Source organism: Tamandua tetradactyla, chromosome 5 (genome assembly GCF_023851605.1).
Source record: "Tamandua tetradactyla isolate mTamTet1 chromosome 5, mTamTet1.pri, whole genome shotgun sequence".
NCBI lineage: Eukaryota > Metazoa > Chordata > Mammalia > Pilosa > Myrmecophagidae > Tamandua > Tamandua tetradactyla.
The window spans coordinates 12,564,609-12,636,697 of NC_135331.1; the positions used below are offsets into that span (position 1 = coordinate 12,564,609).

At 38.5% G+C, this 72,089-nt stretch overlaps 1 protein-coding gene across 1 annotated transcript; it reads left to right on the forward strand.

Annotated features, from left to right (window-relative positions):
- The first annotated feature begins 21,007 nt into the window (after window positions 1-21,007).
- LOC143683632 (disintegrin and metalloproteinase domain-containing protein 1a-like) lies at window positions 21,008-24,343 on the forward strand. The gene has a single exon (XM_077159881.1). The coding sequence runs from the start codon at window positions 21,267-21,269 to the stop codon at window positions 23,781-23,783; it is 2,517 nt and encodes an 838-aa protein (XP_077015996.1). The 5' UTR covers window positions 21,008-21,266; the 3' UTR covers window positions 23,784-24,343.
- The last annotated feature ends 47,746 nt before the right edge of the window (window positions 24,344-72,089 follow it).

Below are 72,089 nucleotides of genomic sequence, written 5' to 3' on the forward strand. Positions count from 1 at the left end.
AGCCCTGCCTAATGACCGAATTAAAACAACAGCAGAGACACAGATGTTGGAACAACTAATCAAAGATGTTCATACAACTCTACTTAATAAAATAAGTGGGATAGCAAATGATATAAAGGAGATCAAGAAGTCAGCTGAAGAGCACAAAGAGGAATCTGAAAGAACAAATAGAAAAAAAGTGGAAATCACAGAGATTAAAGACTCTGCTGACCAAATAAAAAACATACTAGAGGCACACTACATCAGCTCTGAAGAGACAGAATAAAGCATAAGTGATATAGAGGACAGGATAATTGATTTCAAAGTCTCAAAACAGCAAATGGCAAAAAAGATGGAAAAAATTCAATGGGAACTCAGGGAAATGATAGATAAAACAAAGCGCACAAATATAAGATTCATTGGTCCCAGAACGAGAAGAGAGGAGTAAAGAACTAGGGAGAGCAGTTGAGGAAAAATGGGGGAAAATTTCCCAACCCTCATAAAGGACATAAATATGCAGGTCAAAGAGGCCCAATGAACTCTAAACAGAATACATTCAAATAGGCATTCCCCAAGGCACACACTAATCAGTCTGTCAAATGTTGAAGAGAAGCAGAAAATCCTAGACAGCGGCAAGAGAAAAACAATCTACTACACACAAGGAAAATCAAATAAGAGTGAGTTCAGACTACGCAACTAGCACCCTGGAGGTAAGAAGGCAGTGGTATGATATAGTCAAGATCCTGAAAAAGAAAGACTACAAGCCAAGAATTCTGCATCCAGCCAAACTGTCCTTCAAAATTGAGGGAAGGATTAAAGTTTTCACAGACAAAGAAGACCTGAAAGAATTTGTCAACAAGAAACTGGCCCTATAAGAAATACTAAAAGGAGTTCTGCCAGCTGAAAAAATAAAAAAAAAAGACAGGAGAGGGAAGTCTGGAGGAAGGCACAGAACTGAAGAGTATGACTAAGGGTAATTTAAAGAATACAAAGAAAAAGAGGGAAAAGAATATATAGATCTGACAAATAAAATAAAAAAGATAGGATGGTGGAATCAAGAAACACCTTTTCAGTAATAACTTTGAATGTTAACGGATTAAACTTATCAATTAAAAGATACAGATTGGAAGAATGGATTAAGAAACGTAATTCAGCTATATGCTGCTTATAAGAGACTCATCTTAGACATAAGGATACAAATAGATTGAAAGTGAAAGGATGGAAAAAGATTTTCCATGCAAGCTGTAACTGAAAGAAAGCAGGAGTAGCTATACTAACATCAGACAAAATAGACTTTAAATGTAAAGCTATCATAAGAGACAAAGAAGGACACTATAAACTAACTAAAGGGCCAATTCACCAAGAAGATATAACAATCATAAATGTTTGTGCTGCCAATCAAGGAGCTCCAAAGTACATGAGACAGACATTGGCAAAACTGAAGGGAGTGATAGATATTTCAACAATAATAGTAAGAGACTTCAATACACCACACTATTCTCTAGATAGAACAACCAGACAGAAGATCAACAAAGAAACAGAGAGAAAATATTCATTAATGAACTTAATGAATTATCAAGTTCATTTAAATAACTCGATAAATGAATTAGACCTAACAGATATATATAGGTCATTGCACCCCCAAACACAAGAATATATATTCTTCTCTAATGCTCATGGAACATTCTCCAGGATAGATCATATGCTGGGGCACAAAACAGGTCTTTATAAATTTAAAAACACTGAAGTTATTCAAAGCACTTTCTCTGATCACAAGGGATGAAGCTGGATCTCAATAACCACCAAAGAATGAGAACCTTCACAAATCTATGGAGATTAAATAACACACTCTTAAATAATGAGTGGGTCAAAGAAGAAATCACTAAAGAAATCAGTAGCTATCTGGAAATGAATCAAAATGAGAATACAACTTATCAGAACTTATGGGATGTGGCAAAGGCTGTGCTGAGAGGGAAATTTACTTTCCTAAATACTTGTATTAAAAAACAAGAAAGAGCAAAAAACAAGGACTTAACATCACACCTGGAGGAACCTGAGAAAGAACAGCAAACTATCCCAAAGCAAAAAGAAGAAAAGAAATAACAAAGGTTAAAGCAGAGATAAAGGAATGGGAGATCAAAAGAACAACAGAGGACTTCCGGAGAAGATGGCAGCTTAGTAAGACGCATGGGTCTTAGTTCCTCCTCCAGAAAAGCAACTAAAGAAACAGAAACAATACGAAACAGCTCCCGGAGTCACGACAGAGACCAAAAACAGCGTACCCCATTCTGGAACGGCTGAACGGGCAGGGAGAATCCGCTGCGGTGAGATACCCGAGGGGCGCACGTTTTCCCGGCCGGGGCGGCTGGCGACTGGGGTCCCCTCCACGCACGTGGCTCCCCGGTCTGACTGGGAACGTTGGATAGCGGGGCCCTCCCGTCACGCTTGGCGTCTCAGGCCAGCTGGGCAATTTGGACCGGCACTCCCCCAAGCCGCAGCGGCCAGCGACCCCCGCCTCCACACGCGGTTTCCCGGGCCGACTGCGAGATTCAGATTGGCAAGTTAAAGGAGCCACAGCATCTTTTACTGGTGGGCCCCGCAGACAGACGACCGCCACGAGCGCCACCTACTGGGCAGGAAAAGAAAAACAGAGCCCAGAGATTCCACAGAAAAACCTTTCAACCAGCTGGGTCCCACACCCAGGGAAATCTGATCAAATGCCCAGACACCAGCAGAAAATAATGGATGATGCTCGGAAAATTGAAGATATGGCCCAGTCAAAGGAACAAACCAATAGTTCAAATGAGATACAGGAGCTGAGACAACTAATGCTGAATATACGAACAGAAATGGAAAAACTCTTCAAAAACCAAATCAATAAATTGAGGGAGGACATGAAGAAGACATGGGCTGAACAAAAAGAAGAAATAGAAAATCTGAAAAAACAAATCACAGAACTTATGGGAGTGAAGGACAAAGAAGAAAAAATGGAAAAAAACAATGGATACCTACAATGGTAGATCTAAAGAGACAGAAGCTACAATTAGTGAACTGGAGGATGGAACATCTGAATTCCAAAAAGAAACAGAAACTATAGGGAAAAGAATGGAAAAACTTGAGCAGGGGATCAGGGAACTGAATGACAATATGAAGCGCACAAATATACGTGTTGTGGGTGTCCCAGAAGGAGAAGAGAAGGGAAAAGGAGGAGAAAAACTAATGGAAGAAATTATCACTGAAAATTTCCCAACTCTTACGAAAGACCTAAAATTACAGATCCAAGAAGTGCAGCGCACCCCAAAGAGAATAGACCCAAATAGGCATTCTCAAAGACACCTACAAGTTAGAATGTCAGAGGTCAAAGAGAAAGAGAGGATCTTGAAAGCAACAAGAGAAAAACAATCTGTCACATACAAGGGAAACCCAATAAGACTATGTGTAGATTTCTCAGCAGAAACCATGGAAGCTAGAAGACAGTGGGATGATATATTTAAATTACTAAAAGAGAAAAACTGCCAACCAAGACTCCTATATCCAGCAAAATTGTCCTTCAAAAATGAAGGAGAAATTAAAACATTTATAGACAAAAAGTCACTGAGAGAATTTGTGACCAAGAGACCAGCTCTGCAAGAAATACTAAAGGGAGCACTAGAGTCAGATACGAAAAGACAGAAGAGAGAGGTATGGAGTAAAGTGTAGAAAGAAGGAAAATCATATATGATATATATAATACAAAAGCCAAAATGGTAGAGGAAAATATTATCCAAACAGTAATAACACTAAAAGTTAATGGACTGAATTTCCCAATCAAAAGACATAGAATGGCAGAATGGATTACGACCCAGCAATACCACTGCTAGGTATCTACTCGAAGGACTTAAGGGCAAAGACACAGACGGACATTTGCACACCAGTGTTTATAGCAGCATTATCTACAATTGCAAAGAGATAGAAACAGCCAAAATGTCCATCAACAGACGAGTGGCTAAACAAACTGTGGCGTATACCTACGATGGAATATTATGCAGCTTTAAGACAGACTAAACTTATGAAGCATGTAATAACATGGATGGATCTGGAGAACATTATGCTGAGTGAGTCTAGCCCAAAACTAAAGGACAAATATTGTATGGTCTCACTGATGTGAACCGACATTCGAGAATCAGCTTGGAATATATCATTGGTAACAGAGACCAGCAGGAGTTAGAAACAGGGTAAGATAATGGGTAATTGGAGCTGAAGGGATACAGACTGTGCAACAGGACTAAATACAAAAACTCAAAAATGGACAGCACAATAATACCTAAGTGTAATGTAACTATGTTGGAACACTGAATGAAGCTGCACCTGAAATATGGTTTTTTGTTTGTTTGTTTGTGTGTTTGTATCTTTTGTTTTTGTTTTTTTCTTTTTCCTTTTTATATATATATTTTTTATTAGTATTATTATTTTAATTCTCTTCTCTATATTAACATTCTATATCTTTTTCTGCTGTTTTGCTAGTTCTTTTCCTAAATCGATGCAAATGTACTAAGAAATGATGATCATACATCTATGTGATGATACTAAGAATTACTGAGTGCATGTGTAGAATGGAATGATTTCTAAATGTTGTGTTAATTTCTTTTCTTTTTTTGATTAATAAAAAAAAAATAACAACAGAAAGAATCAATAAAACCACAAGTCGACTCTTTGAGAAAATCAGTAAAATTGATGGGCCACTAGCAAGACTGACAAAGAAAAAAGAGAGAGGATGCCAATAAACAAAATCAGCAATGAGAAGGGGTGCATTACCACAGGCCTCAAAGAAATAAAAATCATAAGAGGAGACTATGAATAACTATATGCTAACAAACTAGACAACTTGGATGAAATGGACAAATTCCTGGAGACACACAAACAAGCTACACTGATTCAGGAAGAAACAGAAGATCTCAACAAACCAATCACAAGTAAAGAGATTCAATCAGTAATTAAAAATCCTCCTACAAAGAAAAGCCCAGGGCCCAATGGCTTCATGGTGGAATTTTATCCAACATTCCAAAAAGAACTAACACCAATGCTGCTCAAACTTTTCTAAAAAATTGAGGAAAATGGAACTCTACCTAACTCATTTTATGAAGCTAATATCATTTTAATACCAAAACTGGGTAAAGGTGCTATAAGAAAGGAAAACTACAGGCCAATCTCCCTAATGAATATAGATGCAAAAATTTTCAGTAAAATATTAGCAAATCAAATCCAATAACACATCAAAAGAATTATACACCATTATCAAGTAGGGTTTATAGCAGGAATGCAAGGATGGTTCAACACAAGAAAATCAATTAATGTAATACAGAACATTAAGAAAACCAAAGGGAAAAATCACATGAGCATATCTGTAGGAGCAAGGGTTAAAACAAGACCTGAGGAATTTGTTGGGAGCAGTTGGCATCAGGGTGGTGGTGGCAGTAAACTGTGGAGTTGTTATCTGCTTTATGTAGAACAGTCTGGGAGGAAGAGAATGTTTATCCCAAATAGTTATGTTAAGTATGAAGGAAGAGAGCACTGAAAGAGAAGCACTCTGTTCCCTCAGGAAATGCATGCATACCTTTTGTCACCCTGCAGTATACAAGCAGGATCTGGTTAAGAATAAAGTTGTCTGTTGTCTATTATCACTGATCTTCAGACCCCCTGATTCCATCTCTTTCGTGTTACTTTAACATTCCTTAGATTCATAGCCATAGCCAACACATATCGATTGATGCTGAAAAAGCATTCGACAAAATTCAGCATCCTTTTGTGACAGACATACTCCAAAAGATGGGAATCAAAGGTAATATGTCTATATGATAAAGGGAATATATGAAAAAACAATAGCCAGCATTGTACTCAATGGAGAGAGACTGAAAGCCTTTTCCCCTAAGATCAGGAGCAAGACAAGGCCCACTGTCACAACTATTATACAACATTGTGCTAGAATTTCTAGCTAGAGCAATCAGGCAGGACAAAGAAATAAAAGGTATCCAGATTGGAAAGGACAAAATAAAACTCTCGTTATTTGCAGATGATATGACACTATACTTGGAAGATCCTGAGAAATCTATAGCAAAGTTACTTAAGCTAATAAACAAATTCAGCAAGGTGGTGGGACATAAAATTAATGTGCAAAAATCAGTAACATTTCTATACACAAGCAATGACCTAGCTGAGGAGTCAGTTAAGGAAAAAAATTCCATTCAAAATAGCAACTAAAAGAATCAAGTACTTAGGAATAAACTTAACTAGGGACATAAAGGATTTGTACACAGAAAACTACATAACATTGCTAAATTAACGGAGATCTAAATAGGTAGAAAGACATTCCCTACTCATGGATAGAAGGCTAAATATAGTTAAGATGTCAATTCTCCCCAAATTGATCTACAGATTGAACACAGTACCAATCAAAATTCCAACAACCTACTTTGAAGATTTAGAAAAATTACCTACCAAATTCATCTGGAAGGGAAAGGGACCCTGAACAGCATACTAAAAAAGAAGAATGAGTGCGAGGATTACTACTCCCTGATTTTGATACCTATTATAAAACCACAGTGGTCAAAACAGCATGGTACTGGCACAAAGACAGAAGCACTAACCAATGGAATTGAGTCAAGAGTACAGAAACAGACCATAGGGTCAACTGATTTTTGACAAGGCCCCCAAATTCACTGAACTGGGACAAAAATAGTCTTTTCAGTAAATGGACTTGGAAGAATTGGATACCAGCAGCCAAAAGAACGAAAGAGGACCTTTATCTTAAAGCCTATACAAAAATTAACTCAAAGTGGGTCAAACAGCTAAATATAAGAACTAGTGCTATGAAGCTTCTAGAAGAAAATGTAAGGAAACATCTTCAAGACCTAGTAACAGGAGGTAGCTACATAAATTTTACTCCCAAAGCATAAGCAACAAAAGAAAAAATAGATAAATGGGAACTTCTCAAAATCAAATGCTTATGCACCTCAAAAGACTTTGTCAAAAAGGTGAAGAGGCAACCGACTCAATGGGAGGAAATATTTGGAAATCAAACATCAGACAAAGGTTTGATATCCTGTATACATAAAGAAATCATACAACTCAACAAGAAAAGAACAAAGAACCCAATTATAAAATGGGCTAATGATATGAATAGGCATTTTTCTGAAGAGCAAATACAGATGGCTCAAAAGCACATGAAGAGATGCTCATTTTCATTAGCTATAAAGGAAATGCAGATCAAGACTACAAATAGATACCACCTCACACCTATATGAATGGCTGCTATTAAACAAACAGGAAACTATAAATGTTGGAGAGGATGTGGAGAAACTGGGACACTTATGCACTGCTGGTGGAAATGTATAATGGTATAGGTAGGTTATGGAAGACAGTTTGGTGGTTCCTTAGGAAACTAAATATCGAGTTGCCCTTTGATCTGGCAACAGCACTATTTGGTGGATACCCAGAACAGCTAAAAGCAGTGACACAGACAGATATTTGCACACCGATGCTCACAGCAGCATTATTCACAATCACCAAAAGATGGAAACAATTAAATGCCCATGAAAAGATGAGTGGATTATGGGACATGACTCCATGGGTATAAATCTCCCCGGCAACAAGGGACAGAACTCCCAGGATTTGCCAGGACCCAGCATCATGGAATTGAGAAATCCTTCTTGACCAAAAGCGGGACGAGAAAAATGAGGCAAAACAAAGTTTCAGTAACTGAGAAATTTCAGAGAGTTGAGAGGTTATCTTGGAGGTTATTCTTGTGTATTATATAGATAATCCTTTTTAGTTTATGGTGTTTTGGAATAGGTGGAGGAAGTTCCTGAAACTACTGAGCTGTGTTGCGGTAACCTTGATTCTTTTTTTTTTTAACATGGGCAGGCACCGGGAATCGAACCTGGGTCCTCTGGCATGGCAGGTAAGCATTCTTGCCTGCTGAGCCACTGTGGCCCGTAACCTTGATTCTTGAAGATGACTATATAATGATATAACTTTTACAGTGTGACTGTGTGATTTCAAAAACCTGGTATCCGATGTTTCTTTTACCTAGGGTATGGATAGATGAGTAAAAAAATATGGATAAAAAGATGGCAGCTTGGCAAGGTATGTGATTTAGTTCATCCTCCAGAGCAGCTAGTAAATAGCCAGGAACAGTACAGAAAAACAGCTGGAGCCACGTCAGTGACTGGACACATAGCATACCCCAGTCTGGACCAGCTGGACCAGCTGTGAGCCCACCAAGAACCTGCAAGGCTTCTAGGGCTCCACTGCCCCAGGCATAGGCAGAAACAGGCTTGTTTGAGAGCTTGTCTGGAGCCTGTGCCTTCCCCAGGAGAGAGGTGGGGCCCAGCTCAGGTGGAATCCCTCCCTCAAGGAATTCAGACCCCAGTGTCTGGAAAAGTGAAGTGATTAAAGCCAGCCTACAACCTCTCCTCTATCTCCACTATGCCCCCAGCAGGGAGAGTCTGCTGAAGTTAAAGGTACTGCATCACCTTAAGCTGGTGGGACCCACAGGCAGAAAAGCCCCACAAACTGGGCAGGATAGGAAAAGTGCAGAGCCCAGAGGTTTCACAAGAAAGTCTTTTAATCTGCTGGGTCTCACCCTCAGGGAAAACTGATGCAGGTGACTCTTTCCTCCTGAGAGGAGACCAGTTTGGTCTGGGAAAATCTGACTGGGGCTATAATATCTAAGTAGACCTTCCTCCTAAGGTATGAGGGAAAGGCACCACACAGCAGGGCAAGAAACATAAAAACAAGAACTGAAAAATTCTGATCTATTAAAGAAAACCTAAGCTAGAGGACTGGAATAAGCTGAATGTCAAAGACTAGAAAGACAACAAAGTCATCCAGCAAGAAAATCCTATGGAAAAAAAAGTGAAAACAATCTCTAGAATAAGCTAATTAAGGTAATTAAATGCCTAGACGTGAGCAAAAAATAATGAATCATACTAGGAAAATTTAAGAAATGGCCCTGTCAAAGGAACAAACCAACAATTCAAATGAGATACAGGAGTTGAAACAATTCAGAATGTTTGAACAGACCTGGAAAACCTCACCAAAAATCAAATCAATGAATTGAGGGAGGATATAAAGAAGACAAGGAATGAACAAAAAGAAGAAATCGAAAGTCTGAAAAAACAAATCACAGAATTTATGGGAATGAAAGACACAGTAGAAGAGATGAAAAAAACAATAGAAACCTACAATGTCAGATTTCAAGAGGCAGATGATAGGATTAGTGAACTGGAGGACGGGACATCTGAAATCCAACAAGCAAAAGAAAATATAGGGAAAAGACTGGAAAAACATGAGCAGGGAATTGAATGCAACATGAAGTGCACGAATAAACATGTGGCTGGTGTTCTAGAAGTAGAAGAGAAGGGATAACGAGGAGAAAAGCTACTGGAGGAAATTATCACCGAAAAATTCCCAACTCTTATGAAAGACTTAAAATTACAGATCCAAGAAGTACAGCATACCCCAAAGAGAAGAGATCCAAATACACATATTCCAAGACACTTACTAATCAGAATGTCAGATGTCAAGAGAAAGAGAGAATCTTGAAAGCAGCAAGAGAAAAACAATCCATCACATACAAGGGAAGCCAAATAAGACTATGCGTAGATTTCTCAGCAGAAACCATGGAGGCGAGAAGACAGTGGGATGATATATTTAAGACACTAAAAGAGTAAAACTGCCAACCAAGAATTCTATATCCAGAAAAATTGTCCTTCAAAAATGAGGGATAAATTAAAACATTTGCAGACAAAAATTCACTGAGAGAATCTGTGACCAAGAGACTGGCTTCTGCAAGAAATACTAAAGAGAGCGCTAGAGACAGATAAGAAAAGACAGGAGAGAGAGGTGTGGAGAAGATAATTGAAATGAAGACCATCAGTAAATGAAAAAGAAGAAAAATTAGATATGACATATAAAATCGAAAAGGCAAAATGGTAGAAGAAAGTACTCTCTGTACAGTAATAACACTAAATGCTAATGGATTTAACTCCCCAATCAAAAGACATAGACTGGCAGAATGGATTAAAAAACAGGACCCATCTATATGCTGTCTACAGGAAATGCACCTTAGACCCAAGATAAACATAGGCTGATACTGAAAGGTTGGGAAAAGATATTCCATGCAAATAACAATCAGAAAAGAGCAGGAGTAGCTATACTAATATCCAACAAATTAGACTTCAAATGTAAAACAGTTAAAAGAGACAAAGAAGGACGCTATATATTAATAAAAGGAACAATTCAACAAGATGACATAACAATCATAAATATTTATGCATTGAGCAGAATGCTGCAAAATACATGAGGCAAACTCTGAAAAGAGAAACAGACGCATCTACCGTAATAGTGGGAGACTTCAATTCCCCACTCTCATCAATGGACAGAACATCAAGACAGAGGATCAATAAAGAAACAGAGAATTTGAATAATACAATAAATGAGGTAGACTTAACAGACATATATAGAACATTACACCCCACAACAGCAGGATACACCTTTTTCTCAAGTGCTCATGGATCATTCTCAAGGATAGACCATATGCTGGGTCACAAAGCAAGTCTCAATAAATTTAAAAAGACTGAAATCATACAAAAACACTTTCTCAGATCATAAAAGAATGAAGCTGGAAATCAATAACAGGCAGAGTGCCAGAAAATTCACAAATATATGGAGGCTCACCAACACACTCTTAAACAACCAGTGGGTCAAGGAAGAAATTACAAGAGAAATCAGTAAATATCTCAAGGCAAATGAAAACAAAAACACAACATATCAATATTTATGGGATGCAGCAAGGGCAGTCCTAAGAGGAAAATTAATTGCCCTAAATGCCTATATCAAAAAAGAAGAAAAAGCAATAGTCAAGGAATTAACTGTCTGCTTGGAAGAACTAGAGAAAGAACAGCAAACTAATCCCAAAGCAAGCAAAAGGAAAGAAATAATGAAGATTAGAGCAGAAATAAATGAAACTGAGAACATGAAAACAATCGAGAAAATCAACAAAACCAGAAGCTGATCCTATGAGAAAATCAGTAATATTGATGGACCCTTAGTGAGGTTGACAAAAAGAAGAAGACAGAGGATTCAAATAAATAAGATCAGAAATGGAAGAGGAGACATAACCACTGACCCATGCTACCTAACTTTAAGGCGAATTATAAAGCTACAGTGGTCAAAACAGCAAGGCAATGGCATAAAGATAGAAATAAAGGAAGTAATGAGAGGATACTATGAACAACTTTATGCTAATAAACTATACAATGTAGATGAAATGGACAACTTCCTAGAAAGGCATGAACGACCAACATTGACTCGAGAAGAAATAGATGGTCTCAACAAACCAATCACATGTACAGAAACTGAATCAGTCATTAAGAAGCTCCCCAAAAGAAAAGTCCAGGACCAGATGGCTTCACATGTAAATTCCACCAAATATTCAAATACTAATTAGTACCAATCATGCTCAAACTCTTCCAAAAAACTGAAGAGGAGGGAAAGCTATCTAACTCATTCTACGAAGCCAACATTACCCTCGTACCAACGCCAGACAAAAATATTATAAGAAAAGAAAACTACAGACCAATCTCTCTAATGAATATAGATGCAAATATCCTCCATAAAATTCTTGTAAATCAAATCCAGCAGCACATTAAAAGAATTATACACTATGATCAAGTAGAATTCATCCCAGGTATGCAAGAGTGATCCAACAATAGAAAATCAATTAATGCTATATACCATATCAACAAATCAAAGCAGAAAAACCACATGAACATCTCAATTGATGCAGAAAAGGCATTTGACAAAATTCAACATCATTTCCTGTTGAAAACACTTCAAAGGATAGGAATAGAAGGGAACTTCCTCAACATGATAAAGGGAATATATGAAAAACCCACAGCCAACATCATTCTCAATAGGGAAAAACTGAAAACTTGCCCCCTAAAATCAGGAACATGACAAGGATGTCCACTATCACCACTGTTGTACAACATTGTGTTGGAAGTTCTAGCCAGAGCAATTAGACAAGAAAAAGAAATACAAGGCATCCAAATTGGAAAGGAAAAAGTAAAACTCTCACTGTTTGCAGATTATATGATATTATATCTCAAAAACCCTGAAAAATCCACAGCAAAACTATGAAAGCTAATAAATGAGTACAGCAAAGTGGCAGGTTACAAGATCAACACTCAAAAATCTGTAGTGTTGCTATACACTAGTAATGAACAATCTGAGTGGGAAATCAAGAAAAAATTCCATTTACAGTTGCAACCAAAAGAATAAAATATTTAGGAATAAATTTAACTAAAGATACAAAACACCTATACAAAGAAAATTACAAGAAATTGTCAAAAGAAATCACAGAAAACTTAAATAAATGGAAGGGCATACTGTGTTCATGGATTGGAAGACTAAATACAATTAAGATGTCAATTCTACCTAAACTGATTTACAGATTCAATGCAATACCAATTAAAATCCCAAAGAGTTACTTTTCAGAAATAGAAAAACCAATAACCAAATTTATCTGGAGGGGCAGGGTGCCCTGAATAGTTAAAATATCCTGAGAAAGAAAAATGAAGTTGGAGGCTTCATGCTACCTAACTTGAAAGCGAATTATGAAGTTACAGTGGTCAAAACAGCATGGCAATGGCATAAAGATAGATATACTGACCAGTGGAATCAAACAGAGTGTTCAGATATAGACCTTTACATCTATGGACAATTGATCTTTGATAAGGCAGTCAAGCCAACTCATGTTGGATAGAACAGTCTCTTCAATAAATGGTACCTAGAGAACTGGATATCCACATGCAAAAAAATGAAAGAGGATCCATATCTCACACCCTATACAAAAATTAACTCAAAATGGATCAAAGATCTAAACGTTAGATCTAAGACCATAAAACTTTTAGATAAAAGTGCAGGGAAATATCTTATCAATCTTATAATAGGAGGCAGTTTCCTAGACCTTACACCCAAAGCATGCACATTGAAGAAATAAATAAATAAATGGGAACTCCTCAAAATTAAACACTTTTGTGCATCAAAGATCTTCATCAAGAAAGTGAAAAGACAGCCTACACAACAGGAGGCAATATTTGGTAATGATATATCTGATAAAGGTCTAGTATCCAGAATATATAAAGAGATTGTTCAACTCAACAACAAGAAGACAGACGATTACAAAATGGGCAAAAGACTTGAACAGACACTTCTCAGAAGAGGAAATACAAATGGCCAAATGCCATGTTGAGTATCATGAAAAGATACTCAATTTCCCTGGCTATTAGGGAAATGCTAAAAAAACCACAATGAGATATCATCTCACACAAACCAGAATGGCCATTATCAATAAAAGAGAAAATGACAAGTGCTGGAGAGGATGTGGAGAAACAGGCACACTTATCCAATGTTGGTGGGAATGTCAAATGGTACAACTGCTGTCGAAGACAGTGTGGTGGTTCCTCAGGAAGCTAAGTATAGAAATGCCGTATGATCCAGCAATACTATTGCTACGTATCTACTCAGAGGATATGAGGGCAAGAACACAAACGGACATTTGTACACCAATGTTTACAGCAGCATTATTTACAATTGCCAGCAGAGATGGAAACAGACAAAATGTCCATCAACAGATGAATGACTAAGCAAGCTGTGGTATATACATACGATGGAATATTATGCAGCTGTAAAACAGAATAAAGTCATGAAGCATGTAACAACATGGATGGACCTTAAGGACATTATGCTGAGTGAGATTAGCCAGAAACAGCGGGACAAATACTATATGATCTCACTGATAGGAACTGACATTAGCGAATGAACTTGGAGAATTTCAGTTGGTAACAGAGACTATCAGGATATAGAAATATGATAGATATTGGGTAATTGGAGCTGAAGGGATACAGTTTGTGCAATATGACTGACTGTAAAAATTCAGAAATGGATAGCAGAACACTACCTAACTGTAATACAATAATGTTAGAACACTGAATGAAGCTGAATGTGAAAATGATAGAGCGAGGAGGCCTGGGGGCACAAATGAAATCAGAAGGAAAGATAAGACAATAAAGACTGAGATGGTATAATCTAGGAATGCCTAGAGTGTATAATGATAGTAACAGTAACTAAACATGCAAATTTAAAAATGTTTCTGCATGAGGATGAACAAAGGAATGTCAATAATGCAGGGTGTTGTAAATAGACGGTAATTAATATTTTAAAACTTTTAACCTATATGTGAGACAAGCAAAAAATTTTTATTTGGTACAAAATTTATATTTTGACTAACAAGTGCATTTCCTACTATAACTTATGTAGACAGCTTAATCAAACACCAAAGTACTTGGAACCTTGTGTAGGGCATGAGATTTTGTAGGTTTGTCCAGAGTGATGCCCAGATAAATCCCAGAGCGATTTGAACAGTGAATAGGGAAGTATTTGCAGAATCACCTAGGGGGAATGGTGAGAAAAGGGGAAAATTCAACTTCCCCAAGTGGAGAATTCTTGATATTCTTACAGGCAGTTGGGACAGCCAAAGCAATAGGCCAAGTCTCCAATCTTGGGGTTTCTTCATTTGAAACTTAATCCTGCAAAGGATAGGCTAAGCCTACTTAAAATTAGGCCTAAGACTTTAATAATAATAATAATAAAATAGGCCTAAGAGTCACCCCCAAGAGAACCTCTTCTACTGCTCAGATGTAGCCTCTCTCTCTCAGCCAACATGACAAGCAGACTTACTGCCCTCCCCCTCTCTAAGTGGGACATGACTCCCAGGGGTGTGGACCTTCCTGGCAACGTGGGACAGAAATTCTGAAATGACTGGAACTCAGCATCAAGGGATTGAGAAGATCTTCTCGACCAAAAGGGGGAAGAGTGAAATGAGACAAAATAAAGTGTCAGTGGCTGACAGATTCCAAACAGAGTCGAGAGGTTATCCTGGAAGTTATTCTTATGCATTAAATAGATATCACCTTGTTAGTCAAGATGTAATGGAGAGGCTGGAGGGAACGGCCTGAAAATGTGGAATTGTGCTCCGGTGGCCATGTTTCTTGAAGATAATTGTGTGATGATATGGTTGTCGCAGTGTGACTATGTGCTCAGAGTGTGTGTCTCCATTCCTTCCCTGAGGCTGATTGTACATTCATGTGGTCGCACTTCCCATAGCCAGCACCATGCACCTCACTCCTCTGTTTCTGCTTGGAATGGTCGTAAGCCCTTCCAAGGGAAATAATGCATGCCAAGCATGTCATAAAAAGGTAAAAACTATATTCATGCCAGGGCTGTTCTCAAGCTTGAATTATTCTGTATAAACCCTAAAGAAAGATGCCCCAGTATACTATAATCCCACCTCACCAGGTTCAGTAATGCTGTTTTTGTTACTCTAGGATGGCAAAACTGAGAAGGCCTCCTGGGAGCTGGTGCTAACTTTATCTCTTGCCCAAAGTTATGAGCTAAACCTTCACTGAAGAAAAAGAAAAAAACATGGGCTCCCAAAAGCATGTAACCAAAGCTAATGCCGCACCAGCAGGTGAAAAAATCCAAAGCAGGTACTGGGCATAGAGGCCAGGGGGCCTAGGCTGTCAAAGAGACAGATAAGACCCTCTCAGGGGTTGTTACTGCTCCCTCACTTGCACACCTCATATCACCCTGCTTGGCCCCAGAAGATGGCTGGTTAGCCAAAGACGGGTAAGATTCCTCAGGGGAAGGACAACCTAAGACAGGCACAGTCACAAAGGGGCCATCAGGAGAAAACTTAAGGCCAACAGAGGGAGGACACAGACCTTTACCCACCCCCAACTTCACAGGCGCCTAAACCCTGCATGGCTACATTGTTTCCCATGCCCAGCTCAGATCAGAACACACCAACACCTGCAGCAAATAAATAAATAAAATGAAATATAAGTGATGCTATAGCCCCTCCCTAAAAGTTGGGGTAAGCATCAAAGGGGGGAAATGTAACAGGCAGGCCTCCCCCTCTTTCCGGTTTAGCTGTGCTCTCTGTGGAAAATCCCCAAACCCCCTCTCCTTGTAGGCAAGCAAGATAAGGCACATTCCTGGGATAGAAACCCCCTCCCCTGGCCTTCAGGAACTGGTGAAGATGCAGGTAGGCAAAAGAAGACATTCCTGGGGTGGGGGCCCATCAGTGGTTCAGCTCTGGGTCATTCTCAACTTAAATCAGCCAATTGTTTACCTTGTCTTTAACATGTCAACAGTCTATAAAAGCTAAGGTTGCCTTTTGTTTGGGGCTCAGACTTTCAGAGGCTACTCGGCTGAGCTCTATGGCCATAGCAAATAAAACCTGCTTCCCAAAACTACGGAAAAAAATGTATAAAAATAAACAACAGGGGTGAGAAGGGGTAAAATAAATTGGGTAGACTGAAATACTAGTAGTCAATGAGAGAGAAGGGTAAGGGGTATGGAATGTATGAATTTATTCTTTTCTTTTTATTTCTTTTCCTGGAGTGATGCACATGTTCTAAAAATGATCACGGTGATGAATCTACAGCTATGTGACAATATTATAAGCCACTGATGGCACACCATGAATGGATTATATGTCTGTGAAAATTTGTCAATAAAAATATTTAAAAACAATTAAAAAAAGATGAGTGGATTAACAAAATGTGGTATGAACATACAATAGAATATTATGCAGCAATAAGATGAAACTATGTTCTAAAGCACATGACAAGATGGATGAACCTTGAAGACATAATACAAAGTAAAATAAGCCAGACACAAAAGGATAGATACTGTATGACTCCACTTTTATGACCATGGTAAAGTAAAATGAGAAGCTTATAATACAGAATATTAGGGGACTTAGGGGACTAAGAGGTACATAGAAGCTAGAGATGGGTGAATGGTTAGCTAATGAAATTAAACTCAAATGTAAGGCAATAGATAGGAATGAAGGCTGTTCGCTAATGGGTCTAGAAGTAATATTACCATATTGAAGGTGAACATGATTGAAAGGGGTTGTATAGACCTATGTGTTCCACTGATTAACACTACAAATATAAATAAGTTCTCGCATGGACTAGTTCAAAGGTATGATTCTTGTACAGAGTGTCTAAGTTTAGGGTACCAGGGGAAAACTGCTATTGCATGCGGTGGGCTATGTTTAACAGGAAAATGTTGCAGTACCATAGCAATACCAGGGGTAAATAAGGGGGGAGGGACAAGAGTAAAGGGGAGCTTTAGATTTCCCATTTGGTTGAGGGTATGTTTATTGCTTATCTTTCTCTTGGGAACATTGAAATCATCTAAAATTGAAAGTGTTGATGGACTATGGCATTATACATGATGGTTAATGAATGCAGGCGGCTAAAGGATGCCCTGACTTAGAAGTAAATTGGTGAACAATGGTGCATACATATGATCATATATTGTGTTGATACAAAAAGGAACGAAGTTGTGAGGCATGCAACACTGTGAATGAACCTGTGTGACCCTGGGTGAGGCAAAATAAACAAAAAACAAAAGAGCAATTATTGTATGGTTTCCTTTAGAAAATGCTTATAAGAAAACAGGGGCCTAGATTGTAAGCTCTTACAACAGTCACATTTAGTCTGGAGTGGTAATTATTATTCCAGGATTTTGAGAGGCTGTTTTATATATGTAAAATCTGGAGTTTAGAGATAAGAATGAAGTCAATAAGGTCGGGATTAAGGTAATTCAGAACACAGGGGTAAGGAAGATATTGTCAGTATTTTAGAACCTCATCTACTCTTTGAGACCAAAGGAAGAAAGGTTTATTTTGACTGGAACCTAAATTTTCTGTAGCACAAAATCTAACTCAACCTGTCTAGATAGCTCATTTAAACAATCAAAACACAGGTAGCCCAGAAAAATAACGAGGGCCTTTAATCCTGTATACCTTGTCTCTGATGCTTCTTTTATCTACCTTATGGACAGATGAATAAAACATATGGATTAAAAATAAATAAATAATAGGGGGAAAGTGTTAAAATAAATTTAGTAGATTGAAATGCTAGTGATCAATGAAAGGGAGGGGTAAGGAGTATGGGACGTATGAATTTTTTTTCTATGTTCTTTATATTTCTTTTTCTGATTTGATGCAAATGCTCTAAGAAATGATCATGATAATGAATATACAACTATGTGATGAAAAAAGAGTCAGATGGAAAGATTAAAGGTGATTGAGTTATACAGAGAAGGTAGAGTTTAACAAATGAATACGATAGCTGAATCATTATACTGATATTTCTTTTTGTCCTCAGTATCTTAGAGCAGCTAGAAATAAAAACCTAAAATCGTGGAATTCTAACCCATAATACCAAACTCTGAAATCTGTTCTACAGCTAATGGCTGCACTGTGCTTTGAAATCTATTGGTTTTTTTACATGGGATTTTTTTTGTTTTTTTTTCCACAAAAAAAAGGAAAAAAAAAGTCAATTGTGATGATAAAAAGATATTTATTCCTTCTAGCCTCCAATGTTCTAGAGCAGCTAGATGGAAAAAAAATCTGAGATGATGGTATAGTGGCCCATGACAAATTCTAGAATCTGTCCTGTAATTACTTGCTGAAGAGTGCTTTGAAAACTATTACGTTTTTTCTTTCTTTGCTTTGTATGTTATATTACACAATAAAAAAGTTAAAAAAAACAAAAACAAAACAAAACCACTGTAACGGGATACTTATTTTTTAAAACTACAGTGGGATAGGCTTCATACCTACTACAGCTATTTAAAAAAAACTAAAACTTAAAACCAGAGTTGGAAGGGATGCAGAGAAAATAGCAACCTTTGAACATTGTTGGTGGAATGTAAGATGGCGCAACCACTGTGGAAAACAGTGTGGTAGTTCCCCAGAAAACTAAACATAGAATTTCTGTATGTCCTGGCAATTCTACTCTTTGGCATATACCCAAAAGTAGTGAAAGCAGGGAGTCAGACAAGTATTTATACACCACTTTTCATTACAACATTAGTCACAACAGTCAAAAGGTGGAAGCAACAAAGTATTCATCAAGTGATGCAGTATGCCCATACAAGCGAGTATTTTTCAGCCATAAAAATAAGTGAAGTGTCAGTACATGCCACAGCATGGATGATTTTAAAGACATCATGTTCAGTGAAATAAGCTAGGCATAGGTCAAATACTGTATGATTTCTTCTGCATGACATACTTAGAATAAATGAATTACTAGAGACAGAAAGCAAAACAGTGGTTACAAGATATGGTGGGAGAATGGAGTGGACAATTCTTGCTGAATGAGTATGAGTTTTGCTCTGAAATGATGAAAAGTATCTGGAAAAAGACTAATAAAATTCACACAGTATAGCTGATGTATTTAATGTTAAATAATTGTCCACATAAAAAAGCTTAAAATGAACTTCATGGATGTATATTTTACCATAATTAAAAACATTTTTTAACAAAGGTCCATCAATGGATGAATGGATAAACAAAATGTGGTCTATCCACACAATAGAATGCCAGATTCAGCAGTGAAAAGGAACATAGTCCAGATACATGCTACAACATGGATAAGCCTTGAAAACATCATGTTGAGTGAAAGAAGTCAGGCATAAAACATCAAATATTGTATGATTCCATTTATATGCAATGTCCAGAACAGGCAAAGTTACAGAGCAGAAAGAAGAGTACAGGTTTCCAGGGAACAGGAAGGGTGAGGGGGAAGGGGAGTTATTGCTTAATAGGTACAGAGTTTTTGTTTGGGGTGATGAAAGAGTTGGGGAAAATAGTGATGATGACTGCACATCATTGTGAATGTACTTAATGCCACTGAACTGTACTCATGAAAATGGTAATTTTAAAATTATGTACATTCCATCATAATGTAAAAAAAGAAAACGATAAGGAGGCACCACACTTCCTGCATAAAGTAAAAACATTGGCCTCGTACAGGAAAAGGGACAATTCATTCATTATGAAGGAGGGAAATACAGATGCAGATGGATTTATCTGGGCTCTACAAGTAGTTCTCTAAGGATTGCATCTATATATTAGACTAGAAGAAATTATGAGAGTGAACTGACCAGTTAGATGAAGCAGGAAGTAAATTTTGGGTCATCAATATGTGACTGATTGGTCAACATGGTTATGAGTTTTCCTGAAGATATTTTTAACCATTTGGGGCAGGCATGAAATAAGTAACCTACAATACGTGAGGCAGAGCAACACCTGTACCTGGGAGTCATATTCATTCAATAATTTTTGTTCAACTACTTTGTGATAAGCAATCCTTTAGGTCTGAGGCTATGAGGATGAAAAAACAGAAGTGGTCACCGAAAACATGGAGATTATATTTTAATACAGGGGAGAACTTTAGGATGCCTAGCCTTCAGTGGGCATAATTTTAGAATACCAATATGTCAGGGCCATCCCTACAAGGGTGTGTCCCTGGAGATATCAGCCAGTGCAGGGCCAGTCCATGATAATCACTCACAATAGGATGCTGATATTGGCATCTCTCATAGGCAAAATTGGGACAGTGGCATAAACAAACTTAAGACAATGATTTTTTTTTTCATGGACAAGCACAGGGAAACGAAGAGACACTGAATTTTGATGGTATTAAAAAGTAGGAGTATGGCCCTTTGTACCACGGATTCATCTACCCTCTGGTATCTATCTTGGGGCATGGAACAGCCACCTTACTTGCCTTACCTGGCAGACTGGCCTGTGAGATGTTCGCATCGTTATAATGCCAATATTGAGGGGGAAAGAATGCCATGGTTTAAGATAGGCCATGAACCACTGGAGCAAGAGTTTTAGAAAGCAGGAAATGGGCAATGGAGTGTGTTCTCCAAAGAGATGTCCAAAGACCCTGGTCTGGAACACTTGGAGTTAGCTGAGCAACTGACAACTTGAGGGGTGGGGGAGGGGCTTTCCACAGCACCCGAATGAGGAAGGTATGGAGATGTTGTTTCCTCTCTCAAGGTACCGTCTCATGTCTTAGACCCTGAAGCCTTTCTTTGTCATCATTTTCTCTATGATGTCAACAGAACCTTAGCAAAAGAACACTGAAGCTGATGCAGTGGAAGATGTTAGAGAGTAAGGAAATACCTGAAGTATAATAGGGAGATCAGAGAGACTCAGGGAAACACTTCAGGCAGAAGGCTTCACCACTCATAGGTAGGCAGTACCTACTCTTTAGGTAGCTAGCATAGATTTAGAACTAATGCCTGAGTGTATGAGGGAGAGATGCTGCTGATGGACATAAGCCTGCATCATCAACTGATTCATTAGGGCCATGTCAGTGGAAGTCTTACTGAGACATGCTGTCTCCATCCTGCCTTCTCTACAGAAAAACCAAATGACCTTAGAAGAGGGTGAGAGAAAGCCTCAGACTTGGGCCCCACAGAAGTGGAACTCGAGTCTGGAGCCAGTATCTGAAACGTCAAGTGTCAGGATGGCCATCATGCTGGTGGTGGTGGTGATTTTTCTGCCAAGCACATTCTGTAACCTGGGATCAGACTATTATTCTTTCTATGAAATAATCGTTCCCAAGAGGCTGACAGTTGAGGGAAGGAATGACCCAGAGGACAAGGTTTCCTATGCACTGTTTATGCAGGGCCAGAGGCTGGTGATTCACCTGAAGGGGAAGAAGGACTATTTTGTGAGTAACTTTCCAGTCTACAGCTACCATGATGGCATTCTGGGGCAGGAAATGCCTTTCATCTCACATGACTGCTACTATGAAGGCTACATAGAAGGAGTCCCAGGTTCTTTTGTTTCTGTCAATACCTGTTCAGGCCTCAAGGGCATCCTGATTAAGGAGGAAAAATACTATCGGATTGAGCCCATGGACTCTTCAAAAGAATTTGAACATGTATTGTACACCATGGCACACCAAGCTCAAGTCACCTGCAGTGTCACTTCCAAAGAGAGTCAAGTGGCACCCAACAGCAGGCAACAAGGGAGCTGGAAGCCTCATAAAGCACAGACACTGTCCTACTTGTGGTCCCTCACAAAATACGTGGAGATGTTTGTCGTGGTCAACAGCCAGCGATTCCAAATGTGGGGCAGTAACATCAATGAGACAATCCAGAGAGTAATGGACATCATTGCTCTGGCCAACAGCTTCTCTAGGACAATAAACACAGAGGTGGTGCTGGTTGGCATGGAGATTTGGACCGAGGGGGACCTAACAGAGGTCGCCACGGACTTGGAAGTCGCACTCAGCAATTTCAATAGCTGGAGACAAAAGAAGCTCCTCAATCGTGTGAAGTATGATGTTGCCCACATGATTGTTGGGCATCATCCCGGAGGGAATATGGGACAGGCATTTCTCGGTGGTGCCTGTTCAAGTGGTTTTGCTGCATCTGTTGAATCCTTCCATCATGAAGATGTCCTCCTGTTTGCAGCACTCATGGTTCATGAGCTTGGGCACAACTTGGGTATTCAGCATGACCACTCGGCCTGCATTTGTAAAGATAAACACTTTTGCCTCATGCATCAAAATGTTACCAAAGAAAGTGGCTTCAGCAACTGCAGCTTTAATGACTTCTACCAGTTTCTACATGAATACAAGGGGTACTGCCTGTTTAATAATCCTCAGCACACAGGCCGCAAACGTAGGGATGCCAACTGTGGAAATGGTGTGGTAGAGGAAACAGAGGAGTGTGACTGTGGTGCTGCCTGTGGCAATCATCCATGCTGTGACAATACATGTAAACTGAAGAAAAACGCAGAGTGTAGTCAAGAACTCTGTTGTAGCTCATGCAAATTTAGCAAAAAGGGACATTTGTGTCGCCCTGCTCTGGATGTGTGTGACCTCCCAGAGTACTGCAATGGTACCTCCAAAATGTGCCCCGAAGACAGCTACAAGCAAGATGGTACACCTTGTGAAATGAAGTACTATTGCATTAAGGGCCACTGTAGGAATCCTGATGAACAATGTAAGGGCCTTTTTGGGCCTGAAGCAAGTTCTGCCTCATCAGACTGTTATACTTCATTCAACATGAAAGGAGACCGGTTTGGACACTGTGGTTATCCCACAACAAATGATCAAACCTATGTTAAGTGTGGAGATGATAATGTACTGTGTGGGAAACTTATATGTACAGGTCTTACAACGTTACCAGAAATCAAACCCCAACATACACTGATCCAGGTCACCGGAAAAGATGATGACTGCTGGAGCATGGATGCCTCTGAAAGTCCTGATGACCTTAATGATGGAGATGTGATATTTGGCACTAACTGTGGTGCAAAGAAACTCTGTGAGTATTATACCTGCGTTCCTGACACCATACTCAACTATGACTGCAAACCAGCTGAAATGTGTAATGGGAAAGGTGTTTGCAACAATTTAAAGCACTGCCATTGTAAGGCTGGGTTTGCTCCTCCTGACTGCAAAAATGAAGGAGATGGTGGTAGTATTGATAGTGGACCCCCTGGCAAGCAAAATGAAGAGAAACCAACACCAGGAAGTGACAAGGACAAAACTAAAGAAAATGAAGAAATCATAGCAAGGTCATTAGCTGTATTATTCTTACTATTTATTCTAGCACTTTTAGCACTGTGCATTGCTTGTGCCATCTTCCAAGCTAAAGAACAGGCAGCCGCTACGCCAAAGGCAGCTCCTCCATTGGCCCCAGCCGTGGTCCCAGAGGCACCTGCACCAGAAGAGGCTCCACCTGAAGAGCCAGCAGAAGAGGAACCAGTAGAGGAAGAGGAAGAGGAAGAGGAAGAGGAGGAAGAAGAAGAGGTGGGCGAAGAAGAGGAAGGAGAAGAAGACAGGGAAGAAGAGGAAGAAGCCGAGTGAGAAAATGACTAGTGGAGGGACAAAGCCAAACATACCAAACACTAGAGATACTGGGAGGAGGGGAGAGGCTCAGCGAAGCAAATATTAACTGGGAATTGACAGCTCCAGTTGTTCTGATGGGGACTATATGGTCTGAAGTTATATAGAATATTGTTTCCCCACTTTCAATATTCATTTTAATAATATGATTTTATTTACTCATTTAAATTAATATATTAAATATTCCACTTCTTAACTTTCTCACATTTCATAAAAGAACTTCATGTGAACACTTCATGCATCTTTGACATCAAAGTCCTTATTCCAATGGGCCAATTTTTTAGTCACCAGAAACTGTTTTCCAGGACATTCTATTTTTCATCCAAGTTGTTTGACATACACTAGTATCTGTACCTGCATTTATTCTTATTATTGGTATGTCCTTCACAAGAAACAACTACATATTATATTTGGACAGGTTTTTTTTATGTGATTGAATTTGACCTATCAATGTGTATCATGAAATGAGAAGGGATTTTTAAGTCCAAAAATAAATAAGAGCTATTTTTAGAAGAGTTGTGTAATGTAGTATAGTCACTGAGTCTTCTTTTGTTCTGGAGCTCTGTGGGAGGGCCCTAGCCTGATTCTGCCTGGGTCAAAGGTCAGAGTTGAAGTTACCTAGCTTGCCAAATCTGGCAGATGTTTAACATGGTGTATATTCAATTTATTAATCCCAGTATTTCCACGTCCTTCCTACAGAAATATTTCCTTAAAAAAATTTTTTTTGGGGGGTGCATGGTCCAGGAATAGAACCCAGGTCTCCCACATGGAAGGCAGGCATTCTAACCACTGAACTACCCATGAACCCAGCAATATTCCCTCTTTAGCTAATTTTCTTTTTTCTAGTGCATGTTTCCTAGATCAGTCTCCTTAATAATGTTCATGGGAGAAAGTTCAAACCCCCAGTTTTCTCATGTCAGATGAACATCATGTGTTGGCTACAGATAGTCATTCCAGTAACTGTAAACCTTTTGGTGTCAGGAACCTGTGTTTATAGTCATTGCATAACAGTACAGAGGTACCCACCACAATTGAGTACACATATGAAATTAATATTTTTCTCTTTTATTTAATGAAATTAAAAACTTGTTGACATTCAGAAGGAACCTATCCTATTACAGCTAACAGAGCTTAGAGGTAATGGTTACTTCTCTGTGAAAAGAGCACAAAAGAAGTATAATAATAACATCACTCAGTCTGCACCAAAGACTATGCTAAATACTTTAGATTCATTGTCTTAATTTAATCCTCCTAACCACCCTTTGAGACCTCTATCTCATAAAAGAAGAAACGAAGGCCAAAGGCTGACATAACTTGTTTTAGAGCTAGTAAATGGTGGAAAATGGATCCCTTTCGAGGTATACTTCAATCTATGTTCTCTAACGCCTCCATGAGCCTTTCACTTAAAAGAAGGCTGGGGACAACACTCCATAGGTCCTTAACTGCCCAGAACAGAACTTCTCAGTGACTCCAGTGAAATAAACACCTTACAAATGGATGCTGACCTCTCTTTTGAATCAACACATTGTACAGTATTATCAAAGTATCTTTTCTACTATTAGAACCTGACATCTGGGAGTTCCGGTTTGATCTTATTGAACTCTGGGTCCAGCACATTGTAGGGACTCAATAAATGTTTACCAAGTAAAGGACTTAACCAGAACAACCTTAAAATATGGATCCAGATTCATCTCCTGGGCAGGACACCCATTGCCAATCTGTAGTCATGGCACAAGCAATAATCTTGATCAGGTACAATGCTGCTATATTTATAAACTGTGAAGTGAGTAAAAATGGTTATAAAATCCCAAACTCAAGACAGTGAAGTGTTAAGCCCATTAGGAGAGGGAACTGACCAGTTTTAATGTGGGCAGGAGTGAGCAGGTAGGTTTAAAACAGGTCCTAAAAGTCCTGGGTTCAAGGGTCAGCATTTCCTGTAAAGCTCAGCTAACAAAAGACCATCCTGAATTGCGTGACTGCCTCGAGGAAGTGTACCCTTTGTCCTGGTTCTACTCCTCTAATGTATGTGTGGTGTTCTGAGGAATTCTGACCAGCTTCACATTATCTTGGTCACTCCTGCCCCAGTCAGTTACCAACCCAAGGATTTCTGACAGTGACTTCTTGCCATGGTTTACTTGCCCTGTCTGGGCTGCTGTATTCTCTCTGTGCTGCTTCAAGACATCAAGACTCAAGCCCTTCTTTAGTTCCCCAAAGCCCAGCCAAGACCAGTCTCTAAATATTTTTTCCCCAGACCTGAGGGAAACAAAAGGAAATTACAATGAGGGAAAAGAAAATACATTTGGGTGCTGCAGATGGAGTCATGCTGCTCCCCTGGAGGACTTGGATAGATCATGTCTGTCCTTAGCCTGCACAAGATATCCTTGTAGTAGGAGCACCTCTGGGAATGCCCTCTTAACAGAATCAAACTCTACTCCCTTTTCTAGAATCCAATGAAAGGAGAAAACAAAACAAAACACAAAACCAGATTACATCATCATAACCTCATAAGGGTGAACTTCTACTCACAATGAAAACAAGTGATACAGTAGGTTAAAAAAAGTTAGCCTCTTGCAACTTCAAACTTCATTACTACAAAGAATTCTGGCAATTTTGGAAGGCCAAAAGTCTCACTGAAGTGTTTTCTTAAAAAAAGGAGCTGTCTTCCTCTACCAATGAATCTGCAAAATGCTAAAAAAACTACAGTTACCACCTAGATGTTAAGCTTTCAAAATTCACGAGGCCCTTTCTCAGACCCCTTAATATACAGATATCATGGCTTCTAGTGGGTTTAATTGGCAATGGTGAGAAGAATCCTCCATAACTATCCCTCATAAATATGTACATCTAGCACTCTATGCCATGTATTAGGGAAAAGCTATCTAGTGCAGAGGTTTCTGGGGGAAAGAAGGAGACTAAGCACTGTGACGCTGAACCACATGTATGAGACAGGCCCTGGGTCTTTCAAACTTCTGACATGAAAAACTATCATTATAGAAATTTCAAAGCTTCAGCAGTTTTTGTTTAATTAGCAGTAAAAGCAGAATTTGCCTTTAATGGTAGGAGAGACTTTTAGTGAGCCTTTGCTTAGGCCAAGGTAAAACTATTCTGTACTGGAGTGGTTGAGACAAGACGAACACAGCTTGACTAAAAATGGGAGTGAGTGGTCTTCAATATGGGCAAAATTACACCTTGGTTTAGTTCATTGTTACTTTGACTAAAGAGATAGAAGGATTTTGGTGAGAGAAATATTTCAGGTGTGAACTTTGTGTAACAATATTGAGGCAAAGGTATGAGATATAACACTGCAGGAAGTTCCTCTTGGGCCTATGGATTCTTGAAGCATTGATGTCAGAAGTCCATCATCTCCTGCTTTTTTCAGTTTTTAATCCATGGTATTTTCAGAAAGCCTTCAGTAATGTACTGCTGAAGCAGGATCAGGCCTTAACTCTGCTTTGGGACTAGTATCAGATGGTCCAGTAGTGAAGGAATGGATAGCATGCCTAGCATGCCCTTTGCCATGAGGTCAGCACGATAAAGGGAGTAGCATTTCAAGGAAGGACAGTGACACCAGATTTCAGGTCAGGAGTGGGGCCACAGCAGAGGGACATGAGCCATGGCTTGAAGATGGAGGGGACATGAGACAAATAGTTTCACTTCAAAAAAGACTAAAAGGGAGGAAATTTTGAGAGTGGGGCTTATTTCCCCTATTTTACAGAAGAACCTCTCCAGGCAGCAGATATATCCAGGTTACCTAGATAGCGGGGGGTGGGGGTGGGGGAGTAAAGTAACCTCACAAAATATCCCCATATCTGATTGTTTTAGCTCCATCCAAAGGCCAACTCTTCCGTAAAGCCTTCCTGTTTCTCCTTCCCCACTTCTCCTCTAACTGTCACAAGCATTTTGTTTGTACCAGTTAGCATATGCCTAACAATCCCATATTTGCATATCTTAGCCCCTCTGTAGAACTGTGAGCTCCTCAAGGGCTGGAACCTAGGCATCCTGGTCACATTTATATCACTGTGAGCATCTACCTTCCTTTGAGATCCAATGGCAATGGCCCTCAGAAGATGGCTAAATTAGACTGAAATACACCAGAGGAAAACTAAACAGACCATGTAAGTGGGGCATTTGGGTCCAGAAAGACCTTAACCCAGGCAAGAGTAGAATAAAAGGAGACACAATAGAACTTATGGTATTTAATAACTTTATGGAAGTCTTTACGAAACAAGCTTATACCAGAATGAAAAAACAAACACGTCAGGATTAATTTGGGCATAACAAATTATGCCCAAAACCATGGTGACTATTCCCACTTAGAAAATAATTAAAAAGGGGAATGCTGGAAGTGTAACCAGAACTGACCAAGTGTTTAAGACTTTGCACCTGTTTCACCGTTACAATGAATGTGTTGGAAGTTGGCTCTACAGTGTCCTTCTTCAGTCTCCCCATGCACTATTTTATCACAGGAGTTTCAAGTTAAGAGCAACCATTGATTCTTCTTTATCTAGAGTAGAAAATGAAATTTTGGTTTGGCACTGAACGACTCTGACATTGGGTTCTCCTGTCGATTTCCAACTACTGTCTCCTATTACATCTGAAAACAAGTATTTCTATCTGGTGCATTACAGGGAAGGACCTCTGCACTCATTATCTACTATATCCAATTTCCCCTCTGAATTGTTGATCATGATCTTGTTTCCACTGAATGGCCCTTTTCTTCCCGGCTCTTATTCACTTCAATTTTCTCACAATCCCAGTGAGCCTCTTGAAACTGCTCTAGCATCCCACTGTAGGCTTTGGAGGATATAATGTAGGCTCCTTGTGGACAGCCATGTAATTACAAGGAAGTCAGTCAGGAACAGAACATGCAATAGTTCATCTCTACTAACAGGGAGAATATATATTTCCTTGCTCTAGATTAAAAGTTGAACTAATCCTGTGGGAATGTTTTCAGAATCTCAAATTTTCATATACTCATAGACTGAGTTAAGAAAGGATAAAAGTGGCATATAACAGAATTTAAGGGAAATCAGTAAAGGGGCTCAACTGAAGATTGAGTATGGCAGAAGAAAGAATCAAGAACTTGGAACACAGAGCACCAGAAATTATCCATTCCAAAAATACAGATCATATGCTGGGGCACAAAACAGGTCTTTATAAATTTAAAAACACTGAAATTACTCAAAGCACTTTCTCTGATCACAAGGGATGAAGCTGGATCTCAATAACCACCAAAGAACAAAAACATTCACAAATATATGGAGATTAAATAACACACTCTTAAATAACCAGTGGGTCAAAGAAGAAATCGCTAGAGAAATCAGTAGCTATTTGGAGATGAATGAAAACGAGAATGCAACTTATCAGAACTTATGGGATGTGGCAAAGGCTATGCGAAGAGGGAAATTTATTGCCCTAAAGACCTATATTAATAAACAAGAAAGAGAAAATAATGGAATTTGGTTCCGGGCCAAGATGGCGGCTTAACAATGTGCGCATTTTAGTTCGTCCTCCAGAACAACTACTAAATAACCAGAAACAGTACAGAACAGTTCCTGGAGCCATGTCAGTGACCGGACACACAGCGTACCCCAGTCTAGACCAGCTGGACCAGCTGTGAGCCCCCCCCAGAACTGTGAGTTCCTCAAGCTGCAGCAGCCAGCGCCCCTTCCCCCACAGGCTGCTTCCCAGAGGGGAAAGGGAAAACTTTACCAGCAGCTGGGGCTGAGCCCACCCAAATGCCAATTGTGGAATTAATTAACAAATTCTGACTACTAAAAATAGGCCCCCAGCTTAGGTGAACCTGGTCAAAGCAAAGGTCGCTCATTTTTGCCCCGGCACCAAGGGGGCAGGGCTGACAGAAAAAGAAAAAAAGAAAAAAAGAAAAAAAAATAAGGAAACAGAGGGTTTTGTGGCTGTGTTTCTACAGAGCCTTGACTGCCTTTGGATACAGCAGCAGGGCTTCTCAGGATGCGACTGCCCCAGGCATAGGCAGAAACAAGCTCATTTGAGGGCTTGTCTGGAGCCTATACCTTCCCCAGGGGAGGGGTGAAGCCTAACTCAGGTGGATTCCCTCCCTTAAGAAATTCAGACACCAGGGCTTGCCCTCCCTTAAGGAATTCAGACACCAGGGCTTGGTCATTTGAGGCCATTAAAACTAGCCTACAACCTCTCCTCTTTCTCCACCATGTCCCCAGCAGGGACAGACTGCCAAAGTTAAAGGTACCACATCATCTTATGCTGGTGGAACCTGCAGGCAGATAAGTGCCACATACTGGAAGGATAAGAAAAACAGGAGTCCAGAGACTTCACAGGAAAGTCTTTCAACCTGCTGGGTCTCACCCTCAGGGAAAACTGACGCAGGTGACTCCTTCCCCCGATAGGAGGCCAGTTTGGTCCGGGAAAATCCGGCTGGGGTCTATAATACCTACATAGACCCTCCTAAGGGTGGGGGGAAAAAGGCCCCATACAAGCAGGGCAAGAAACAAGAAAACAAGAACTGAAAAATTCTCCTCTGTTAAACAAAACTTAAGCTAAAGGTCCAGATAAAGCTGAACGGAATGTCAAAGAACAGATAGAGAACAAATTCATCCAGCAAGAAAACCCTAGGTAAAAGAAGTGAAAGCATTCTCCAGAATAAACTAATTAAGATAATTAAATGCCTAGATGCCAGCAAAAAATAACAAATCCCACTAGGAAAACTGAAGATATGGCCCAGTCAAAGGAACAAATCAACAATTCAGATGACATACAGGAACTGAAACAATTAATTTAGAATATACGAACAGACATGGAAAACCTCATCAAAAATCAAATCAATGAGCTGTGTTCCGGTAGCCATGTTTCTTAATGATAGAGCTTTCACAATGTGATTGTGTGATTGTGAAAACCTTGTATCGGATGCTCCTTTTATCTACCATGTCAACAGATGAGTAGAACATATGGAATAAAAATAAATAATAGGGGGAAAATGTTACAATAAATTTAGTTTGAAATGCTAGTGATCAATGAAAGGGAGGGGTAAGGGGTATGGTATGTAAAAATTTTTTCTGTTTTCGTTTTTTCTGTTGTCTTTTTATTTCTTTTTCTGAATTGATGCAAATGTTCTAAGAAATGATCACAATGATGAATATGCAACTATATGATGATATTGTGAATTATTGATTATATATGTAGAATGGAATGAGCATATATTAGGAATGTTTGTGTTTCATTCTTGTATTTTTTTAAATTAATACAAATTTAAAAAAAAAACAAGGAATAGCAAAAATAGAGGACTTAACAGCACACCTGGAGGAACCTGAGAAAGAACAGCAAACTATCCCAAAGCAAAAAGAAGAAAAGAAATAATAAAGATTAAAGCAGAGATAAAGGAATGGGAGATCAAAAGAACAACAGAAAGAATCAATAAAACCACAAGTTGGCTCTTTAAGAAAATCAGTAAAATTGATGGGTCACTAGCAAGACTGACAAAGAAAAAAGAGAGAGGATGCCAATAAACAAAATCAGCAATGAGAAGGGGTGTATTACCACAGGCCCTGAAGAAATAAAAATCGTAAGAGGAGACTATGAACAACTATATGCCAACAAACTAGACAACTTGGATGAAATGGACAAATTCCTGGAGACACACAAACAAGCTACACTGATTCAGGAAGAAACAGAAGATCTCAACAAACCAATCACAAGTAAAGAGATTCAATCAGTAATTTAAAATCCTCCTACAAAAAAAAAGCTCAGGGCCCGATGGCTTCATGGTGGAATTTTATCCAACATTCCAAAAAGAACTAACACCAATCCTGCTCAAACTTTTCTAAAAAATTGAGGAAAATGGAACTTTACCTAACTCATTTTATGAAGCTAATATCATTTTAATACCAAAACTGGGTAAAGGTGCTATAAGAAAGGAAATCTACAGGTCAATCTCCCTAACTAACACAGATGCAAAAATTCTCAAAAAAATATTAGCAAACCGAATACAACAGCACATTAAAAGAATTATACACCATGACCAACTGGGATTTATATCAGGAATGCAAGGATGGTTCAACACAAGAAAATCAAAGAATGTAAAACACCACATTAACAAAATAAAAGGGAAAATTACATGAGCATATTGATGCTGAAAAAGCAGTCAACAAAATTCAGCATCCTCTTCTGATAAAAACACTCCAAAGATAGGAATCAAAGGTAATAAGTCAATATGATAAAGGCAATATATGAAAAAACAATAGCCAGCATTGTACTCAATGGAGAGAGACTGAAAGCCTTTCCCCTAAGATCAGGAACAAGATAGGGATGCCCACTGTCACAACTATTATACAACACCGTGCTAGAATTTCTAGCTAGAGCAATCAGGCAGGACAAAGAAATAAAAGGCACCAGATTGGAAAGGACGAAATAAAACTCTCATTATTTGCAGATGATATGACACTATACTAGGAAGACTACCTATAAGCATGCCTAAGTGTTACTTCTGGAGGACCTCTGTTGTTTCTCAGATGTGGCATTACTCTCTCTAAGCCCAACTCTGCAAGTGAAATCGTTGCCCTCCCCCCTACCAAGGACATGAAATCCAGGGGTGAAAGTCTCCCTGGCGACATGGAAGATGACTCTCAGTGATGAATCCAGACCTGGCACCGTGGGATCAACAATTCCATCCTGACCAAAAGGGGGAAAAGAAGTATAACTAATAAAGTATCAGTGGCAAAGAGAGTTCAAATAGTTGAAAGGCTACTCGGGAGGTTGCTCTTACTCAAGCTTGTTACATCTTGCTAACTATCATAACCAATCCCAAACCAGGACCATTCTGGCCAATCCTAAAGAACACCCAGGGCAATATATAAGACTCCACAAGGGTTCCAAGCACCAGAGTAACTTACAGAAAACTAGGTTTCCAGAAATTTTCAACTTCTAGATGGGTCCCTAGTCCAGATAAGTCCTGAAACCTAGGCAAGCCTCTCCAGAACATCAGATAGTTCCATCTCCTTAACCCATATATGTAACAGACCCTTTCAATATGAAAAATTTAGAATTACCACAGCTCAACACCCTTAAAGAGAGGAGTGGAAAGATCAAAGTTGATGGTTGAGGTATACAGAGAAGATAGGATTTAACAAATTAATATGAACACTGACTCATTACATTTATATCTCTTTTAGTCTCAGTATTTTAGAGCAGCTGGAAGTAAAAATCTAAAATTGTGAAATTGTAATCATTGTCAAATCTTGAAATATGTTCTACTAATTGTGGTGCTGTCTTTGAAATTTATAGCTTTTTTGTGTGTATGTTTATTTTTCACAAAAAAAGAAGGAAAAAAGTCTATTGTGATAATAAAAAAATATTTAAGCCCTCTAGCCTCCTATACTGTGGCACAGTTAGAATTCATATGGTAGCCCATGACAAACTCTGGGATCTGTTCTGCAACTAGTTGTTGAAGAGTGCTTTGGAAACTATTGCTTTTTTATTTCTTTGCTTTGTATATATGTTATACTATACAATAAAAAAGTTAAAAAAATTTATATTATCAAAAATAAAATAAAATAAAAGAAGATGCAAGGAACAGAGACAGGTAGAACTTACTCCTCAACCAAAACACCTAGAAAACAAGGAGAAACCATCACAAGCAGCAATTTCGGGTTTGGGAGACCACGGAAGGACCCATTGCAACATGTATAGAAGAGCTGGATGTAAAAACGGCAAACTACAACTGAGAAATAGGAATGAATGAACTCAATGTCCCATCCGCCACCCTAGAGGCCGGCAACTCAGTGTCAACCTGGTTTTTGCTGGCTGGCAAGACACGGTATAGTACTGATTCAGCTGCTGACTGGCCAAGTTAACACTCTTGGTATCATAGCCTGGAGTCTTACCACACAGGAGTCTGGGAGCCAGCAGCTCCATTTTATCAACATACACGACTGTGTTTCCCAGTGCCTAACCCCACCCCAGAGGATGGCAGCTTTGGGTGCCCAGATCTGGGAGAGACAGGGAGGCCCATTCCTCAGGCAGAGGGAGATAGAAAACAGTCCTGCTCTAACAGTTGGCTGGTGAGGGAGATGCTCTAGGTTCCACAGACTTCAACTAGATCTTGAGCAAATCTGGTTCCTGCCCAGTAGGTTGCTGTAGTGTGGGAGAAGTGGGCTGTGGGGAATAGGTTGCCAAAGACTGCCATCTGCTGGGAAGGTTGGGAAAGTGCACTCTGGGAAGCTGTTTTCCTGCCCACCCTCTAGGATCCTTCCAAATGGGTCTCCAACCCCTGCGTGAGACGTGGTTGTGTTTAGGCTGGGAAATACAGATGAACCAAGTGTCAACGGAGACCTTCAATGCAAATGCAAGTACAACAAGGTTTTAGATAAAACAGGGAAACCAATTTACAAATTAATCTCATCAAGATAATAAGATGCCCAGGAACCAGAAAAACATTCCTAGGCACATCAAAAAACAAGAAAATATGGCAAAGCCAAATGACCAAATTAAAAAGTCAGAAGAGACAAAGAATTTGGAACAACTAATCTGTGATGCTCAGACCTCCTAAATAATTTTTGTGAAATTAGGACATTATCAAGAGATAAAGGATATTAAGAAGATACTAGCAAAATTGTAAAAGTGATCAGACTTCGACTAGAGCTATGAATGAAGCTGATCTGCATAGAATTTAAGTAAATCAGAATACAGGATGTGCCGGTTTGAAAGGATGTATGTTTCCTAGAAAAGTTGTGTTTTAATCCTAATCCCATTTTGTAAAGGCAGTTGTTTCTTCTACTCCCTATTCAATACTGTATGTTTGAAACTTTGATTAGATCATCTCCCTGGAGATGTGACTCAATCAAGAGTGGTTGTTAAGCTGGATTAGGTGGAGATTTGTCTCCACCCATTCTAGGTGGGTCTTGATTACTTTACTGGTATCCTATAAAAGGAGATTCTGAAAGAGCAGAACAACATAGCCACGAGAAGCAGAGTCTACTAGCCAGTGACCTTTGGAGGTGAAGAAGGAAAATGCCTTCCAGGGAGCTGCATGAAACAGGAGGCCAGGAGACGCTGTGTTCACCAGATGCCCTTCTAACTGAGAGAGAAACCCTGAACTTCATTGGCCTTCTTGAATCAAGGTATCCTTCCCTAAATGCCTCAGATTGGACATTTCTATAGACTTGCTTTAATTGGGACACTTTCTCGGCCTTGGGAACTATAAACCAGCAACTTATTAAATTCCCCCTTTTAAAAGCCATTCTGTTTCTGGTATATCGCATTCTGGCAGCTAGCAAACTAGAACAGATTTTGGTACCCGGAGTGGGGTGCTGTTATGGTTTGCAAATACCAAACACATTGGAGCAGCTTTTTAAATGGATAAGGGGAGGATTTTGGAGGATGATGAGGAGTTTGATAGAGAAGGCATAGAATACTTTGAAGAGACTGTTGGTAGAAATGTGGACTTTAAAGATGCCTGTGACCAGGCTCTAGACAGAAATGAGTGGTGCGTTATTGCAGACTGGAAGTAAGGCGATCCTTGCTTTAAAACTGAAGATAATCTGGAAAAGCCGAATAGTGGCTTTGGCTGGAAAACAGATTTTAAAAGCCATGAACTTGGATATTTAGCAGAAAAGATTTCCAAATTAAATTTAGAAAGTGCAGCCTGGTTTCTCCTCACAGCTTACAGTGAAATGCGACAGGGAAGAGATAAGCTGTAAACGGAACTTTTGGGTACAAAGAAACCAGAAATTGAAGTTCTAGAAAATTATGGGCCTCCAGAAAGGGAACAGTGCCCTGTGTGAAGATTTAACCAAATGTGGAACCAGCCAGCCATTTCAGAGAAAGCCAGGATTTGACATGCAGGTATCCAGGAAGGATTTGAGGAAACTCCTTACGTCTGATGGGCATGATCCAAGGCTCCTGCATAGAAAGTCAACAAGAGTGCTGTGGGACATGTATAAACAGAGCCGCTGCCAGTCTGGACTGGGGGGCTTAAAGAAGGGATACACTGGAGGAAAAATAACTTCAGAGGGAATACCATGGAGGCTGAGGTCTAAAGTCAAGAAGTCTTGGGCCAGGAAAGCGGACCCATCCAAGCACGTGGAGAGGGTAAATTTGCCACGAAGGCAGTGGATGGGCCTTCTACTTCCTTGCAGTGGAAGAGGTGTACTGCCTCTGGCCTTGGAGAGGGTGAAGAACATTCCCTGGGGTTTGGGGAGGGCCTGGCTGCCACCACATGGAGGGACTGAGTGTGTGGCCAGAGATGGCAGAGAGCCCATGTGCAGCCCCAATGCTTGGAGAGGGTGGTACCGACAAAATGGTGGTCATCACAATGTTCCCCAAGGTTGCATTCGCAGAGAGGCAGGGCTCTGCGTAGGCCATTGGAAAAGGTAGGACTGTCACTTTCTAAAGTCCCGAAGATAAATGACTCTCAGACTTTGAAATCTAATGGACTTTTTCCTGCAGGTTTTGGAAACTATATGGGTCTGGTTCCTTCCTCCCTATGGAAATGGGTATATGCATCCTATGACTGTTCCTCCTTTGTATGTTGGCAGCAAATAACTTGTCTTGAGTTTTCACAGGTCCAGAGCCAAGGATAATTTTGCCTTAGAACAGACCATCCTTGTAGCTAACTTTGATAGGAGTCTGTACTGTTTCTAACTTTGTATTTCATTTGCATTACTACTGAAAAGGTTTAAGGGTTTCTGATATTGTGATGGAATTAATATATTTTGTATATGGAAAAACATGTCTTTTTTAGGGTCCAGAGGGTGGAATGTGCCAGTTTGAAAGGATGTATGTACCCTAGAAAAGCCATATTTTAATCCTAATCCCATTTTGTAAAGGCAGCCATTTCTTCTACTCCCTATTCAGTACTGTATGTTTGAAACTTTAATTAGATCATCTCCCTGGAGATGTGACTCAATCAAGAGTAATTGTTCAGATGAATTAGGCAGAGCTGTGACTCTACCCATTCTAGGTGGGTCCTGATTACTTTACTGGAATCCTATAAAAGGAGATTCTGAAAGAGCCGAACGACATAGCCACAAGAAGCAGAGTCAACAAGCCAGCAACCTTTGGAGGCGAAGAAGAAAAATGCCTCCCAGGGAGCTGCATGAAACAGGAAGCCAGGAGAGAAAGCTAGCAGATGACACTGTGTTTGCCAGGTGCCCTTCCAGCTGAGAGAGAAACCCTGACCATATTCGCCATGTGCCTTCTCACTTGAGAGAGAAACCCTGAACTTCATCGGCCTTCTTGAATCAAGGTATCTTTCCCTGGGTGTCTTAGATTGGAAATTTCTATAGACTTGCTTTAATTGGGACATTTTCTTGGCCTTAGAACTGTAAACTAGCAACTTATTGAATTCCCCCTTTTAAAAGCCATTCTGTTTCTGGTATATCGCATTCCAGCAGCTAGCAAACTAGAACACAGGATAAAGGATGATATGGTTCATATTTTAAAACTTCAACTTCTGTGTGAGAACAAAGGAAGGGATGTTTATTTGGTGCAAAGTTTATATTTTGGGTAGAATATTATCTAATTTAATTTGTATGGTCAGTTACTCAAACACCAAAGTATATGGAATCTAGAACAGTGGTTTCTATAGGTTAGTGTGATGCCCTGATACATCCCAGAATAATGTGTGCAGAGAATAAAATAGTTTTATCAAAGTCCCCTTAAAGGTCTGGGGAGAAATGAGGAAATATTAAACTTCCCCATCTGGGGAATTTCTGATATTCTCACAAGCACTGGGGACAACAAATACAATAGGCTAAGCCCTTGATCTTGGGGTTTGCCCCTATGAAGCTATTCCCACAAAGAAGAAGCTAAGTATACTTATAATTATGCCTAACAGTTACCCCCAGACAACCTCTTTTGTTGCTCAGATGTGGCCCCTCTTTCTAAGCCAACTCAGCAGGTGAACTCACTTCCACCCCCCACATGGGATATGACTTCCAGGGGTGAAATCTGCCTGGCAATGTGGGACAGGACTTTTAGGGATGAGCCACGACCTGGTATCATGGGATTGTGAAATCCCTCTTGATCAAAATGGAGACGAGAGAAATGAGACAAAACAAAATTTCAGTGGCTGAGAGATTTCAAACAGTTGAGAGGTTATCCTGGAGGTTATTCTTATGTGATATATAGATATTCCTTTCTAGTTTACAGTGTATTGGAGTGGCTAGAGGGAAGTATCTGAAACTGTTGAACTATGTTCCAATAACCTGGATTCTTGAAGATGATCATGTAACTCTATAGCTTTTATAATGTGACTGTGTGTGGCTGTGAAAACCTTGTGTCTGATGCTCCCAGTATCTGGGGTGTGGGCAGATGAGTACAGAAATAAGGACAAAAAGTAAATAAATAATGGGGGAGAACAAGGGGTAAAAAAAAAACTGGCAGATTGAAATACTAGTAAATGAGATGGAGGGGTAAGGGATTTGGTATGTATGAGTTTTTTCTTTTTTTGTTTTTCTTTTTATATCTTTTTCTGTAGTGATGCAAATGTTCTAAAAATGATCATGATGATAAATACCCAACTATGTGATGATATTGTGAGCCACTGATTGAATACTTTGGATGGACTGTGTGTGTGTGAAGAGACTTCAATAAAAATATATTTAAAAAAGCAATACATAGAAATTCTCAACTTCTTTAGAGATTAGGACAAAGTAAGTTAAAACAATGCTTTTTGTGAATCAATTTGACATAGTATTTTTTTTAAGTTGATAAATCTGCGATTAACAAGGGCATGGGGAAATTTAACATAGGAGTCTAAATTGGTACAAGGGGATAATTAAGTAATTTCTATCAGAATTAAAAGTTAGTAATGCCCTTTGACCCCCAAGAATTCTTATTTAGAGAAATGTGTATGTGTGTGCACAAAAATATACATTTTTTGCAGAACTGCTTGTAACTTTAACTGAGAAGTAACCTAAATTCCATCAGTAGGTGAATGGCTGATTAAATACATTTGATGCAATGTAAGACTATGCAGCTGTTAAAAATAATAAAAGTAGCACTATATGAACTAACATGGAAAGATGTCCAAAATGTATCTTAAAGTATGATTAAAATTGCATATGTACATGTACCTTTATAATGCATGGAGAAAAATTCTGGAAAGAGAAACAAGAAACCACCTCTAGGAGCTACCTCTGGGAATGGAGAAACATTTGGGAAGCAGGTGTGCATGGTGTGGGGGTGGGGGTGTTGATATATATTTTCAGGGTTTCACTTTTAAAACAAGATTATGTTCATATGTCACATTGAATAATTAAAACTTCTTTGAGAATAGTGATTCAACCACCTAAAATAAAAAAAGAAGATACTAGGAGAGCATAAAGAAAAATTTGAAAGAACGCATAGAAAAATAACAGATCTCATGGAAATGAAAGACAATGTAGAGTAAATAAAAAATAAACTAGAGACACACAACAACAGAACCAAAGAGACAGAAGAAAGGATCAGTGAACTAGAAGACAGCGCAACCAAATTAGAACACAAAGAACAAATGGAGAAAAAATTGGCAAAATTTGAGCTGTCTCAAGGAATTGAGTGACAACACAGGGCACACCCATATGTACATCACAGGTGTTTCAGAGATACAAGGGAAGGGAAAAGGGCCAGGAAGAATACTTGAAGAAATAATGGCTGAAAATTTCCCAACCCTTATAAAAGACATAAATATGCAAATCAAAGAAGTCTAAGTCCCTGCTCCACGACACATAAACTTGTCAAATGGCAAAGAGGAGGAGAAAATTCTGAAAACAGAAGAGAAAAGCAATTCAACACATAAAATGGAAGCCACATAAAGATAAATGCTGGCTTCTCATCAGACACTATGGGGGAAGGAAGGCAGTGATACAAAATATTTAAGACACTAAAAGAGAAACATTGTGAACTGTTTTAGTTTGTAAACTGCTTGATTGCAACATAACAGAAATGAAACGTCTTTTAAAAAAGGATTTTATTTAGTTGCAAATTTACAGTTTTAAGGCTGTGAAAATGTCCAAATTAAGGCATCTAGAGAAAGATAACTTGACTCTAAAGAAAGGGCCAATGAAGCTTGGGGTTTCTCTCTCACCTGAGAGGGCACATGGCGACACCGACTAACTTTCTCTCCTCATTTCATAAGGCTTCCTTGGGGGTGTTTTCCTTCTGCATGGCCAACTCTGGCTGTGTGGGCTCTGTTGGCACTGAAGGTTTTTCCAAAATGGTTCACTCCTAAAGGATTCCAGTAAATGACCCTACCTTGAATGGTGGAGACACATCACCATGGAAACCACCTGTATTAGGGTTCTCTAGAGAAACATTATCAACAGGGAACACTCACAAAGATAAAATTTATAAAAGTGTCTCATGTGACCACGGGAATGCAGAGTCCAAAATCCTCAGGGCAGGTTATGAAGCCAATGATTCCAATGGAGGGTCTGGATGAACTCCACAGGAGAGGCTCGCCCGCTGAAACAGGAAGAGCCTGTCTCTTCTGAATCCTCCTGAAAAGGCTTCCAGTGATCAGATTAAGCATTACTCATTGCAGAAGACACTCCCCTTTGGGAGTAATCAGCTGTGGATGTAGCTGACAGGATCAACCAGACAAACAGATACCACCACTTGGCCAAGTTGACATATGAACCTAACCATGACACCAGCTAAGCAAAAGTTACCACCCAAAATTGGGGTCACATCTCCTTTGGAAACAATAAAAAAGATCCCACCAAGCAATACTAAATGAGGATTAAAAACATGGCTTTTCTGGAGTACACAACAATTTCAAACCAGCACACCAGTTAAGAATTTTTATCCAGCAAAGCTGTTCTTTAAAAATGAGGGATAACTTAAAATACTCAGATAAAAGGAAACTGGGAGAGCTCATTAACAAGAGAAGTACCCTACAAGAAATACAAGGGATAGTTATGCTGGCCAAAAAAAGCCAAGAGAAATCCACTTTGAGGAGAGTATAGAAATAATGATTTTAGAAAGGGTAACAGAAAGAATTAAAAGAGAGAGAAATAAGAGATCTCATCAATAAAAGCCAAAGAATAAAATGGTCAATGTACAGATGACTTTTACAGTAACAACATTGAATGTTAATGGATTAAACTTCCCAATAAAAATAAATAGATTAGTAGAATAGATTAAAAAATATGATCAAACTATATGAGGTTTCAAAAAGACTCACTTTAAACAGAATAGTACAAACAGGTTGAAAGGTAAAGGGTGGAAAAACATATTCCATGCAAGCAAATAACAACAACAAAAAAAGGTTGGGGCAGCTAAAATAATATCAGTCAAAATAGACTTTAAGTGCAAAAATATTATAAGAGACAAGGAAGACAAGAGTTAGGGGGAGGTTTGGATTTTCTATTTGGTGAGGGTGTGTTTATTGGCTATCTTTCTCTTGGGAACAATGAAATGATCTAAAATTGAGTGTCGATGGACTGTTGACTTTGGACATTATACATGAGACCCAACAGATAGAAATGGCTCTAAGATACACTGACTAAGAAGATTGGTGAACGATGATCGAACATGGTGCTGCTAAAACAATAAAAAAAGAGTAGGAGTACCTATACTAATATCCAAGAAGTTAGACTTCAAATGTAAAACAATTAAAAAAAAAACAAAGAATGACACTATGTATTAATAAAAGGAACAATTCATCAAAATGAGATAACAATCGTAAATATTTATACACCAAGCCAGAGTGCTCCAAAGTACAAAAGCAAACACTGACAACACTGAAGGGAGAAATGGACACATCTATCATAATAGTTGGAGACTTAAATTTCCTGCTCTCATCAGTAAATAGAATATCTAGATAGAGGATCAATAAAGAAACAGAGAATTTGAATAATATGATAAATGACTAGACTTAACAGACATTTATAGAACATTACACCTCACAACAGCAGAATACACATTTTAATCAAGTGCTCACGGATCATTCTCAAGGATAGATCATATGTTGGTTCACAAAGCAAGTCTCAATACTTTATAAAAGATAGAAATCATAAAAACACTTTCTCGGATCATAATGGAATGAAGTTGGAAATCAATAGCAGGCAGAGGGCCAGAAAATCCCCAGATATGTGGAGGCTAAACAACACACTCTTAAACAACCAGTAGGTCAAGGAAGAAATTACAAGAGATATCAGTAAATATCTCGAGGCAAATGAAAATGAAAACACAACATATAAAAAATTATAGGATGTGGTAAAGGCAGTGCTAAGAGGGAAATTTATTGCCTTAAAGTCCTATATTTTTAATAAAGAGCAAAAATCAAGGAATTAACTGTTTACCTGGAGGAACTAAAGAACAGCAAAATAACCTCAAAGCAAACAAAATGAAAGAAATAATGAAGATTAGACCAGAAATAAGTGAAATTGAGAATATGAAAACAACTGAGAAAATTAACAAAACCAGAAGTTTTTCTTTGAGAAAAATCAATAAAATCAATGGACCCTTCCTTAGATAAGCTGATGAAAAGAGAGCTAGATAGAGAGAGAGAGATGGGGTGGGGGAGAGGATGCAAATAAATAAAATCAGAAATGGAAAAAAGGGGACATAACTACTGACTCTGCAAAAATAAAGAAGGTAATGTGAGGATACTTATAAGCAACCATGTGCTAATAAACTAGACCACATAGATGAAATAGACAATTTCCTAGAAAAGCATGAAAATCTGACTCTAAAAGAAATAGACAAGCTCAACAAACCAATCACAAGTAAGGAAAGTGATCAGTCAACAAGAAGCTCCTCAAAAAGAAAAGTCCAGGATCAGATGCCTTCATATATGAATTCTACCAAGCATTCAAGAAAGAATTAGTACTAATCCTGCTCAAATTCTTTAAAAAAAACTGAACAGGAGGGAAAGCTACGTAACGCATTCTATGAAGCAAACATCACCCTAAACCTAAAGCCATACAAAGATACTTCAAGAAAAGAATATTACAGACCAATATCTCTATATTAGTTAGGGTTCTCTAGAGAAACAGAATCAACAGGGAACACTCACAAATATAAAATTTATAAAAGTGTCTCATGTGACCGTGGGAATGCAGAGTCCAAAATCCGCAGGGCAGGCTGTGAAGCTGATGATTTCGATGGAGGGTCTGGATGAACTCCACAGAAGAGGCTTGCCAGCTGAAGCAGGAAGAGAGCCTGTCTCTTCTGAATTCTCCTTAAAAGGCTTCCGGTGATTAGATTAAGCATCACTCATTACAGAAGACACTCCCCTTGGCTGATTACAAATGGAATCAGCTGTGGATGCAGTTGAAGTAATCATGATTTAATTCTATGAAATGTCATCATTAAAACAGGCCAGCACTTGTCCAACCAGACAAACAGGTACCAACACTTGGCCAAGTAGATACATGAACCTGACCATGACAATCTCTAATAAATATAGATGCAAAAATCCTCAACAAAATACTTACAAATCGAATCCAATAGCACATTAAAAGAATTATAAAATGTAACCAATCATTCCTGGTGCCTGCCCATGAAGGAAAAAGAAAAAAAAAAAAAAAAGAAATGTGACCAGTGCAATTTAGTCCAGGTATGCATGGATGATGCAACATAAGAAAATCAATTAATGTAATAACACCATTTCAACAAGCCAAAGCATAAAAACCACGTGATCATCTGGATTGATGCAGAAAAGGCTTTTGACAAAATTCAACATCTGTTCTTTTTCCTTTTCACTTTTTTTATTGTATAGTATAACATATATATAAAGCTAAGAAATAAAAAAGCAATAGTTTTCAAAGCACTCTTCAACAACTGGTTACAGGACAGATCCCAGAGTATGTCATGGACTACAATATGATCCTCTCAGATTTTTTCCTTCTAGCTGCTCCACAAACTAGGAGGCTAGAGCGCTTAAGTACTTTTTCATCACCACAATCGACTTTTTTTCCTACTTTCTTTGTGAACAATAACATATGTACAAAAAAGCTATGAATTTCAAAGCACAGCACCACAATTAGCTGAGAAACATATTTCATACTTTGACATGGGTTACAATTTCACAATTTTAGGTTTTTACTTCCAGCTGCTCTAAATTACTGGAGACTAAAAGAGTTATCAACTTAATGATTCAGCATTCATATTCATTTGTTAATTCCTATCTTCTATGTATAATTCCTCCATCATCTTTGATCTTTCTATCCCTCTCTATGGGGTTGTTTGGGCTATGGCAATTCTAAATTTTTTATATTGGAAGGGTCTATCATTAATATGGGATAGGGAGATGGGCTAGGTTTCAGGACTTATCTGGACCATCAACATCCGTTCTTGATGAAAGCACTTCAAAGGACAGGAATAGAAAGGAATTTCCTCAATGCAAGAAAGGGAATATATGAAAAACCCACAGCTAACATCATGCTGAATGTGGAAAGATTGAAAGCATTCCTTCTAAGATCAGGAACAAGAAAAAGATGTCCACGGTCGGGCACAGATGAGACAGAGGTCACATGCTCACTACAGAGATATAGCAAAGCTGTCTCTGTGGGAACAGGCACCTGATGTCCTGAAAAGACTAAAGTGTTGCAAAGCTGCTTGAGTATGGGGTGGAAGGAAACCTTAGTAAATGTGTAACTTTTGATTCATCTGGCCACAAGGAAGCAGATGGTTCAGCTCCTGCTTCCTTCTTCCCTGTAATTTTGTTGTATTTTTTTTTACTTTCTTTATCTCACAGCCCTATAAAATAAACAGTGCTGAACCTTTCGGGGTCTTTGAGTCTCCTCCCAAGCTCAGAGTCCCACCTGGTCCCAACTTTAACTATATCTTTGTCTCTCGTGTTTCCTCCTCAATTCCCCATCACCTCCCTTCAGTTCCCACACTGAGCCATGCTGGTTGCGGCAGTCCACTCTCACCATTGTTATTCAATATTGCGTTGAAAGTTTCAGCCAGAGCAATTAGACAAGAAAAATAAAATACAAGGCATCAAAATTGGAAAGGAAGAAGTAAAACTCTCACTATTTACAGATGATAGGATACTGTCAAAAACCCTGAAAAATCAGCAAAACTACTAGAGCTAACAAATGAGTGCAGCAAAGTGGCAGGTTACAAGATCAACACTCAAAAATCTGTAGTGTTTCTATATACTAGTAATGAACAATCTGAGTGGGAAAGCAAGAAAAAAAAATTCCATTTACAGTTGCAACCAAAAGAATAAAATATTTAGGAATAAACTTAACTAAAGATACAAAAGACCTATACAAAGAAAACTATAAGAAATTGTTAAAAGAAATCACAGAAGACCTAAATACATGGAAGGGCATACCGTGTTCACGGATTGGAGACTAAATATAATTAAGATGTCAATTCTACCTAAATTGATTTACAGATTCAATGCAATACCAATTAAAATCCCAAAAAGTTACTTTTCAGAAATAGAAAAACCAATAACCACATTTATCTGGAGGGGCAGGGTGCCCCGAATAGCTAAAAATATCCTGAGAAAGAAAAATGAAGTTGGAGGCTTCATGCTACCTGACTTTAAGGCGTATTATGAAGCTACAGTGGTCAAAACAGCATGGCAGTGGCATAAAGACAGATATACTGACCAATGGAATTGAATAGAGTGTTCAGATATAAACCCTCTCATCTATGGAGAATTGATCTTTGATAAGGCAGTCAAGCCAACTCACCTTGGATAGAATAGTCTCTTCAATAAATGGTGCTTGGGGAACTGGATATCCATATACAGAAGAATGAAAGAGGATCCAAATTTCACATCTTATACAAAAATTAATTCAAAATAGATCAAAGGCCTAAACATTAGAGCTAAGACCATAAAACTTTGAGAAGAAGATGTAGGGAACTATCTTAGACGACTTGTAATAGGAGGTGGTTTCCTAGATCTCACACCTAAAGCACAAGCACTGAAGAAAGAAATAGATAAATGGGAACTCTTCAAAATTAAACACTTTTGTGCATCAAAGAACTTCGTCAAGAAAGTAAAAAGGCAGCCTACACAACTGGAGCCAATATTTGAAAATGAAAATTCAGATAAGGGTTTAGTATCCAGAATATATAAAGAGATTGTTCAACTCAACAACAAAAAGACAAAGAATCCAATTTTAAAAATGGGCAAAAGACATGAACAGACATTTCTCAGAAGAGAAAATACAAATGGTTATAAGGCACATGAAAAGATGCTCAACTTCCCTGGCTATTAGGGAAATGCAAATCAAAACTACAATGAGGTATCATCTCACACCACCAGAAACGCCATTATTGATAAAATAGAAAACAATAAGTGCTGGAGAGGATGTGGAGAAAGAGGCACACTTATCCACTGTTGGTGGGAATGTAAAATGGTATAACCACTGTGGAAAGCAGTTTGGTGTTTCCTCAGGATGCTAAGTATAGAATGGCCATATGATCTAGCAATACCATTGCTAGTTATCTATTCAGAGGACATGAGGGCAAGGACACTAACGGACCTTTGCACACCAATATTGCAGCATTGTTTACAATTGCCAAGAGATGGAAACAGTCCAAATGTCCATCAATAGATGAGTGGCTAAACAAGCTATGGTATTTACGTATGATGGAAAATTACGTAGCCGTAAAACAGAACAAAGTCATGAAGCATGTAATATGCATGGACCTTAAGGACATTATGCTGAGTGAAATTAGCTAGAAAAAAAAATACCGTATAGTCTCACTGATATGAACTAACATTTATGAGTGAACTTGGAGAATTTCAGTTAAGAACAGACTTTATCAGGAAGTAGGAATAGGGTAGAGATTGGGTCATTGGAGCTGAAAGAATACAGATTGTGCAATAGGACTGATTGTAAAAATTCAGAAATGGATAGCACAATACTACCTGATTGTAGCACAATAATGTAAGTACACTGAATGAAGCTGAATGTGAGAATAATAGAGGTAGGAGGGCTGGGGGCACATATGAAACCAGAAGGAAACATAGAAGATAAAGACTGAGATGGTATGATCTAGTAATGCCTAGGGTGTACAATGATAGTGACTAAATGTACAAATTAAAAAATGCTTTTGCATGAGGAAGAACAAAGGAACGTCACGATTTCTGGGTGTAAGAGATGATCATTCATATTTCAAAACTTCAACTTCTGATTGAAACTAAAGCAAGAAATGTTTACGTTGTACTAAATTTATATTTTGACTAGTGCATCTCCTAATTACACTATGACCAAGTGGGATTTACTCCACGTTTTCAAAACTTGTACCATATTTAAAAATCAATTAATGTATTTCATCATATCAACAGTCTAAAGAAGGAAAACCATTTTATCGTATGAACAGGTACAGAAAAAGAACCTGATAAAATCTAACAGGTCATAAAAAAAAACCTCTCAGTAAATAGGAACACAGGGTACTTCTTCAACTTGATAAAGAACATTTATAAAAAGAACAAAAGCTACAGCCACTGTGCTGGTTTGAAAGGATTATATACCCTAGGAAAGCCATGGTTTAATACTGATCCAATCTTGTGGGAGCAACCTTTTCTTTTAATCTCTATTCAGCAATATAGGTTGGAAACTTGATTAGATTATCTTCAAGTATAGAGATGTGGCTCACCCAATTGTGGGTATTAACTTTTGATTATATGGATATGTGACTCCATCCATTCCAGGTGGGTCTTGATTAGTTTACTGGAGTTCTTTAAAAGAGGAAGCATTTTGGAGAAAGTTTCAGAATGGCGAGAGAACCACAAGAATCCAGGCAGTCAGAGACCTTTGGAAATGAAGAAGGTATATACCCCTGGGGAATCTTCATGAAACAGGAAGCCTGCAGAAAAGGCTAGTAGATGTCACCATGTTTGCCATGTGCCTTTCCAGTTGAGAGAGAAACCCTGACCTTCATTGGCCTTTCTTGAGTGTAGGTAACTTCTTGTGGATGCCTTAATTTGAACATTTTTATGGACTATTTTCATGGCCTTAGAACTGTTATCTTGTAACTTAATAAGTCCCCTTTATAAAAGCCAATCCATTTCTGGTATATCGCATTCCAGCAGCTTTAACAAACAGAAATCTATACATAGAAAGTAAATTAGTGGTTACCTGGTATAGGAAGTGGGGAGGAGATTAACAGTAAATGGACATGGAGGATATTATTGGGGTGAACATTTAATCTAAATCTAAAACATTTATGGTGATGATTGTGCAAGACGATAAATTTATTTTTTAAAAAGCACTGAATTTTGGGTGTATGGGTGGTTCAGTGGTAGAATGCTCACCTTACATGCGAGAGATCTGAGTTCAATTCCCGGACCATGTACCTCTCCCCCTCCCCCCAAAAAGCATTGAATTATATACTTGGAATGGGTGAATTACGTACAAAATATGTCAAAAAAAGAATTATGCATACTAACATTGTACTCCCTCTCTCTTTTATAATTGTAATGTTGGACAGTACCTGAAACCATCTTTGTTTGCAAACCAAAGAAAGGAAGCAATTGTTGTCTGGGTTCATCTTGTTTTCTGACGACCAGACATTAATTCCTCTGCTTTTGTGCAAACCAGTATCTATCATCCATACTTATAAAAAAAATACAACAGAGTATAAAATAAGTCTCCTTCTCCAATACAAAGCCTGTGTTAGCAGAAACAGAGTACTTTTCTGGACTCTCCTTCAAGGTATTTTTTTTACTATAGTAATAATGATGGGTCAGCATGGAGCCAAGAATTATTTCCCTTACTGAAGAATGCAGGCAGACATGAATGGCAGTACTGTAAACATTTCCTATTATTGAAGCATTTTTTGGTGGCGAGAAAGAAGAGAAAGTCATGTCAACATGACTGAACAATTCAACTAGCCAGTACAGGCATATGTGGGTTTATTTTAGCATATCATTTTTAACTATCAGCTCGGAGATAAACTCACCAATGGAGATGGGTTCTGTCCACTCTTGTTGTGTTTCACCCTCATCTCTGTGTACAGGTACCACATGTAATTGATGGCATAGAGAAATGAGAAAATAAAGAATATCTAGGTGAAAATCAAAACAACCAATCATAACTACCCCATTCTTATCTCCTTTAATTTATTCAATTAATTTCTACTCTAAGTCTCCTATATTCTAGACAATTAGTAACGTGTCATTGGTATTAATATCATGTAAAACCATGGCAAGTCTTGGAATTCTATCTAGGCCTATCTAAAACATGGCCCAGCTTCCTTATTTTATCCATTTCACTGTTCATAGCAATCACAACATTATCCATATCCTCTAAGCCAAATGTTCTACTTTAATGAGAACATCATGGAATATTTATGTATTTTTTAATTGAAAAGGCACAAGTATTTTCATTTCTAGTAATGGTAGCTTATACTATGTGAACCAAACTTTCATTCAACAGAACTACTATGGATAAAATACTTTTTAAAAATCCTTAAAATCATCAAAGAACTGACAAGACAACAGGGAATCAACAGAACAAAAGCTGCATCCAACATTGATGAAATAACAGAAACAAAATTTATTGGCCAGCCTTAAACAACTGAAAATTGACCAAAATATATGAAAAATGGATTTCAAACATTGGATAACACATTGGATAGTACAAGACAGGAATTTCTGAACGAAGAAAAATAAAGAAGGTGAGCCTAGTAAGTACCCAAATTCACTGGTTAAGAAAGTGAGTACAATGAGCAGGAATCCAAATAGAGATAACTGAGGAGACAGGTTCAGGGTTTGGGGAGGCCAAGGCAGAAATAATTTGTGAGGCACATCATCAGAGAAAAGGTCGTCACATACAGAGAGAGTAATCCAGAGATCTGCAGAGATCTCCTCAACTCATGGTTAAGTACTGATCTATGTATGTGGGAGTAAAAACTACAAAGACCAGGGAAAGAACTACCAGAAAGAAGCAGGTGGAAAAATCCTCTAAGCTTGAATAGGATGAAGAATAATTTGTGCTCCCATTAGCCAGAATGGAAAGAATTCTTAATATATAGGGCACAAGGGAGAATGATAAAAAGAGAATTGCCTCAGTAATGGGATCAAATTTGCCCTACCTACCTGAAAACTGCCCTAAAAGAGCAAAAAGAACAATAAATAAAAACAGATAAATTGGACTTCATTAAAATTAAAATTTTATGCATCATAAGATAATATTTTAAAAAGTAAAAAACACCCAAAGAATGGGAGAAAATATTCAGAAACCATGTGTTCTAGTTTGCTAGCTGCCAGAATGCAATATACCAGAAACAGAATGGCTTTTAAAAAGGGGAATTTAATAAGTTGCTACTTTACAGTTCTAAGGCCCAATTAAATGTCCCAATTAAAACAAGTCTATAGAAATGTCCAATCTAAGGTATCCAGGGAAAGATACCTTGGTTCAAGAAGGCCGATGAAGTTCAGGGTTTCTCTCTCAAGTGAGAAGGCACATGGTGAACACGGTCAGGGTTCCTCTCTCGGCTGGAAGGGCACATGGCGAATATAGCGTCTTCTGCTAGCGTCTTCTGCTAGCTTCTTCTCCTGGCTTCCTGTTTCATGAAGCTCCCTGGGAGGCATTTTTCTTTTTCATCTCCAAAGGTCGCTGGCTGGTGGACTCTGCTTCTCCTGGCTATGTCGTTCTGCTCTGCTCTCTCTGAATCTCTTTCTTTCTCCAAACTGTTTCCTCTTTTATAGGACTCCAGAAACTAATCAAGACCCACCCAAATGGGTAGAGACATACCTCTACCTAATCTATCTTAACAGCCACGCTTGATTAAATCTCATCTCCAGGGAGGTGATCTAACTACAGTTTCAAATATACAATACTGAATAGGGATTAGAAGAAACAGCTGCCTTTACAAAATGGGATTAGGAGTAAAACATGGCTTTTCTAGGGTACATACATCATTTTAAACTGACATGGTTTTAAAGCCATGTTTTAATCCTAATCAATCTTGTGGGAGCAGTGGTTTCTTCTAATCCCTATTCAGCACTATAGGTTGGAAACTTGATTAGGTTTTCTCCATAGGAGTTGTGACTCAATCAATTGTGGGTATTAAACTTGATTAGATGGAGATGTGTCTCCACCCATTCCATGTGGGTCTTGATTAGTTTACTTGAATCCTATAAAAGAGGAGACATTTTGGAGAGAGATCCTTTTGAGAATGAGGAGAGAGTCGCAGAACCACAACAGAATGACGAGAGAACCACAGAGTCCACTAGCCAGAGAGATGAAGAAGAAAAACGCCTCCCAGGGAATTTCACGAAGCAAGAAGCCTGGAGAGAAAGCTAGCAGATGCTGTCATGTTTGCCATATGCCCTTCCAGCTGAGAGAGAAATGCTGAACATCATCGCTCTTGTGGAACCAACGTATCTGTTCTAGTTTGCTAGCTGCTGGAATGCAATATACCAGAAACGGAACAGCTTTTAACAAGGGGAATTTAATGAGTTGCTAGTTTACAGTTGTAAGGCCGAGAAAATGTCTCAATCAAAACAAGTCTATAGAAATGTCCAATTTAAGGTATATTGGACAAGGGGACAAGGGGAAAGATACCTTGGTTCAAGAAGGCCGATGAAGTTTAGGGTTTCTCTCTCATCTGGAAAGGCACATAGTGAACACAGTCAGTTTCTCTCTCAGTTGGAAGGGCACATGGCAAGAAAGGCATCATCTGCTACTTTCTCTCCTGGCTTCCTGTTTCATGAAGCTCCCCGGGAGGCATTTTCCTTCTTCATCTCCAAAGGTCACTGGCTTGTGGACTCTGCTTTGTAGTGCTGCAGCATTCCCTGCTCTCTCTGAATCTCTCATTCTCCGAAATATTTCCTCTTTTAAAGGACTCCAATAAACCAACCAAGACCCACCCAAATGGGTGGAGACATGTCGTCCCTTAATCCAGTTTAACAACCATTCTTGACTAAATCACATCATCCAGGGAGATGATCTGATTACAGGTTCAAACATATAGTATTGAATGGAGATTATTCTACCTTTACAAAATGATATTTTGATTAAAACATGACTTTTCTAGGGGACATACTTCCTTTCAAACCAGCACAGTATCTTTTCCTAGATGCCTTAGACTGGTCAGTTCTATAGACTTGTTTTAATTTGGTCAATGTCACAGCCTCAGAACTGTAAACTAGCAACTTACTAAATTCCCCTTTTAAAAAGCCATTCTATTTTATTGCATTCCAGCAGCTAGCGAACTAGAACACCACGTATCTGAAAAGGTGTTATTATTCAGAATATATAATATCCAGAAGATATAAAGAACTACTACAATTCAACAAGAAAAAAGATAACCTGATCAAGGAATGGGTATCATGAGTAATTCACATGTCAACTTGGCCAAGTTATGATATCCAGTTGTTTGGTTAAGCAAGCACTGGCATGACTGTTACTGTGAGGGTATTTTGTGGATTTAAATCATTAATTAGTTGCTGGCATCTATGACTGTTTATACCTATAGTTCACAAAGGAGATGGCCTTCAGCCATGAGACAAATTTCAATCAATTAGTTGAAGGCCTAAAGGGAGAACTGATGATTTCAGCCACCAGAAAAAATTTACATCTCTATTTCAGCCAGTCAGCTTCTTCTGAGGAATGCATTGAAACTTTTATGAGAGTACTCCACTTGTGGCCTGCCCTACAGAATTTGGACTTGATAATCCTCACAGACATATTGAGTCACATCCTGTAAGTCTCATAACATTTACCTTTCTGTTTCTCTGGAAAACCCTAATGCACCATAGTATGGTTCTCATATACTTCTGTTTCTGTATTTCCTGTATATTGATGGTTACATTATCTATATATCACTACCCACTTCCCCTCATTAGGTCACACCTCAGGTACAATTTTTTTTAAGCCAGTAATACTTCATAGGTAATTGTGTGTTGTTCTTTTAGGGGGCATATAATAGTCTATTGTCATTCCTGCGTGTGCCCACCCCTAGCCAGTGGTTCCCCATGAGTCCAGCATCCAGCATGCCAACAGAACGGACATGAGCAAAGAGATGGTGGCCAGGTTTAGGCTGGGGCTGCTGCTTCTGGTGCTGCTCTTACCGACTTAAATTTATTCAAATCAAACTACTGTCATTACTGTCATAACATTTTCAAGTAACTTCTCCCAGAATACCTCAGCTGCTCCAAGTCCAGCTAATGCCATTACCCCAGGACATGACAGTACCCTGAAATCTACAGCTAGCCTCCTCATGATTTCGTTTTCCTTTTTATACTTTTACTGTTAAGAGACTCAGGTCAAGAAACATCCATACTTCCCCATTTTCTGAACGTAATCAAATAACATCTAAAGTTCACTGTGACAAGGAGAAAACAGATCTTTATTGAATCTACTGTTTCCACACCTTTTCTGATGCAGAAAGTGTTGAAAATCCCAAATTTGATTAGTTTGAAGAACATTTGAAGAATCTGACTAGATGATCAGTGCCAATATTAAATGTGCTGGAGTTTCACGTAGAAGAGAGACAACATCCAAAATGAAGAGATGATTTCCTTAAAAGTGACTTAAGAGACATGGACACTTAAAACTCTACCTTTAAAAGCAAACAGATTTTATCTTATATAAAGAGAAACAATGTGGTACAGAAAGGAGATCCAGTTTTCATTTGGTATATTAAACAGACAGGGCCATGAAATGATTAGGTTATATAAAAGCTTCCATGACTCTATTTATATGTACATAAGAAGAAAACTCAAGGTGTTACTGTAATTATAGTCTCCATGTAGTGTTTTACTAATACTAATTTAATGCTGATAAACTCTAGATAAAAATTTTACATGGTTAAGCTATCAGTGTTCTCTTGGGAACTGAACTCTTATTTCTGAGGCTATGGATTTGGCATTGTATTTGACTTTATATGTAGTAACTGACATGTGACTAATGCAATGACATATTGAAATCTACTCCCCAATAAAAGTACAATGATTAAATCTTGCTTATACACTTACAAAATAAAATGGTAGGGATTTCCCATCACATTCCCATCCAACAACAGTAGCAGATTCATTTAGCTAAATTAATTCCAAAGAGTAGGAGAGCACTGACCTCAATCAATTTCAATATGCTGTTTTTTTGTTTCTACAAATGTTGAATACTTTTACAATTTAATAAGTGATCTCTTTCAAAAGCGAAATTGACACATTTTGAAATCTAAAAGGCCAATGTGAAGGTGCAAAAAAAAATTCAAATCCAGTAATTAGGAACTGAAGACTAGACTCTATGCTGCATTAAATTTGCAAAAACTTTTATACTCTTTCTGTAAATACTTTTTTTTAACTTTATGAATGAGGATAGCCATATCTGGAGCCACTTTCTGTACCAGTTCATATTTTTAGATAGTTAGAACGTGGTCCTAAGTCTTAAAGTCAGCTTGATTCTGAAAGTATCTTTTTTGTTTGTTTTTTTTTACATGGGCAGGCACCGGAAATCGAACCCGGGTCCTCAGGCATGGCTGGCAAGCATTCTTACTTGATGAGCCACCGTGGCCTGCCCTTCTGGAAGTATCTTTTACAACTGCCTCAATGCACAGAAACCTTTTAAAAATAGATACCCTATGAAGCTTTAATTTGTATCATGTCATGGTAAGGTTCATGTGTCAACTTGGCCAGGTGGTGGTACTTGTTTGTCTGGTTGGGCCAGTGCTGGCCTGTCTGTTGCTATGAGAACATTTCATAGAATTAAATCATGATCACATCAGCTGCATCCACAGCTGATTCCATTTGTAATCAGCCAAGGGGAGTGTCTTCTGCAATGAGTGATGCTTAAATCTAATCACTGGCAGTCTTTTAAGGAGGATTCAGAAGAGACAGTCTTCCTTCTTCAGTCATCAAGCCTGTCCTGTGGAGTTTGTCCAGACCCTCCATCGGAGTCATCAGCTTCACAGCCTGCCCTACGGATTTAGAACTCTATGTTCCCATGGTTACATGAGATGCTTTTATAAATTTTATATTTATGGACATTTCCTGTTACTTCTGTTTCTTTAGAGAACCTTAACTAATACATATGGTCACACACTGATACCAAATGCTCATGTCTAGGCATCTTCTCTCTGTTGGCACTACAAGTATCTCCAAGTGTATGTCTATTTCAGTTCTGGTTCCTGCCTAGCTTCTCGTTGGCTCTCTCAGCTATTGATGTCTCCTGGAGCTTCTGCATTTCCAAGTGTCTGTGTCTGCATCTGTGTCTCTGAAGCAACTGCAGTTTCTCTAAAATGTCTCCCCTTTTAAAGGACTCCAATAAACTAATCAAGTCCTACCTTGAATGGACAGAGTCACATCTCCATCTAAGCAAAAGGCCACATCCATAATTTGACATGTCACATCTCCATGTAAGTAATCTAATCTAAAAGCTATATCCACAGTTGAGGGGGTCAATCTCCATGGAAACAAACTAATCAAAGGTTTCTACCCTACAATAAAGGACATGGCTTTTCTGTGGTACACAAAAGTTTCAAACAAGCAAATTCCATCCTCTGGACCCCCAAAAGACATGGTCTTTCCATATACAAAATACATTCTTTCCATCACAACATCACAGAGACTTAAACCATTTCAGTAACAATACAAATACAATACAAAGTTAAAATCTCATCAAGGTAAGTTACAGGAATGGTCTGTCCTAAGGCAAAATTCTCCTCTGACTCTTGACCTGTAAAACTCAGAACAAGTTATCTGCTGCCAATATACGAAGGAGGAACAGTCATATGTTAAACAATCCCGTAGCCATAGGGGGAGATTGGAAAGAAAATAGGGACAAAGGTCCCAAACAGTTCCTAAAACCAGCACAGCAAACTCCATTAGATTTCAAAGTCTGAGAGTCATTTATCCTTGGGGCCTTAGAAAGAGTCAATTTCACCCTTTCCAAGGGCTTACCTAAGTGGCCCTATTCTCTCCAAATGCTGGGGTAAGGATGCAATCTTGGGGAACTATGGGGAGACCGCCTTTTTCTTGGCTCCACCCCCTCAAAGGATTAGGGCAGCATCCATGCTCTCTGCCATCTCCAGGACACATGCTAAGCCCCCTCAGAACAATGGGTTGGCAGTGAGGCTCTCCCCAGTTCCCAAGGAATGTGCTCCACCCTCTCTGGGGTCTGGGGCACCAGAATTCTTCCTGAACATCAAGGCCCAAAGACAGAATGCCTGCCCTTTGTCTTTGGGGCAAACTCTCTCCAAGTGCATGAGTGGGTCTGCTCTCCTGCTGAAGTTTCTTGGCTTCAGACCCTAGCTTCTATGGCTCTGCCTTTGAAGTTATTTTTCCTTCAATTTGTCTTTTTCTGTCCATTTTAGTCCAGAATGGCAGTGGTTCAGTTTATACAAATCCTACAACAACACTCTTGTTGGTTTTCAGTATACAGGGGATCATACCCATCAAACAACAGGACTTTCCAGAAATCCTTTCTGGATAACTCAATTTCCAATTCTGGCTTTTTCTGAAATGGCTGACTGGTTCCACATTTGGTTAAATCCCCCTGTGGGGTTCTATTCTCTGGGATCTCTCTTTCTAGAAGCCCAGAACTTTCCAGACCATCAACTTCTGTTTTTTTTCTTTGTACCCAAGAGTTCAGTTCTCAGCTTATTTTTTTCCTGTTGCATTTCATTACAAGCCGCAAGGAGAAGTCAGGCTGCAATTTCAACATTTAACTTGGAAATCTCTTCAGCTAAGTATCCTAGCTTGTGGCTTTTAAAATCTGCCTTCTCAGTTTGGCAGTTCCTCAAAAAGCTAATATAGAATTGCCATATGACCCGGCAATACTATTGCTAGGTATCTACTCAGAGGACATGAGGGTAAGGACACAAACGGACATTTGCACACCAGTGTTTATAGCAGCATTATTTACAATTGCGCAGAGATGGAAACAGCCGAAATGTCCATCAACAGATGAGTGGCTAAACAAACTGTGATATATACATACGATGGAATATTATGCAACTGTAAGACAGAATAAAGTCATGAAGTATGTAACAACATGGATTGACCTTAAGGACATTATGCTGAGTGAGATTAGCCAGAAACAAAAAGACAAATACTGTATGGTTTCACTGATAGGAATTGACATTAGTGAATAAACTTGGAGAATTTCGTTGGTAATAGAGACCATCAGGAGATAGAAATATGATAAGATATTGGGTAACTGGAGCTGAAGGGATACAGACTATGCAACAGGACTGAATGTAAAAACTCAGAAATGGACAGCACAATACTATCTAATTGTAATACAATTATGTTAAAACACTGAATGAAGCTGAATGTGAGAATGATAGAGGGAGGAGGGCTGGGGGTACAAATGAAATCAGAAAGAAAGATAGACGATAAAGACTGAGATGGTATAATCTAGGAATACCTGGAATATATAATGATAGTGACTAAATGTACAAATTTAAAAAGTGTTTTTGCATAAGGAAGAACAAAGGAATGTCATTACTGCAGGATGCTGAAAATAGATGGTAATTAATATTTTAAAACTTCAACATTATTTGAAATTTTATTTGGTACAAAATTTATATTTTACTTCGGGAGAAGATGGCGGCTTAGTAAGGCGCGTGGGTCTTAGTTCCTCCTCCAGAACAACTAATAAAGAACTAGAAACAGTACAGAACAGCTCCCGGAGCCACAACAGAGACCAGACACACAGTGTACCCCATTCTGGACCGGCTGGACCGGCTAAGAGACTCTGCTGTGGTGAGGTCCCCGAGAGGTGCGCGCTTCCCCGGGCCGCGGCGGCTGGCGGCCGGAGCCCCTCCCTCCCTCCTTCCCGGGCTGGCTGGGAGCTTCGGATCGGCGGTTCCCCAAGCTGTGGCGGCTGGCACCCCTCCCCCATGCACGGCTTCCCGGGCCAGCTGGGAGCCTCGGAGCGGCGGTTCCCCAAGCCGCAGTGGCCGGCGACTGGAGCCCCTTCCACACACGCGGCTTCCCAGGCCGGGTGGGAGCCTTGGAGCGGCAGTTCCCCAAGCCGTGGCGGCCCTCCCATACACGGCTTCCCGGGCCGGCTGGGAGCCTCGGAACAATGGTTCCCCAAGTCGCGGTGGCCCTCCCACACGTGGCTTCCCGGGCTGGCTTGGAGCCTCAGAACAGCGGTTCCCCAAGCCGCGGTGGCCGGCGACTGGAGCCGCTAGCCCCACGTGCAGCTTCCCGGGCCAGCTGGGAGCCTCAGATCGGAGGTTCCCCAAGCTGCGGCAGCTGGCAACCACAGCCCCTCCCACACACGTGGCTTCCCGGAACGGCTGGGAGCCTCGGAACAGCGGTTCCCCAAGCCGCAGCGGCTGGCAACCGGAGCCCCTTCCACACACGCGGCTTCCCGGGCCAGCTGGGAGCCTCGGACCAGTGGTCCGCCAAGCCACGGCAGCCGGCGCCCCTTCCCCACAGACGACTTCCCAGAGGGAAAGGAAAGAGTCTCCAACAGTAGTAGAGACTGAGCCCAACCTAACACCAATATTGGCATTAATGAACAACTTCTGACTACTAAAAATAGGCCCTCAGCTCAGGCAAAACTGATCAAGGCAGAAATCGCCGATTGGGCTAACTGAAAAAGAGGAAAGGGGGCGAAACAGAGCCTTCTGCGGCTGTTTCTATGGAGGCTTCGTTGCCTCTGGGCTCAGCGCTGAGATTACACAGGTTGCAACTGCCCCGAACGCAGAAACAGGCTGCTTTCAGGGCTCTCTACCACCTGAACCTTCCCCGCGGGAGGGGTGAAACACAACTCAGGTAGAATCCTTCTCTCAAGGAATTCAGATCCCAGGACTTCACAATTTGAAGGCATTAAAACCAACCTACAACCTTTCCTCTGTCTCCACCACACACCCAGCAGCGAGAGTCTTCCAAAGTTAAAGGAGCCACAACATCTTTTGCTGGTGGGTCCCACAGACAGACAAGCACCACATACTGGGCAAGATAAGAAAAACAGAGCCCAGAGACTTCACAGGAAAGTCTTTCAACCTGCTGGGTCCCACATTCAGGGAAATCTGATTAAATGCCCAGATACCAGCAAAAAATAACAAATCACCCCAGGAAAATTGAAGATATGGCCCAGTCAAAGGAACAAACCAATAGCTCAAATGAGATACAGGAGCTGAGACAACTAATTCTGAATATACGAACAGAAATGGAAAACCTCTTCAAAAACCAAATCAATAAATTGAGGGAGGACATGAAGAAGGCATGGGATGAACAAAAAGAAGAAATAGAAAGTCTGAAAAAACAAATCACAGAACTTATGGGAATGAAAGATACAGTAGAAGAGATGAAAAAAACAATGGAAACCTACAATGGTAGATTTCAAGAGACAGAGGCTAGAATTAGTGAACTGGAGGATGAAACATCTGAAATCCAAAAGGAAACAGAAACTATAGGGAAAAGAATGGAAAAATTTGAGCAGGGACTCAGGGAATTGAATGATAATATGAAGCACACAAATATACGTGTTGTGGGTGTCCCAGAAGGAGAAGAGAAGGGAAAAGGAGGAGAAAAACTAATGGAAGGAATTATCACTGAAAATTTCCCAACTCTTATGAAAGACCTAAAATTACAGATCCAAGAAGTGCAGCGCATCCCAAAGAGAATAGATCCAAATAGGCGTTCTCCAACACACTTACTAGTTAGAATGTCAGAGGTCAAAGAGAAAGAGAGGATCTAGAAAGCAGTAAGAGAAAAACAATCCATCACATACTAGGGAAACCCAATAAGACTATGCATAGATTTCTCAGCAGAAACCATGGAAGCTAGAAGACAGTGGGATGATATATTTAAATTACTGAAAGAGAAAAACTGCCAACCAAGACTTCTATATCCAGCAAAATTGTCCTTCAAAAATGAGGGAGAAATTAAAACATTTTCAGACAAAAAGTCACTGAGAGAATTTGTGACCAAGAGAATAGCTCTGCAAGAAATACTAAAGGGAGCACTAGAGTCAGATACGAAAAGACAGAAGAGAGAGGTATGGAGAAGAGTGTAGAAAGAAGGAAAATCAGATATGATATATATAATACAAAAGGCAAACTGGTAAAGGAAAGTATTACCCAAACAGTAATAACACTAAAAGTTAATGGACTGAATTCCCCAATCAAAAGACATAGACTGGAAGAATGGATTAAAAAACAGGATCCTTCTATATGCTGTCTACAGGAAACACATCTTAGACCCAAAGATAAACATAGGTTGAAAGGGAAAGGTTGGGAAAAGATATTTCATGCAAATAACAACCAGAAAAGAGCAGGAGTAGCTATACTAATATCCAACAAATTAGACTTCAAATGTAAAACAGTTAAAAGAGACAAAGAAGGATACTATCTACTAATAAAAGGAACAATTCAATGAGAAGACATAACAATCATAAATATTTACGCACCGAATCAGAATACCCCAAAATTGTGAAGAATACAATGCAATCACTGAAAAGGGAAATAGGCACATCTACCATAATAGTTGGAGACTTCAATTCGCCACTCTCATCAATGGACAGAACATCTAGACAGAGGATAAATAAAGAAACAGAGAATTTGAATATTACAATAAATGAGCTAGACTTAACACACATTTATAGGACATTACACCCCACAACAGCAGGATACACCTTTTTCTCAAGTGCTCATGGATCATTCTCAAAGATAGACCATATGCTGGGTCACAAAGCAAGTCTCAACAAATTTAAAAAGATTGAAATCATACACAACACTTTCTTGGATCATAAAGGAATGAAGTTGGAAATCAATAATAGGCAGAATGCCAGAAAACTCACAAATACGTGGAGGCTCAACAACACACTCTTAAACAACGAGTGGGTCAAAGAAGAAATTGCAAGAGAAATTAGTAAATATCTCGAGGCGAATGAAAATGAAAACACAACATATCAAAACCTATGGGACGCAGCAAAGGCAGTGCTAAGAGGGAAATTTATTGCCCTAAATGCCTATATCAGAAAAGAAGAAAAGGCAAAAATTCAGGAATTAACTTTCCACTTGGGAGAACTGGAGAAAGAACAGCAAACTAACCCCAAAGCAAGCAAAAGGAAAGAAATAACAAAGATTAGAGCAGAAATAAATGAAATTGAAAACATGAAAACAATAGAGAAAATCAATAAGACCAGAAGTTGGTTCTATGAGAAAATCAATAAGGTTAATGGGCCCTTAGCAATATTGACAAAAAGAAGAAGAGAGAGGATGCAAATAAATAAGATCAGAAATGGAAGAGGAGACATAACTACTGATCACAGAAATAAAGGAGGTAATAACAGGATACTATAAACAACTTTACGCTAATAAATACAACAATTTAGATGAAATGGACGGGTTCCTGGAAAGACATGAACAACCAACTTTGACTCAAGAAGAAATAGATGACCTCAACAAACCAATCACAAGTAAAGAAATTGAATCAGTCATTCAAAAGCTTCCTAAAAAGAAAAGTCCAGGACCAGACGGCTTCACATGTGAATTCTACCAAACATTCCAGAAAGAATTAGTACCAACTCTCTTCAAACTCTTCAAAAAAATTGAAGTGGAGGGAAAGCTACCTAATTCATTCTATGAAGCCAACATCACCCTCATACCAAAACCAGGCAAAGATATTACAAAAAAAAGAAAACTACAGACCAATCTCTCTAATGAATATAGATGCAAAAATCCTAAACAAAATTCTAGCAAATCGAATCCAACAACACATTAAAAGAATTATACATCATGACCAAGTAGGATTCATCCCAGGTATGCAAGGATGGTTCAACATAAGAAAATCAATTAATGTAATACACCATATCAACAAATCAAAGCAGAAAAATCACATGATCATCTCAATTGATGCAGAGAAGGCATTTGACAAGATTCAACATCCTTTCCTGTTGAAAACACTTCAAAATATAGGAATACAAGGGAACTTCCTTAAAATGATAGAGGGAATATATGAAAACCCCACAGCTAATATCATCCTCAATGGGAAAAAATTGAAAACTTTCCCCCTAAGATCAGGAACAAGACAAGGATGTCCATTATCACCACTATTATTCAACATCGTGTTGGAGGTTCTAGCCAGAGCAATTAGACAAGAAAAAGAAATACAAGGCATCAAAATTGGAAAGGAAGAACTAAAACTATCACTGTTTGCAGATGATATGATACTATACATTGAAAACCCGGAAAAATCCACAACAAAACTACTGGAGCTAATAAATGAGTACAGCAAAGTAGCAGGGTACAAGATCAACATTCAAAAATCTGTAGCGTTTCTATACACTAGCAATGAACAAGCTGAGGGGCAAATCAAGAAACAAATTCCATTTACAATTGCAACTAAAAGAATAAAATACTTAGGAATAAATTTAACTAAAGAGACAAAAAACCTATACAAAGAAAACTACAAGAAACTGTTAAAAGAAATCACAGAAGACCTAAATAGATGGAAGGGCATACCGTGTTCATGGATTGGAAGACTAAATATAGTTAAGATGTCAATCCTACCTAAATTGATTTACAGATTCAATGCAATACCAATCAAAATCCCAACAACTTATTTTTTGGAAATAGAAAAACCAATAAGCAAATTTATCTGGAAGGGCAGGGTGCCCCGAATTGCTAAAAGTATCTTGAGGAAAAAAACCAAGCTGGAGGTCTCACGCTGCCAGACTTTAAGGCATATTATGAAGCCACAGTGGTCAAAACAGCATGGTATTGGCATAAAGATAGATATATCGACCAATGGAATTGAATAGAGTGCTCAGATATAGACTCTCTCATCTATGGACATTTGATCTTTGATAAGGCAGTCAAGCCAACTCACCTGGGACAGAACAGTCTCTTCAATAAATGGTGCCTAGAGAAATGGATATCCATATGCAAAAGAATGAAAGAGGACCCGTATCTCACACCCTATACAAAAGTTAACTCAAAATGGATCAAAGATCTAAACATTAGGTCTAAGACCATAAAACAGTTAGAGGAAAATGTAGGGAGATATCTTATGAAACTTACAATTGGAGGCGGTTTTATGGACCTTAAACCTAAAGCAAGAGCACTGAAGAAAGAAAGAAAGAAATGGGAGCTCCTCAAAATTAAACACTTCTGTACATCAAAGACCTTCATCAAGAAAGTAGAAAGACAGCCTACACAATGGGAGACAATATTTGGAAATGACATATCAGATAAAGGTCTAGTATCCAGAATTTAGAAAGAGATTGTTCAACTCAACAACAAAAAGACAGCCAACCCAATTACAAAATGGGAAAAAGACTTGAACAGACACCTACCAGAAGAGGAAATACAAATGGCCAAAAGGCACATGAAGAGATGCTCAATGTCCCTGGCCATTAGAGAAATGCAAATCAAAACCACAATGAGATATCATCTCACACCCACCAGAATGGCCATTATCAACAAAACAGAGAATGACAAGTGCTGGAGAGGATGTGGAGAAAGAGGCACACTTTTCCACTGTTGGTGGGAATGTCAAATGGTGCAACCACTGTGGAAGGCAGTTTGGCGGTTCCTCAAAAAACTGAATATAGAATTGCCATACGACCCAGCAATACCATTGCTAGGTATCTACTCAAAGGACTTAAGGGCAAAGACACAAATGGACATTTGCACACCAATGTTTATAGCAGCATTATTTACAATTGCAAAGAGATGGAAACAGCCAAAATGTCCATCAACAGAAGAGTGGCTAAACAAACTGTGGTATATACATACGATGGAATATTATGCAGCTTTAAGACAGAATAAACTTATGAAGCATGTAATAACATGGATGGACCTAGAAAACATTATGCTGAGTGAGACTAGTCAAAAACTAAAGGACAAATACTGTATGGTCCCACTGATGTGAACCGACGTTCGAGAATAAACTTGGAATATGTCATTGGTAACAGAGACCATCAGGAGTTAGAAATAGGGTAAGATAATGGGTAATTGGAGCTGAAGGGATACAGACTGTGCAACAGGACTAGATACAAAAACTCAAAAATGGACAGCACAATACTACCTAATTGTAATGTAATTATGTTAAAACACTGAATGAAGCTGCATCTGAGCTATAGTTTTTTTGTTTGTTTGTTTGTTCTGTTTTTTTATATATTTTTTTTGTATTTTTTATTTTTATTTTTTTCTCTATATTATCATTTTATTTCTTTTTCTGTTGTCTTGCTATTTCTTTTTCTAAATCGATGCAAATGTACTAAGAAATGATGATCATACATCTATATGACGATATTAAGAATTACTGATTGCATATGTAGAATGGAATGATTTCTAAATGTTGTGTTAGTTAATTTTTTTTAATTAATAAAAAAATGTTATAAAAAATTTATATTTTGACTAGTGCATTTCCTAATATAACTTACGTAGACAGGTTAATTGAACACCATAAGTACATGGAATCTTGAGTAGGACATGGGATTTTGTTGGTTTGTCCAGAGTGATACCCTGATAAATCCCAGAGTGATCTGAACAGTGAATAAAAAAGTATTTGTAAAGTCCCCTTCGGGGAATGGTGAGAAAGGGGAAAATTCAACTTCCCCAAGTTGAATTCTTGATATTCTCACAAGCAGTGTGAACAACCAAATCTATGGGCTGAGCTCCCAGTCTTGGGGTTTGTTCATATGAAACTTAACCCCACAAAGGATAGGTCAAGTCTACTTAAAATTAGGCCTAAGCGTCACCCCCAAGAGAACCTCTTTTGTTGCTCAGATGTGGCCTCTCTCTCCAGCCAACATGCAAGCAAACTCACCACCCTCCCCCTGTCCACATGGGATACGACTCCCAGGGGTGTGGACCTTCCTGGCAACATGGGACAGAAATCCTAGAATGAGCTGAGACTCAGCATCAGGGGATTGAGAAAACCCCTAGAATGAGCTGAGACTCAGCATCAAGGGATTGAGAAAACCTTCTCAACCAAAAGGGGGAAGAGCAAATTGAGACAAAATAAAGTGTCAATGGCTGAGAGATTCCAAACAGAGTCAAGATGTTATCCTGGAGGTTATTCTTACGCATTAAATAGCTATCACCTTGTTAACCAAGACTTAATGGAGAGGCTGAAGGGAACTGCCTGAAAATGCAGAGCTGTTGTTCCAGTAGCCATGTTTCTTGAAGATGATTGTATAATGATATAGCTTTCACAATGTGACTGTGTGATTGTGAAAACCTTGTGTCTTATGCTCCTTTTATCTACCTTGTCAACAGACGAGTAGAGCATATGGAATAAAAATAAATAATAGGGAGAACAAATGTTAAAATAAAATTAGTTTGAAATGCTAGTGATCAATGAAAGGGAGTGGAAAGGGGTATGTATATGTATGAATTTTTTTCTGTTTTCTTTTTATTTCTTTTTCTGAATAGATGCAAATGTTTCAAGAAATGATCATGATGATGAATATGCAACTATGTGATGATATTGTGAACTACTGATTATATATGTAGAATGGAATGATCAAAAGTTAAGAATGTTTGTGCTTGGTGTTTTTTGATATTTTAAAAAAAAATTAAAAATTGAAAAAAAACTGCCTTCCATCTAAAACCAATAGATTATCTTGCCAAATTTTCTCTCACTTTAAAACAAAGATTTCCTTCCTTACAGTTTGCAATACGCACGCATTGCTTATGTTGAAGTCCTTATCAGAATTATCTTTAGAGTCCATATTTCTACCACCAGTCTGTACAAAGCATTCTAGGGCTTCTCTAACAAGTTCCTCAGAACTCTTCCAGAATCCTCCCTTTATCCATTTAAAAAGTTGGTCCAACATGTGTAGTGTTTGCAAAACACAGTACCCCACTTCTCCGGTACCAAAATATGTTTTGGTTTGTTAAATGCTACCAGAATGCAATATACCAGAAATGGAATGATTTTTAAAAAGGGAATATATTAAGTTACAAGTTTACCTTATAAGGTCATAGAAATGTCCAAACTAAGGCATCCCAGGAAAAATACCTTGACCCAAGAAAGGGTTGATATCTGTCACATCGGAAGGCATGTAGCTGGCATGTGCTGGTCCTTGTTCCCAGGTTCATTGCTTCCAGCATCTCCAGCCAGTGAAGCTCTCCTTGTGGAGTTCATCAAGACCCTCATCGGAGTTGCCAGCCTCAAAATCTGCCCTATAGATTTTGGACTCCTGTGTCCCTTGACTGTGTGCCACACTTCTATAAATCCCATATTTAGAAATATCTTCTGTGGGTTCAGTTTCTCTAGAGATCCTAAGACACAGGGTTTCCATGACAATTATGTGAAATAATAAATGTAGAACACTTTTCATAGTGCCTGGTGTATAGTTTAAGCATTTAAAATATAGCATGCATCATTATTATTTACAGGGATTTTACAAATTCCTATAGTGATATATAAATAAAACTAATAAGGAAGTTGTTTTTAAACAATTAACAGAACAAACAATGGATCTCTATGAGTTGTGCAAATGTGGGAACAGTCTTAGAGTTACAAATATTAGTGGCAAGAATTTAGGTGAACTACCCAGGAATTCATGTAAAATACACTCTGAACAGGATCATGAGAGAGATAGAAATTCCCAATTTTTCAGTGGCTAACCAGAAAGTCATGAATTCTATATTTGTACTGTCCAATAGGCAGTTACTAGCTACATGTGGCTATTTAAATTTAAATTAACAAAAATTTGAAACTTAAAATTAGTTCCTCAGTCACATTAGGCATATTGCACGTGCTCAAGAGTCACATGTGACTAATGGTTACCATACTAGGCAGCACAGATCTAGAACATTTCCCTCACTGCTGATCTAGATATCTGAGTTTATATTCTTCCTTATGCTCGTAACTTTGGACCATTTTACTGCTTGGAAGGCTCAGGAAAAAAAATGAAAGAGGAACCTCAGACAAACACATTTTGCTTCTGAGAAGTATAAAAAAGGGAAGGTGAAGCTTTTGGTTAAGTGACCACCATTTCATGATATTTTCCTGTACCTCCCCAGTTATGACCAATCACTTGTTTTGTATTCCTAGTTTATATCAAATATCAGATTCACACATTCTTCCAGGAAATCAAACTGGGTTCTTTCACCAAGAAAAGGTGGCTGCTGACAATTTAACTTGTGTGAAGGTAAACAACTAGAACAGGTAAGGTAAATAGAGAGGTTCACTGCTACAATGTCTGGCAGTGTCATTTTTCCCTTACCTTCTTTTCTATAAAAGTTATTCCTGGTAAACAAAAATCATAGTACAGCAATACTCCCTGCACCTTTTTGAGAAAGCTGAAATTTGCTCTTGATGCAAAGGTTGATCTGGGAGACAACCATGTATAATCAAATTAATCCCATTATTACAGAGCTAGTCATCTAAGGGAATAGAAAATCTCAGCATTTTAATTATTTTTTAAAATGGGAAATGACAGGTATTAATGAGGATGTGGAGAAATTGGGCCCTTGTGCACTGTGGGTAGGAATGTGAAAATGGTGCGGCAACTATGGGAAATAGTTTGGTGGTTCCTCTAAAAGTTAAATACAGTATTACCATATGCCCTTGCAATTCAATTCGTAGGTATCTACCTAAAATAAACGAAAGCAGGGACTCAAAAAGATACCTGCATACAAATACTCACAGCAGCATTTACAATACCCAAAAGTGGAAACAACCAAAATGTTCCAATGTAACTGCTGACTACAGCATTTTATTTATAGTTGTAGTTATTTTAGCTTATTCCTTTACTTGTTATTACCTTCACTTGTAATTGTTATTTTGAAAACTGTGCTCCTGTGCCTGTCCTTTGCAGCTAGTTAGCTCAAGGACATCTCATGCCTGTGCTTACCTGTTAGCAAGAATTTCTCAGGCCTATGCTTATTCCCTACTGAAAGTAGCCAGAAAACACAGCTAATCAACACAAGCTAACTTGAATCCTACATTTAATTTTATACACCACCAATCAGTATAAACTCACTTGAATCCTTAATTTGAATATATACACAATCAAGCACATCACTATCCCCACCTCTCTTTGTTTAATTCTATTAAAACCCTAAGAAATTCCAACCAGGACAGAGAGATCTGAGGCACACAAGCCTCCTGTTATCCTTATATTCTGCTTGTAATGAAAGCTCTTTCTCTCTTTAAAATTCTGGTGTCATAAGTTGGCTCTTATGTGCACTGGATAACAAGTTCAGCCTCATCATACCAAGGAATGAATAGATAAACAAAATGTGGTATATAATTACAATGGAATATTATTTGACCATAAAAAGGAATGAAGTTCTGATGCATGCTACAACACTGATGAAACATGGAAGCATTATGCTGACTGAAAAAAGCCAAACATAAAATAAAAATGTTTTATGGCTCCACTTAGGTGAATTATCCAGAATAGGCAAATTCATAGAGACAAAAAGCAGATTAGTGATTTCCAAGGGCTGAGAGAGGGGAATGAAGTTATTGCTTAATGGATAAAGACTTTCCATTCAGGGTGATGAAAAAGTTCTAGCGATGGATGGTGATGATAGTATTACAACACTGTAAATGTAATTAATATCATTATACTGAACATTTCAAAATTATTAAAATGGAAAATTATATACTATAGATACATATAACATAAAAATTATATATATATTTATATAATATATAACATATAAATTATATATATAATTCAAATGCTACATATATATATATATATAAAATCACAATAATTTTTTTTTTAAATCTCAGCATCTTTGACTATGGATCAGATTCCAGCTTTCAGAGTCAGCTGCTACAGTGCAGGTAAAGTCTTTTGATTCAATTGTTATTCCAGCTGTGTAACATCTATTTACACTGGCTAAATTCAGAAAAGAATTAGAAAAACACCACATCTAAACCTACTAAAAACAAAAATTATTTCTGATGGCTTGATTCTCAGTCTCAATTTGCTTCTCAGGTAACGTATGAGTCAGGGTTGTCTAGAGAGACAAAACCAACAGGAGATAACTGTAAATATGAGATTTATAAAGGTGTCTCACACAACCATGGGAATGGAAGAGTCCAAAATTCACAGGACAGGCTGTGAAGCTAGCAGCTCCAGGGTCTCAATGAACTCCACAGGAGTACTGTACCAGTTTTCTTCCTTGATCAGTTCTGGTTTTCTTCCATACTGTTTTTATTATCTAAATCAGATAGGAACTGTTCTAGTTTGCTAGCTCTCAGAATGTAATATACCAGAAACGGAATGGCTTTTAAAAAGGGGAATTTAATAAGTTGCTGGTTTACAGTTCTAAACCCAAGAAAATGTCCTAATTAAAACAAGTCTATAGAAATGTCCAATCTAAGGCATCCAGGGAAAGATACCTTGATTCAAGAAGGCCGTTTTTCTCTCAGCTGGAAGGACACATGGCGAACACAGCACCATCTGCTGACTTTCTCTCCAGGCCTCTTGCTTCATGAAGCTCCCTAGGAGATGTTTTCCTTCTTCATCTTCAAAAGTCAATGACTGGTGGACTTTCTGCTTAGTGGTTCTGTGGCATTCTGAAGCTTTCTCCAAAATACCTCTTCTTCTTTAGGATTCCAATAAACTAATCAATACCCACAAAGAAAGGGTGAAGACACGTCTCCACCTAATCAAGTTTAATACTCACAATTCATGAAGCACATCTCCATGGAGATAACCTAATCAAGTTTCTAACCTATAGTACCGAACAGGGATTAGAAGAAACAAACAGTTGCTCCCACAAAATTGATTAGGATTAAAAGATGGCTTTTCTAGGGTACATAAATTCTTTCGAACCAGCACAGGAACTAAAAAACCACAGCCACATAATAAAGTTATAATATTTTATATTATAAAATAGGAGGTGAAAAAGCTTGGTTCTAATTTGTACCCCACACCTATTTTAGAAGAGGAGGAAAAGCTCAAACCAACCAACCGAACAAAAAACATTAAAAAAACTTCACTTGCCAAAGTTGGAAAGTACTTTGAAAGAGCATTTAATGTAATAATTTCTAAATGCCAGTTCTAAAATTAGTGGAAATCCCTGATATAATATTCATTAGTCCAAGAACTAAGGAGAAAAATATAGGCAGTATAATAAGTTTTCCCTATAGCTAAATTTAGTAATTTAAAGAACCATCCTTTATTCTGAGATTTTATTATGATATATTTTGGTATTAAAATGTTTTTTCTTTTTTAAGTTATATGATAGTAGTTGTTTAAAATTTTTTCTTACTTTAACAAAATATAAAGCTGGCAATACTGACAATTTCCACATATTTAAAAAATTTTTTCACTTCTAAAATCCTAAGGTCTAGAAACACTGAAACATCAAACAGACCCATGTGATTTGTTCTCCTTGTACCAATTCTCAAGGTTTCTACCCAAACAGAATTCTTTCCTATTACTACTTAAACCTATGTTCTTTCATTCCAAAAAGCTCAGCAGCAGTTTTCAAGAGAAGCAATGATATTTTTCCCAAATCGTCTTCCTGTTCACAGAATAGAGCTGGAAATCTAGATCCAGAAAATTGGATATCCTGTTGTTTCTTTACCATGACTGTCCTAAAGTCTAGGACAGTCTTCATCTGCTTGTACTCCATCCCCAATCCCTACTTTTTCCTCAGGAAAAAGCTACAGGACAATTTTGAAAAGCAGAGGCATGTAGATTGATCAGATTGTAGAAGTGGGGAGTAGGAAAAGGAAGAGAACTTTAGTCACCTATATACCCTCTTTACTATTTTCACTTTTATCTAGAATATGTATTTGCTTTATGAATTACACTCACAAAATATTTTAATACAGGAAAACTAAAAAAAAAAAAAAGGAAATTCTCCAATTTTAAGGAGAACATGTATTTCTGTTTTGGTCTTTAGCTCTCTAAAGAGATTAATCTAGGTACCATGATACTCCTGTAATATGAGGAGAGAGTCAAGTTTGGGTTTCCTTTTTAATGAGATAACATAATAATCAATTATAACATCTATTCCCAGCTCTAAAGTGGGAAAAATAGGAAATATTCTTCAACAATTCTTATTAAGTAAATGGGGGTAAAGGTGAGTTTAGGCCCTAAATATCTATAGAAAAACACTCTCCTAATGTGTCCAAGAAGAAATTAAGTATGTACCACACTTAAGGTGACTTTTCAAGGACTTTTTAAAACTAATTCTAAGAAAGTTTAAATTCTGTAAAACTGATGCCTGGGTATATATTCAAGTTAAATAGGTCTACTGTGATATGATTATTAGAAAAGCAAGATAAACTACACAAGAAAGTGGCTCTACATTGTTTGCCTGGAACAGGTGGAAAACTGTATTTAAGCCATAATTGGAAAAATTTCAGGCTTTGGTATTACCCAGTTTTAAAAAGGGAATTCAGAGAAAGGTCTTGCTAGATGCCTCCCATCATAACTATTAAAAGAGGTATCTGAGCCCAACAAATGCAGCTCTGATTTAGTACTGACTGAGATCTAAGTTCTGGACAGGGACACTCTCCACTATTTCTCTTGCGATGTCTTATACCATTGGAAGATATTTTCCTTTCCCACAGTGTCTCTTGGGCCTGCAAGTTTTTGGTAATGTTTGATTTCCTCTGTTCCAGTTCAGTGAAGTAATATCAGGGCACTCTGGCTGTACTTAATGAATTACCTTCCCTATCCAGTTCAAGGTACCCATTATCTAGCTGATACATCTAAGGCGTCTTAGCCATTTTCAAATCAACTTCAGAGAAAGAGATTATAATGCCTTGACAGACCAGAAAGATCAACAAATCTTGTCAGACAGAAGTTTTTGCCTTATCAAACAGCTTTCTTAACAGAAAATGATCCAAACAAGATTCTGAAAACTTCCAAATTGGGCAATAAAAAAGAACCACTTTCAGCACTAGGAAGGAGTGCTATAATACATAGCACTATATACTATATATAGTATAGTGCTTAAAGATCTTGACTACCTTGCTCAAACAGGGAAATACATAAAAAATATAGCACCTTTAATTTTACAAAGTATGTGTACATGCATTATATTAAATGCATTAAAAACCTCTGTTTATTAGATTACACCAATGATGATTTCCATTTTACAGAAAATAATAAGGACAAAGATCAAACAAATTCTTAAAATTCACCTGGATTCTTAACAGCAAAATTAAGACTAAGAGTTCTAGTCATCTAGCGATAGTAGGTGAACTCACTGCCCTTCCCCCTACAGAGGACATGACTCCCAGGGGTGTATAAATCTCCCTGGTAACATGGGAAAGAAATCCCAGGGATAAGCTAGGATTCAGTATCATGGGATTGAAAAAGGCTTCTTGACCAAAAGGAGGAAGAGAGTAATAGACAAAATGAAATTTCAGTGGCTGAGAGATTTAAAACAGAGTCAAACAGTTATCCTGGAGATAGTTTTATGCAGATACAGATATCCCTTTTTAGTTTATGGTTATTGGAGTGGCTA

Bases quoted from the DNA above. Each gene is read 5' to 3' on its own strand.
- LOC143683632 (XM_077159881.1), top strand. From the start codon at position 21,267: ATGTCAGTGGAAGTCTTACTGAGACATGCTGTCTCCATCCTGCCTTCT.